At 42.9% G+C, this 72,089-nt stretch overlaps 1 protein-coding gene across 1 annotated transcript; it reads right to left on the bottom strand.

The window, feature by feature from the left end:
* Positions 1–14,530: 14,530 nt before the first annotated feature.
* Positions 14,531–49,800, bottom strand: PTPN9 (protein tyrosine phosphatase non-receptor type 9). Its single transcript, XM_044279858.1, has 13 exons — positions 49,538–49,800; positions 45,965–46,108; positions 36,124–36,213; positions 35,892–36,028; positions 32,282–32,387; positions 31,760–31,870; positions 31,287–31,609; positions 29,985–30,075; positions 23,496–23,565; positions 21,210–21,288; positions 20,976–21,126; positions 15,380–15,587; positions 14,531–15,257 (listed from the first exon to the last, which is right to left on the bottom strand). The coding sequence occupies exons 1-13, from the start codon at positions 49,568–49,570 to the stop codon at positions 15,091–15,093; spliced, it is 1,710 nt and encodes a 569-aa protein (XP_044135793.1). The 5' UTR covers positions 49,571–49,800; the 3' UTR covers positions 14,531–15,090.
* Between the last annotated feature and the right edge of the window lie 22,289 nt (positions 49,801–72,089).

Raw genomic sequence — 72,089 nt, 5'->3', positions numbered from 1 at the left:
ATCTTCCCACATCACATTAAAAACCTGCAGCGCAAGATTACAGATACGTATATTAGTGACTTTTCTACTGTGAATTTGCTGCATATGTCATTGTGAGATACACCCTTTAGATACTGTGGTTCTATTCTGCTATTATAAAAACACAAATTTTGGGCAAAAATCTTAAATTGCGGCCTAGTCTACATCTGTACATCTGAGATACACCCTTTAGATACTGTGGTTCTATTCTGCTATAAAAAAAACCACCCATTTTGGGCAAAAATCTTAAATTGCGGCCTAGTCTGCATCTGTATGTGTGAGATACACCGGTATCTGGTCGAGCCTAGTGCGGCTCTACGAATGGTGAGGCCAGAACAAGTACAGGCGATAGTAGATTGGGTGGCTGACAGTGCCTCCAGTTCCTTCACATTGTCTCCCACCCAGTCTCCTGCTGAAAGATCAGAGTTGGCACCTGCAGCCGATGTCCATCAGTCTTTCACCTCACCCACATGCAAATCAGCCAAGCATTCTGAGCCCCAAGTCATGCAGAAGTCTCTTCTTCTTTTTGATGACTCTGTTAGCAGGGTTTCCCAGGGCCATCCACCTATCCCTGCCCCAGAAGTGGAAGAGATTGAGTGCACCGATGCCCAACCACTTATGTTTCAAGATGAGTACATGGGAGGACCATCGCAGCACGTCTCGGATGACAAAACACAGGTGCCAACTGCTGGGGCTTTCGAAAGTGTGCAGACAAGGAGGGCAGGGGTGAAGACTGGGTGGAAGATGATGTGGAGGACGATGAGGTCCTCGACCCCACATGGAATCAAGGTCATGTGAGTGACCTGTGTAGTTCGGAGGAAGAGGTGGTGGTTGCACAGAGCCACCAGCACAGCAGAAGAGGGAGCAGGGTGCAAAAGCGGAGCGGCCATCCTCTAGACAGTACACCTGCTACTGCCCACCACAGCAAGGGACCGAGCACACCAAAGCCAGCTCCAAGGAGTTCCCTGGCGTGGCAGTTCTTCAGACAATGTGCTGACGACAAGACACGAGTGGTTTGCACGCTGTGCAATCAAAGCCTGCAGCGAAACGTTTTCAACCTGAGCACAACCTGCATGAGCAGGCATCTAAGTGCAAAGCACGAGCTGCAGTGGAGTAGACACTTCAAAAACCAAGAAAGGTCTCTGGCTCCTCCTGCTTCCTCTTCTGCTGCAGTCTCGGCCTCTTCATCCACCTCTGGAGTGACAGTGCCACCTGCCACCCCGCAAACAGAGGATATGCCAGCAACACCACCATCTGGGTCACCAAGCATCTCCACAATGTCCCACGAAAGCGTTCAGCTCTCCATCTCCCAAACACTGGAGAGGAAGAGGAAGTACCCACCTGCGATCCCTGGCCGTGAATGCCAGCATTTCAAAATTGCTGGCCTTTGAAATGCTGTCCTTCCGTCTGGTGGAGACGGAGAGTTTTAAAAGCCTTATGGTGGTGGCTGTCCCACAGTACGTCGTGCCCAGCCGCCACAATTTTTCCAGGCCTGCTATCCCTTACCTGCACAACCAAGTGGGGGACAAAATCAGGTGTGCACCGTGCAACGCCGTATGTGGCAAGGTCCACCTCACTACGGATACGTGGACCATTAAGCACGGTCAGGGGCGTAATATCTCCATAACAGCACACTGGGTAAATGCAGTGGCTGCTGGGCCTGAGGCGGATAGCAGTTTGCCGCATGTCCTTCCACCACTGAGTATTGCAGGGAGCTTCAGTTTGCCTCCTGTTGCTTCCTCCTCCTACTCCGCTTCCTCATCCTTTACCGGCTCCTCATCCGGTCAGCGTAACACCTTCACCACCAACTTCAGCACAGCCAGGGGTAAACAACAGCAGGCAGTTTTGAAACGTATCTGTTTGGGGGACAAACCCAACACCACGCAGGAGCTGTGGACGGGCCTTGAACAACAGACCGATAAGTGGTTGGTGCCAGTGAGCCTCAAGCCCGGCCTGGTGGTGTGCGATAATGGGCAAAATCTCGTAGCAGCTCTGGGACTAGCCGGTTTGACACACATCCCTTGCCTGGCACATGTGCTGAATTTGGTGGTGCAGAGATTCCTTAAAAATGACCCCGATATGTCAGAGCTGCTGCATAAAGGGCGGGCCATCTGTGCGCACTTTTGGCGTTCTCACCCTGCTGCTGCTCGCCTAACTTTGGCCTTCCTGCTCACCGCCTCATATGTGACGTGCCCACAAGGTGGAACTCCACTTTGCACATGCTGGCCAGACTGTGCAAGCAGCAGCAGGCGATAGTGGAGTTTCAGCTGCAGCACGCATGGGTGAGTCGCTCTGCGTAACAGCACCACTTCAGCACCAATGACTGGGCCTCCATGCGAGACCTGTGTTCCTTGTTTCGAGTACTCCACCAACATGGCCAGTGCCAATAACGCCATTCTCAGCGTTACAATCCCACTTCTTTGCCTCCTTGAAAAAACGCTGCTGGCGATAATGGAAGAGGATGTGGCATAGGAGGAGGAGGAAGAGGGATCATTTCATAGGGTTTCTGGCCAGTCATTCACAAGTGGCTCCGAGGGTGGGTTCCTGCACCCACAGACGACAGGTGCACAATTGTCCAGCCAGGGCACAGTTCTGGAGGATGACGAGGTGGAGGAGGAGGAACCATGTTCACAGCAGGGTCACACCCAGGGCAGCTCATGGCCATCACTGGTGCGTGGCTGGGGGGATACAGAGAACACAGCTGATACATCTCCCACAGAGGACAGCTTTTCGTTGCCTCTTAGCAGCCTGGCTCACATGAGCGATTACATGTTGCCCACATTCTAACTTGTGCTGATTACTGGGTGGCCACGCTGCTGGATCCCCGTTACAAGGACAACGTACCGTCTTTAATTCCCTCACTGGAGCATGATTGTAAGATGTGCGAGAACAAGCGCACGCTGGTAGACACGCTGCTGGTGGCATTCCCACCTGACAGCGGGGGCACAGTAAAAACACAAGGCGAAGGCAGAGGAGGAGGAAGAGGTCGCCAACGCAGCTGGGTCACCGCCATCACCTCAGAAGGCAGGGTTAGCATGGCCGAAATGTGGAAAAGCTTTGTCAGCACGCCACAACAACCAGCACCATCAGCTGATATGGAACATCTTAGCAGGAGGCAGCATTTCACCAACATGGTGGAGCAGTATATGTGCACACGCCTACACGTACTGAATGACGGGTCTGCCCCCTTCAACTTCTGGGTCTCCAAATTGGGCACATGGCCTGAGCTTGCCCTTCACGCCTTTGAGGTGCTGGCCTGCCCTGCAGCCAGTGTATTGTCTGAACGTGTGTTTAGCACGGCAGGTGGCGTTATCACAGACAAGCGCAGCCGCCTGTCCACATACCAGGCATGGATCCCACAGAACTTGTCCGTACCTTGTGCAGAATAGACATGTATACCGGCCTTAACCAGCCATTGTTATACTACAGCACAATTGCTCATTCTTGTATTTTGGATATTTCACACTCTTTTGGAGTGTACCCTAATAAAAAATAAAAAAATTTAAACCAAAAATCAGTGTTGGCTACCTCGTCCTCCTCCACCGCTACGTCCACCGCCTCCTCAAACTCCTACTCCATATGGACCTCCACCTGATAAATCAAGTTTTTTATTTATTTTTTGTACGTATTTATTTTTTGTACTAATTTGTCTGTTACATTTTTGGGTGAAATTCACCAATTTTTGGGTGTAATATATACCACTGCTAAACCTAGTAGACAAGTTAAAAAAAATCCCTAATTTGTCTGTTACATTTTTGGGTGAAATTCACCAATTTTTGGTTGTGATATACCACTGCTATACATAGTAGACAAGTAAAAAAAATCACTAATTTGTCTGTTACATTTTCGGGTGAAATTCACCAATTTTTTGGTGTGATATACCATTGCTCTACCAAGTTGACAGCTTAATAAATTTCACTAATTTTTCTTTTACATTTTCGGGTGACATTCAACAGTTTTTGGCTGTGATAGACCCCTGCTCTACCTAGTAGACAGGTTAATACATTTCACACATTTTTTTGTTACATTCTTGGGTTGGCATTTTACAATTTTTGCAGTGAATAAACCCCTGCTCTGCATAGGGAACAGGGACCAATTTTTTTAAAAATAATCTGTTCTATTGGTGGGTGACATTAACCCATTTCTGGCGATGAAAAACCTCTGCTCTGCATAGGTGACAGGGACTTAAATTTCTAAAATTAGTCTTTAATTGGCCCTTTCATTCGATCCTTCTGCTTTAATAACTTGTCCCATTTCCGCTTCATCCCATTGCAGCCATTGACCTCTCTTGGATGAGGTCTCCCTTTCTCACGCTCCCTCTCTGGCGTGGAACCCTGATTCGCCAATAATCGTGATCAACATGGTAGGCTCAGAAAAGAACATCGAAAGTTGATAGAGAAGATATCCAAATGGATGGTGGATGTCACAGGGACGTGCGATCAGGCAGAAGTTATTTAGAGTCAACAAAGCGGCAGCAGGGCCTCACCTGGCTAACGTTTCCAAATCCAAAATACCCCAGTGACATTCCCTATAATTTTTTATTAATCATTCCAATAACAGAGCATCTTAAGAGTTGTGTATTGTTATTTATTGTCACTACCTCCCCAAGTCAGGAGTGGGTGATTGCCGTGTGCCCCCTCCTTTCCTTCAATTCTTCAGTTTTAATAGCTTCTCCCACATTTCTGCTCGATCACAATTAAATTTCATCCATTGATCTCCCTTGGATGTGGTCTCTCTTACTCACGCTCCCTCTCCGGGGTGGAACCCTGATTCGCCGCTAACAGTGATCAACATGGTAGGCGTAGAAAAGAACATTGAAAGTTGATAGAGCAGATATCCAATTGGATCGTGAACATCATGAGGATGTGTGACATGGTAGGGCAGTATGTTTGCACACGCCTACACGAACTGACTGATGGTTCTGCCCCCTGCAACGTCTGGGTCTCCAAATTGGGCACATGGCCTGAGCTTGCCCTTTACGCCTTGGAGGTTCTGGCCTGCCCTGCAGCCAGTGTATTGTCTGAACGTTTGTTTAGCACGATTGGAGGGGGTTATCACAGGTTATATTTCCCAATGTTTTGGGGTGTACCCTAATTTAAAAAAATAAAAATAAATTTAAAACCAAAAAGCAGTGTAGGCTAGCACCTCCTACACTGCCGCATCCACCGCCTCCTCAACCTCCTACTTCATATGGACCTCATCCTCCTAGATCAAGATTATTTATTTTTTTACGTATTTTCTGTTATTTAAAGTTTCCCTATCCACATTTGTTTGCAGAGCACTTGCCATGCTCTTAACACCATTGTGATGCAATTTGAAGCCGTCTAGCCCTTTCCATGACATTTTTACAGCCATTTTAGTGCTCAAAAGTTTAGGTCCCCATTGACTTTAATGGGGTTCGGGGTCAAGTTCGGGTCCCAAACTCGAATTTTTTTGTGAAGTTCGGCCGAACCCGAACATCCAGGTGTCCACTGAACTCTACTTATGTACCGGGTGTGTTGTTATGTCTAGTGTTGTGTTCCATGTCTGGTCTGTTTGGTGTGTTGTCCAGCATGGTTGCTAGGCATTCCCCTCTCTGTCTGTGCCTTCAGTGAGAGGGCCCCTGGGTTCCCCGGAGGGGAGTCAGTGAGCAGCTCTGTCTGGGGCCACCATGCTTTCGGTATGCATAGGTGTCCAGGTAGTTTTGATACTGGTGTTCCACCCTGTTGCTGTGGCAGGTAAGTGCTTGTTATTCCGGTGTGTTGTCGTATCATTGGGTTCTTACGTGCCGACCCACTTGCTGTTCACTGTCTTCCCTTTGCTGCTTGGCCTTTGAGACTCCTGTTCATCCTCGTTCTGGAGGAACAGGTCATCTATAGCTCCTTACCTTTATTCAGGGATCATCAGGGCAACTCAGGGTCCTAAGTTCCTGTGTATGAGACCACCTACCATTCTGGTCTGCTCATACGGTTAGGAGTCAGGGCCAGGATTAGGGTGGCTTTAGGAGGTGACCTGCTCCCTTTTTCTGGTGTCCAGGCAAAGCTGCTTCCCCATTTACCTACGGTATACGGTGGTGAGTTTTCCCCCACTCCCCATTGTGACAATTATTTTAATTGCCAGATATGCAATTGGTAAGCATTTTTCCCCCTAAGTTGAGGAAAATTGGCTTCTGCTTCATGAGCATTTTCTGCCTTTCTCTGGATCAATTCTGCATTTTGTCTTTTCAGGCTTACAAACAAGGTTACTATATTCAGGGGCACTGTGTGTAGCAGCTTTACATTCAGGGGTCACAGTGTGCGACACTACATTTTGTGGTAGTATATTTAGAGGGCACAGAGTGTGGCGCTATGTTGAGGGGCACAGCTTTATATTCAGAGACACTGGCAAAATTAGCCATATGTTTGGTGCATCTAGTTTTAGAAAAATCACGTAGTCGCCAAGAGGTTGTGGCTGAGCAGGATAGGGGCGTGGCTTAGCGGGAACATTGCATGGCTGAAGATGCAATAGTTTGGAACTGTATTGCTTATGGTGCCGTGTATAATAAGTTTAGTTCTGTTATTGTATTTGTATAATGAGCTTGGTTCTGGTGCTATATTTATATAATGAGCTTGGTTCTATGACATACTACACTACAGGAACCTTACACGTATATCTTTGGCAGTCAAGCAAGAAACTAGAGATGAGCGGATTGACTTGTGTCATCAGCAGGACTTCTTTACGTGTGGAGGGCTGTCCTCAATTTTTTTTAACCGCCATTGAATGCTTGATCAAAATGCTGCTGCATTCAGGTCTTTAATCTCTGTAAAAGAAAAGGAAAGCCATTATGTATAGTGTGATTGGTGGCTCTAAAATACCAAGGTGGCAAGTAAAGAGGGAAATATCTAAGACTTTCCAATAAAGTTTTAACAAGGGCCAAACTTGATGAAAGGTTACTCGGGGTAGTAATATGTAGTGTTGGATGTAAATAATATCTACTGCGTATACCAGTGGTTGACAGAAGTAAAATGTAATGAAACATTAGCAAGGTACACTTTTATTATAACGAATCATAAAGTACTACATATTAAACAACTGGAAAATTACAATATAGGCACAGTAAACTTTTTTTTGTAAGGAAGACAATATAACAAAAATACATTTGCCAGTTCTAACAGAATGTGATGTAAAAGTTGCATAGCCAAAATCAAGAACACTTTCAGAGCCCCATAATGTACAAGTCACTTTACATAATGACATGCAGTATGTAGCACTAAAAGTTCAGCAATACTGCACACCTGCCAATCCACCAGCAAGGCATCGGCCATTTTTTATTTTTAAAAAGCATAAAAATAAATAAACTCTTTAATCACATACTATTAAACGTAACAGGCTGGAGAAGATTTGTACAGAGGTTGTGTTCATTAGTACTAGTGGGTTCACCTTCCATCAGTTTAGACCTGGAGTGAGTTCCAGATTCCTTTACTTTGATTCAGAGATTATTTTATTATTATACAAAATACAAAATCTGATCAAACAATATGATAAAGCGTGGAATGAGGATGGCTATATGTGAAAGTATAAGATATTTTATTATTTACATAGCATATATAAACATAATGGTATCTTTACATGTTGGAAATTTCATGCATTTTCTGCCCAGAAATGTGCCATCCATTGTGTCCAATACATACACGGATTCACCATGTGGATTTGAAATCCGTCTGACATTATTGACTAGGGGTAATCCGAATGTGAACCAGCGACAGTTGTTAATGCTAACCCATAGATCCTGCTGCAGATTCTGTCATGAAAATCCGCCATGTGCGCATACCCCAACAGTGAAATCAATATATGTATATACTGTGTACTTTATACAGTAAACAGTACTGTATATTGTGATCTACTGGTTAAATGTGGTGCACATACAAGTAGATCTCACTGTTGGACCACTAGCAATGTTGCCAACCTGAATTTTTCTCTTATACCGGACAACTTATCCAAAAATAAAAGCCTGAAGTTGCGTTTTTGTTTTTACAGACAAATTGTAAAAACCATAATAAATTATGATTATAATACATGTGTATAGCTCAATATACTAATATAAATCGGCATTTACTGTGAGCGGTAAAATGATAGGGTTGGCAACCCTGGCCACCAGGCTGTTCTCTAGCTGGCTTCTACACAAGTAGGAAATCTGCATCCTCATAGGTCCATGTTTCAGTATGTTTAACCACGTCACATCCGGGCCATTTGCCCCCTTCCTGCCCAGGCCTAATTTTGCAAATCTGACATATCTCACTTTGTGTGGTAATAACTTTGGAACACTTTTAGTTATCCATGCCATTCAGAGACTGTTTTCTCATGACACATTGTACTTCATGACAGTCATAAATTTGAGTCAATATATTTCACCTTTATTTATGAAGAAATCCCAAATTTACCCAAAATTTTGAAAAATTCGCAATTTTCAAAATTTCAATTTCTCTGCTTTAAAAACAGAAAGTGATACCTCATAAAATATTTATTACTTAACATTTCCCATATGTCTACTTTATGTTGGCATCATTTTGGAAATGTCATTTTATTTTTTTAGGACGTTAGAAGGCAATTCTTAAAATTTTTAAGAAAATTGCCAAAACCCACTTTTTAAGGACCAGTTCAGGTCTGAAGTCACTTTGTGGGGCTTACATAGTGGATACCCCCTATAAATGACCCCATTGTAGAAACTACACCCCTCAAGTTAATTAAAACAGATTTTACAAACTTTGTTAACCCTTTAGGTGTTCCACAAGAATTAAAGGAAAATGGAGATCAAATTTTTAAATTTCACTTTTTTGGAAGATTTTCCATTTTAATACATTTTTTTCCTTTAACACATCGAGGGTTAACAGCCAAACAAAACTCAATATTTATTACCCTGATTCTGTGGTTTACAGAAACACCCCACATGTGGTCATAAACTGCTGTATGGGCACACAGCAGGGCGCAGAAGAAAAGGAGCTCCACATGGTTTTTGGAAGGCAGATTTTGCTGAACTGGTTTTTAGATGCCATGTCCCATTTGAAGCCCCCCTGATGCACCCTTACAGTAGATACTACCAAAAAGTGACCCATTTTGGAAACTAGGGGATAAGGTGCCAGTTTTATTGGTACTATTTTTGGGCACATCTGATTTTTTGCAGAAAAGACAAAGGTAATAGTGGCTCACTGTACCTTTAACAAAGGAATGGTGCTACAAAGCCCCGTTGGTCCACTCAACCAACACAATTTTATTAAAAAAAAGGTAAAAATTGGGCTGAGCACTCAAAAATTGGAATACTCCATGTATAAGGTGATACATTAAAATATTTATTCTATGGAAGGCACACACACAATAAAACGACTTTAAACTGACATAATAACAAACATGGACATATAAGTCCTAAAATAAACTCTGCAGTAAATGGATCCAAATAAATATGACGATATGTTGCTATATAGTATCAGTTAATACTCCCACACGAAGGGGTTAAAATCAACAGGTGTGTTAATCCACCTGCAGGACAGATTAATAAACTGTGAAGCGGTCATAAAGTAAGGCGGTATGGCAGAAGAATTTGCTGTGTATTCGTGGCGTCCCACTGTACCACGCCACCTAAAACGCCTTTTACCTTTCTGGATGGCTTCTATTGCTGTAAGTATCTTTTGTGAACGGGCCCGTTCACATGGTCCTCAATTGACCAAGTTTATGGTATGTAGTAAGTTCAGATGTTCGCAGGAATCTCAAGGTGTATAGTACAGCCAGTGTTGGTGGGATTCCAGAGAGATATCTTTCAATCTGCAATTCTTCAAAGACGACTGTGGATAAAGGCAAATATACAGTTGCTCATCCGTAAATACAGCAGGTCCTGACCAAACGTGTTTTAGGGTTTCCACTACACCCCTTCCTCAGTGGTCGTTCACAAAGGATACTTACAGCAATAGAAGCCGCCCGGAAAGGTAAAAGGCGTTTCAGGCGGCGCGGGCAGTGGGATGCCACGAATACACTGCAAATTCTTCTGCCATACCGCCTTATTTTATGACTGCTTCACAGTTTCTTAATCTGTCCTGGAACAGTGTGGGTATTTTTCTGTAGGTGGATTAACACACCTGTTGATTAATCAATCAATGACACTGGCTAACTGAACTTGAGGTGTATACACACACTCACCATTTATACCTGAGGTGGAAACATACCAGACTTTGCTGATTCTACTATTTCGGGTATTTTGACCCCTTCGTGTGGGAGTATTAACTGATACTATATTGCAACATATCATCATATTTATTTGGATCCATTTACTGCAGAGTTTATTTTAGGACTTATATGTCCATGTTTGTTATTATATGCCAGTTTAAAGTCATTTTTATTGTGTGTGCCTTGCATAGAATAAATATTTTAATTTATCACCTTATACATGCAGTATTCCAGTTTTTATGATTTTTTGATCATTCATTATAACACTTTATGGGGCAAGGGGACCAAAAAATTGGTTGTTTTAGCACTGTTTTTATTTTATTTATTTTTACAGCGTTCACTTGAGGGGTTAGGTCATGTGACATTTTTATAGAGCTAGGGGGCATGGCCTCACTACAAACTATACTCTGGCACTTACATATATTACAGTTTGGTGAGGGTTCCTGTCAGGCGCTTCAGCCATGATGGCATATCACAGGCCAGATTGCATCCGTTATAGAGTAGTGTAGTGTAGTGAGGCCTCACCCCTCTAGGCAGCTCTGCAAGTGGCTGCTATCGCTATTATACAGTAACTGGTGCAACTTAACCAGCTCAAGACTAGACACTTTCATTTTTTATAGTGCATGTGTTTGGAAAGCGTAACTTTTGTTCTTAGTCACGTTATTTCAATAATTTTTCTGTCCTTTTTCAGTGATACAGTAGGCTTTATCAGTATGTAATTTTCATTTTAGTATGTTTTCTTTTTTATTGTTTTATAACCAGAAATCACTGTGGTATGCGGTAGTGGTAGTGTCATTTTGTTTAATTTTACACATTGTGCCCCCCAGATGATCATACAAGACCTTTGGGTGCATTTTACATTACATTTTTTTTGGCCGAATTCTACTGTAACTGGGGCTTACATATTACCCCATCTTTGCTTTCTCTGTGGGGAGCCCAGCTGTTACTGAAAACCACCTCCCCACTTCTGCAATTGCACAATCTCCATGCAACTGCAAATTCTACAAGGAGCATCAGAAATGGTCTTTCAGGTTACATGCAAACCACCCAAACATTTTATGGCAGTAGATCACCTGACTCACAAAAAGTAGATCAAATACTGAAATTATTTGGTTACTTCTGTTCTAACAAGAGAGGGCCCTGAAATTACAATGTTACTTGTGCTTATAAATCAGCTTCTAATAGCCCCAGGTACACAACACTTCAGTATATGTATGGCAATGTAAGATGCAGACTCTTCCATGTATGATCAGACTCAGGACATTGTTTAGAGAAAAAAAAAAGGCTAGAATTGTCATTTTTATTGTTCACCTTGCCCCCCCCCCCCCCCCAAAAAAAAATAGAAAAAAAAGCGGATAACATTTTTAAAAGTAGTAAAACATAACGAAAACCATAAAATTTGGTATCTCCATAATGGTAGTGACCAGCAGAATAACGTTTACATGTCATCTTCACCACACAGTGAACACTATAAAAAATGAAACCCTAAATCAATGGCAGAATTGTGTTGTTTTTCCCCCACACTGTTGCCCCAAAAATATTTTTAAAAGTTCTACAATTCATCTGATGTACCCTAAAATGGTGTTATTAAAAATACAATTTACCCCACGTAAAACAAACCCTCATGTGGTTATCTTGATGGAAAAAAAAAAAAAAGTTATAGCTTTCAAAATGTCAAAATGTGCAGATAAAAAACAAAAAAAAAAAAACAAGCCTTGAGTACCAAACTAGGCTGCATCGTAAAGGGGTTACCCAGTCTTTACTAAAAGTCTCTTTAGATGGAAAAATTCAACAGGTGATTGTTGGGAAGGAACCATTCCTTCCCGGCAATCGCCTGCTTGTCAGTGAAGGAGACCACTGCATTTACATCATGTAGCGATCACAGTATGGGGAGGAGTGATCGCTAATGCCAATGCTCGTCCCCATATAGACTCGTTTGTCGGCAGCAGAGTGTGATTAGACAGCACTATCTGCTGCTGGCAAAAGATGATTTAGGTGCCTACACAAACTATCCAATTACCTGATGAACAAGCATTTCGCTCATTCATGGGGTAACCGGCGGCACCTTTACACCACCAGATAATTGCTAACAAATGTTCCTATGAACACTCGTTAGTGATTACCTGGCAGATTCTCGGCCTGTGTAAAAGGCTCTTAAAGGGGTTGTCCGGGTTCAGAGATGAACCCGGACATACCCTTATTTTCACCCCGGCACCCCCCTTCTGAGGCTAGCATCTTCCTCCCAGCCGTGTGTTCAGTGACGTCACCGGCTCTGATGGGCGGGCTTTAGCACTGCCCTAGCCGTTTTACTGGCTAGGGCAGCGCTAAATCCCACCCATCAGTGTCGGTGACGTCACCAGGATTCCTGGCAGCCCCATGGAGAGACCCGATACGTTACCAGTTCTCCAAAAAATGCCTTTGCCCTGTACGATTTTGCGCAGGGCAAAGGGCTGCCTGGGTGAAAATGGAGACATGTCCGGGTTCAGCTCTGAACCCGGACAACCCCTTTAAGTGATGGCCTAGCTGATCAGCAGGGGTGCGTGGTGTCAGGCCCCAGCTGATGAGCTAGTGATGGCCTACCATGTATTGACGTTTTAGTAAATACTCAAGTTCTTCCGAAAATAATACAGGAGCCTTATTTCCTAGAACTTTGCTTTGTGTATTCCCTCTGTTATTCCTTCTGGAAGCATATAAATACATTTCCAAATGGGGTGTTACTATTGCTGCTTCAGACAGATATGTCCCTACACACTTTAAAAAACTGTCCAATTAGGGCTGACAGTGTCTCTATAGGGACACAACCTATTGACAAGGGGAACAGTGACACCGAGTCAGCTTATTCAGAAATTTTCTGGAGAAATAAAGAAATTGTACAACAGAGATGTCCAAGAGAAGAATTGTAATTTCATGGGGACTTCAATTAGTTACATAATAAAATGTCCAAAAATAAGGCAAGTAGCTACAAACAATTTTGTAAATGACAAGACAGCTTTCGTATACTAACCCCATTACATTGTTAAGTTGGAGTGTTCCTAATAAAAAAAAATATATATATTTTTGTGATGTGCAAAGGAAAACAGACTTTGTTGCTAATAGCAACCAATCCGATTCCACCTTCATTTTTTGGTGCTGCTTTAGAAAAAGAAAGGTGGAATCTGATTGGTTGCAAATCCAGTTTTCCTTTACACCAGTTTTGGTAAATCTCCCTTCATTGTCTATCATATCAATGATGAAAATGATTGTTGTGTTCGATCCCATCCCAAAAATCACATACACCTGTGAAATGTAGATGGAAACGCATGTATAGAATCCGAAACGAGTTTACATTCTGTACATTTATATACACGTATAACTTCTACACCGCCGTTCAGTCTGCAAACAGAACAGTACGGGTCATGTTTCCAGAAATCAACTTGATCACATTCACAAAAACTTGTCTCCCTCACTCATTATATTGGCCATACCCTATAAACTCACATTTCATAGTCTTGTCTATTTGATTGGTCCCACACGACTGCAATACAGAAGAGACATTTACAAATAGCTATTTTCATGTGTGCGGTATAATTGCAGCCATGATAATTCACAACAACGTGTAGTAACGCTTTAGTTGAGAAGATTATTGGCTTGATATACAGTATTACTTTTCTTCATATAAAGAATGGCAAAAGTTTTAGCTTCTAACCCAAGACCCTGCAGTAAGGGATGTGAGGAATGAGCAGGATTGGATTGTGTGGTATGCACATCCAGAGCTGTTCTACAGTATACTTCATGTTTGTATGTACATAAAAGGAATGATAATAGTAACGTGTATATGTTTAAACGTATGCATGTAAAATATATGAAAGATCAGGTGTCACATGTATATATTTAAATAAGCTGTCTTATAGCATGTATTGCCTGATTATAGCATTATGATTGTGTAATGGCACAAATTGTAATCAGTGTCTAAAGGGCATCTGTCAGCAGATTTGTACCTATTAATCTGGCTGACCTGTTACATGTGCACTTGGCAGATGAAGGCATCTGTGTTGGTCCCATATTTATACGTGCCCCCATTGCTGAAAAATTATGTTTTAATATATGCAAATTAGCCTCTAGGAGCAATGGGGGCGTTGCTGTTACACTTGGAGGTTTAGCTCTCTCTGCAACTGCTGCACCACCTGGACTTTGATTGACAGGGCCAGGCAGTGTAACCATTAAAACGCCTGCCTGGTCCTGTCAATCAAAGTGCAGAGGGTGCGGCAGCTGCAGAGAGAGCTGAGCCTCTAAGTGTAATGGCAACACCCCCATTGCTCCTAGAGGCTATTTTGCATATAGTAAAACATAATTTTCTCAGCAATGTGGGCACGTATAAATATGGGACCAACACAGATGTCTTCAGCTGCCAAGTGCACATGTAACCGATCAGCCAGTGTCATAGGTACAACTCTCCTGACAGATGTCCATTCACAAGTCTGCAAAATGGTTCCGCATCTTTGCAGAACGGGCGCGGACCCATTCATTTTCAATGGGGCCGCAAAAGTTGCAGACAGCAAAAAAAATAGAACATGTCCTATTCTTGTCTGCAGACACGGACAAGAAAAGGCATTTCTATTATAGTGCCAGCCATGTGCGATCCGCAAAATGCGGAACGCACATGGCCAGTGTCCATGTTTTGCGGATCCGCAATTCAGTTGCGGACATGTGAATGGACCCTTAATTGTGCCTGGAGTATTATACTGTGTGATTCCTGGTTACAAATAGCATAATTCCATTGCTTTACATAGGAGCCAAAGACTGGGACTTCTTATCTGCCTTTGTAGAACCTAAATGTAATGAAGGCCTTCAGCCCCTAATGTTGGTCCTTGATTCTTTGACACTGGAAGCTGCACCAATAAGCATGGCATGGTACTTGTATCAGCTGCCAAAATGTTCGAGGATGGCCATGTGACAGAAGTAATACTGCTCTGTAGTCTGTATACTCAGTGCTCTCTGTTTCCGCATTCTTGTCACAGTTTGCTGAATGTTCAAGGTGCCTACATCTTCTATTTGGGACAAGCAAATGTCCAATGTACAGAAAGTACCTGGGGGGAAATAATAAAAGTCCAAATTAGCTTTCATTATCAACAAGTGTTAATGTATTAAAGCTACGACTTTTCTCCTGCTAAGCCATTCAGTTTCAATATTTATTGCCATCATCCAGTACCTGTCCTTCCGATTCCTGCGCTGCAATGTACCACAATTGGAGGACCGCCAGCAGGATCTTTCCATTGGTTTCCTAGCTCATTTACCAATCTTCTCTGTTCCTTCTTTACAGCGTCTCTGAAATTGATAAGAGCAGCAGCAGAGCTGGGAACCCCAAAGTCTGGCCAGCTTAAGAACTGCAAATGACTGATCTGTCTCTTCTCTCGACCCTGAAACGGAAGACATACTTATGCTACAAAACATAAGGCATATGAAATCAAGAAGTTTCAAATGTGGGTCTTAAGGTGGCCACACAGTCTAAATTTGTTGAAAAAGATGGGTCAGCACTTGAAAAAGGCTCAGGCTTGAGCCGAAACTAGTCACTGATGATGCTATTATGATTTGAATAAAAGTCTCTTCATATCGTCAAGAAAGTGAGTGCCAGTCCTTCTTCGCTATACAGTCTAAAGTACATCAGAATGGATGATTTCAACCAAAACGTTTATTCGTCAAGCAAAATTTAACTATCGTTTTAGCCGACCAATGACAGACCATCATCGTTTGGAAAGTCGTCTATGTTTAAAATTTTTGTCTGGAAACATCTTTTGTTCCAAGAAAGATCATTTGTGGATGAAAGATCTTTAATTGAAAGAATTCCAGAAAAATCTTTCTTTCATCAACTGGTTTCATTGAATGTGTATGGCCAGTCTGAACATCTGTAATGGCAAAAATGGACTAAAATTTGTGTGTCTGCAAAATGATCGTTTACTGGATGATTGTTTATTCAACCATCAACCAACTTCTATCTAATGTGTTTGGCCACATTTAGGTTCACATTTGCGGCACCTATTATGGTATAGGAATAGAAACAGAAAAACAACTGAGACATCAGATCCAGTATATGCCAATACCAATGTCAACCATTAGATAAGACTAAACCCTGACCACCGGCTTGCCAGGTGCTCCCATTGCACCTATGCTGTTTCTATAGCTCACATGCGCTACAATGGCAGCTACTGAAACAATGCAGTGCCAGCCCACTCTGCTATTTCCTGGAAGTGGTGAAGGTGTAGTCACATATCCTCTTAGTAACAGTGAGATAAGACAAACCCTTCAATTAAATGTTTCATATACAGAATTTGAATGTCATTTTGCATCAATGATTAGAAAGTGAAGTTATAACAAGCAGTAGATTACTAGGGTGAAAAATGTTACACATAAAAATTAAAAAGGTTTTTACATTTTTGTCCTGCCAGTTCAGAAAGGATTGTAAATCTAATTTTTGTGACATCATATATGTATACACAGTAAGACCTTGAACCGAATCACATAAGGATATTACCCCTATCAAACTCACACGGTCTGTATAATACAATATTGCGGTTAGAGGGGGCATGGCCTGCACGATGATGGCGCCGGCTGCTTGATGCTGTAGCTCCGGACCTAGAAACTCCATAACCACCCCAATGCGGCTAACCCTGCGTCTGTGGAGCAACCCTTCCCAGTCATATACTTGACCAACACCATGGGGAAGGTAAAAAGGAGGTCAGCCCCAGCTAAACTCACTGATACCGAACTAGGGCCTACTGCACGCCTCACCGCCTGCACTTCCAGCCTCACCGCCTGCACTTCCAGCCTCACCGCCTGCACTTCCAGCCTCACTGCTTTCTCGTCAAGCCTGAGATCAGGATCTGGGGCAGACAGTCGCCCGGGCCTGTCCCCTCATCCACTCATGGAGGGTACGCTACGCTTGCTTCTAGATTCCCCAAGGGCTTCCCTCAAAGATGACATGCGAGGGATGGTACAGGAAATGAGGCGAGAAATGCAGCATCTCGGAGATCACATGGAGCACAAGATGGCAGAGCTGGCCTTGTCGCACAACGCTCTCATTGATGCAAACGAAGCATTGGAGGAGGAGGTCAGTAGATTGTCTGCCAAGATATGTGATATAGAGGACAGACACCGGCGCAAAAATGTACGTCTCCGTGGTGTCTCGGAAATGGTGAGACCTGCTGATTTGGAGCCTCTATTGAAGGACATGCTAAAGGCCGCACTCCCTACAGCCTCAGATATGGATGTCACAATTGACCGCATCCACAGAATTCCAAAACCATCGGGACTAGGTCCATCAACACCTAGGGAGGGACTTCAACCTACCAATGGACATTAAGATGATTGTGACAGAGTGTCTACCTCTGCCAGGGGGGTACTTAAACAAACTGTCAGGGATTACCCCTTACATGACATCTGGCGATAACAACATGCGGGAGAGAGGGATTATACTTTCATTTCCCAGACCCACATATCCCAATCCAGACTGGATTATTTCCTAGTGTCAGCTGACTTGATCCATAAAGTCACCTCCTCTCATATTGGATGTGCCACACGGTCAGATCACGCCATCACTGTAGTAGTTGACAATATTGTCCCGAGTCAAACCCCTCCACAATCCATATCTACTCCGTTGCCCAACCAGAATGGAAGACTTGCTTTCTTCCTTGAAAAAATATTTGAATCTTAATGATGTGGGAGGGATATATATTACATCACTGTGGGGAGTTCAAAAGGTGTATATGAGGGGTCTATTTCTAAAACTGTTTCCAGACTCAAAAAAGCACAGGAGAGAGATGTAAACTGCAAGATTCAGGCCCTACACACTGTAGAAAGACAACACAAAGTCACACCTACAGTAGCACTTCAACAGCAACTCACAGCTCTAAGCTTTAAACTACGTTCCCTATTACTGTACAAATATGAACACTCAGTTCGCCGCATGAAGGTAAGATTTTACCACATGGGGACAGATCAGATTGCTAGCCAAACGCTTGCACCGCCTAGCAGAATAGAGTCGTTCCAGTTGCCAGATGGCTCAGCAATAACACATCCCCAGCAGATTGCTGAAGCATTTGCTAAATTCTATTCCTCTCTATATAATCTCCGAGACAACTCAGGTACCCCCCAACCCTCTACAACTGGGATCCAGTCATTTCTGGACTCTATTGCTCTACCCTCCCAGTCTGTGGAGGTCTTAGCGGTGATCAATACCCCCTGAATCAGAAGTTAAATCTGCTCTCAAATTCCTCAAGCCCAATAAAGCCCCTGGCCCAGATGGATATGTTGCAGAATATTATAAGACCTACGCATCTGTGCTCACACCTTACTTGACCAAACTATTTAATTGTTTCTTCACAACGGGGAACATCACTAGGGACATGTTATCAGCCACTATAATCATGCTACCTAAAACAGCAAAGACTCAGACTCACCCAGCTAACTTTAGACCCATCTCGTTGCTTAATGTGGACCTGAAACTCTTTTCTAAAATACTAGCAACTAGATTATATACTGTCTTGCCTGAATTGGTTGCAGAAGATAAGGTGGGCTTTCTCCCCAAGTGCCAATGTAGAGATGGGATGAGACGTCTTATTAACCTAGTCCAGATTGCGGAGCTCTCCAGGACCCCCACAATTTTCCTATCACTTGATGCTGAAAAAGCTTTTGATAGAGTTCACTGAGGGTTCCTGGAGCAAGTCCTGAGCAAATTTGGAATTCAGGGACACATGTTGCTGTCCATTATGGGTCTATACTCTTCCCCGGAGGTGAGGGTCCTTTCAAATGACCAAATTACCAATGGTGCCCTTTGTCACCTTTGGTGTTTGTGCTGGTCATGGAGCCGCTGGCAGAGCTCCTCCGTACCAGCCCATTGGTGGAGGGAGTTTGTGTAGGATCCTCGGTCCACACCATTGCACTATACACTGATGATGTGGTCTTGTCCCTCACAAAGCCCACTGAATCTCTTGCAGCTGCATATGCCATCCTAGAACATTCTTCAGCTGTGTCATACTATGAATGTTACTAAATCTTCTATTCTGCCTGTCCAGATCCGGGAGGAAGCCAGAGACCATATCCACTGCGACTATCGCTTTCATTGGGCAGATGACCATATTTCCTATTTAGGCATTCTTATCCCCAACTTGGTAGACTGGTGTCACTTAATTACCAAGCCCTGCAGGGGGAACTAGCGAGTGAATATCAGAGGTACTCAAAACTTTGCTTGTCCTGGATTGCAAGGATTAATACTGTGAAAATGATGATTCTCCCAAGTTTTATCCCTTTATGTGTTCCTACCCACGTACTCACCCACCTCCAAAACACCATGTTACGGTATACTTGGGACTGCTTCCCGCAACGAATCTGCAAAAGGGCCTTGTTCCCCCCCCTATAAAGAATGGAGGGTTGGGGGTCTCAGACCTTCGCAAATATTATATAGCTAGCCCGATAGACCAAACTAGGGAGTGGTGGCGTCCATCCAATCCTCAAAGATGGCTCTAAATAGAGGAGTTTCTTATCAATGGACCTTCATCTCAATGCCTTCTTAGCAGCCCACACCCTAAGTAAACTTACACACCATCTCCCTTTACTCACCATGCAGACCTCCCTTTTTGCATGGGATCACTCCCTCCCTCCCCATTCCATATCCCAGATTTTACACTTACAGTGCTGGAACACCATATTCCCCATTTCAATCTTTACCTATGGAAATCTAAGGGAATTAATTGGTCAGTTATACCAGGGTCAAACTGTTTTGGAGTTTGCCTCTCTCCACAGGTCCTTTTCTATTCCCATCTCTACCTTTTACCAATACCTGCAGACAAGACACTATCTGAACACAGTCTCTTTCACCAACACTGCAAGTCCATCTTCCCCACTTCATCTCCTATTCTATGACAAAGGCCCACACCGTAGAGGACTTGCCAAATTCTACTCTGAACTCCTGTCCCCTATGAAAGGATCGAAAGATCCCTACATGCTTAGATGGGAAGAGGAATTGAATAAATCCTTTCCGCTGGAACAATGGAAATCTGCTCTATATTGGTCAATTAAATGCTCTCACTGCATTTACCATGCTGAACAGAGTATAAAGATTCAATTACGTTGGTATTTCACTCCGGGCAGACTGTCCCACACAATCCCGAACTAATCTTCCCTCTGTTGGCGTAAGTGTGGTTCCAGGAGCTCCCCCTCCCATATGTGGTGGTTCTGCCCAACGATTTCACCATTGTGGAGAGCGACGGAAGAGTTGCTAGAGGAGGTTCTGAACACCCACACTCCCTTGTCTCCAGAACTGGCGATTCTGAGTATTGGTCTAGATGGCATTCATCCATCCTTCCGATGGTTAGTGTCACATATTCTTACGGCCACGCGCAAGGTAATGGCGAGACATTTGAAACAACCAGCCACCCCTAACACATCGGAGGTGATCCAAATGGTTAACTTACATATGATGTATGAGCTGGTTTTAGGCCGACCGCCCTACTATGAAAGAATTTTTAAGGACTCAGTAGCCTGGATATAGACCCTCTTTACAGATCACTCTGTGGAGACTATGGGCTACGAAAATTTGCTCCTACAACTGTATATGCAAAGTATTCTGGTCTCATGTCTTATACTGTACATGTAAATGTGACAATGCCATGTCTCACGTCTTTTTTTTGTGTCATTTCGGATCTTCCTTTTTGTATTATTTATTATGTAATACTCAACATGTATAATATGCTTGAAAATCATTAAAAAGACAATGTTAAAAAAAAAATATATATCACGGGTAGAGGTAATACCTGCCGACTGCTGATGTCCAGAGTTGTCTTTCTGTAATGTTGGTGGTTCTCAGCAGCTTTGTTTGTGACAGTCACAGCACCATATAAAGCTATAGATCCTGGTGATAAAGGCCAGTACTGACCACACTTTCGATGACCGCCCTCCTCAACTCTGTTCAATAAAGGAGATTAAAAAGAAAACGTGGAATGCAAAAATACTCACAATGCTCCCAAAAACCATATCAATGAGCTTACCGTGTTGTCATGACTATAACCAACACATTCTGCTCCCAAACCATTTGCCAAAAATCCTGGAATGTATTTTCCATAGGTCCTAGAGAAAAACATACATTTATATAGTGTTAAATTTGTTATGAGACAGAAATATATCCTTCTACTACTTCACTAGTTCAGACACATCGGGGCAGATTTACCAGTATTAGATAGCGCAAACTTAGACTAGACTGTCTAAAGATGTGCCACATTTATCACAGTGGTTGATAAATTTGGTGCATCTTTGGACTGTCTAATCATACTATTACTTGGCTTACTCTGCACCAGAATTGTGTAACAAAATTATGACAAACAAAATTTTTAAAGTTTTGCAATGTAAGCCACATGCCTTCATGGTAGATCATATCCACTCACTGTGTGAGCGGCAAAAAGCGTCTAATACACTTGTAAATGTGGTGCATGGTGCCAGAATTCTGTAACTTTTATTACTCTCATTATTTTATAATACTGTCAGAGAACGATCATTTTGCATCCTATTGCAGCACAACAACTAGTTAATTTGTAACCCCTTTCTGACATCTGCCGATGACAGGTTTTTAAAGATGGTGCTCACTCAGGAGGTGAGCGGGCTCCCTAGCAGGCCTAGGACTGTTGTGTTATACAGCAGACATCTGCTGGGAGTGTCCATGACTGGAGGTAACTCCAATTATGGACCTTTAATTCCTCAGATGCTGTGGTCAACTGTGGGCTGCTGCTGGCAGGGCTTAATAGGAACACAATGGTTTTCCTCTAAACTGCAAGAGTAAGCCATTGCATTCTAATGTAGAAGCAATCTAATGACTGCATGTTAAAGTTCCCTAGAGGGGCTAAAGATATAAATAAAATAAATATTCAAATGATCTCTTTTCCCAAATTTACATAAATAATAATAAACATAATGGGTATCGCCATATTGGAAAATGTCAGAGCTATCAAAATATAAAATATTATCTCATACAGTGAATGCAATAATAAAAAATAAAAAAATAAAAATAGCCCAATCACTGTTTTTCTGGTCACTTCATCTTTCAAAAAAATTCAATACAAAGTGATCAAAAGTCATACATAGACCCATACATACATAAATCATATCAATAAAAACTACAGATCACTCTGCAAAAATAAGGTACTTACACAGCTCCATACATGTAAATATAAAAGTTATAGGTGTCAATGGTGATGAAAAAAACTTTTATTTTCCAAATTTGTTTTTAATTATTTTTTTATGTATTAAATCATAAAAGGTATATAAATTTGATATCCCTGTATTTGTACTGACCTGCAGAGGAAGCCGATCAGCTGTTTGAGAAGAGAAAGGTACTCCTGTGAGTGCCAGGGCCTTCTCCCTGTTTACCAAGCACAGCACCGTACAGTACATTGTATAACGGCTGTGCTTGGTATCGCACTCAGCCCCACGTGACCGATGAATGTGTCGTCAATGGCCTACAAAAAGCTGAGAGAAGGCCGCAGTGTAAGTGCTGCCCTCTCAAACAGCTGATCAGAGGGGGGTTGGGGGGGTTTCCGGGTGTTTGACCCCCCCCCCCCCCCCCCCCAATCAGATATTGATAGGTCATCAGTATTAAATTCTTAGAAAACCCCTTTAAGACTAAGTTCTCACTTCAGTTATTTGATCAGGTATTTCCATCAGGTATTGAGAGCCAAAAGCAGGAGTGGGTAAAAAAACACAGAACAGGTACACATCTTGCCATTATACCTTATCTCTGAATAGGCTTCACTACTGGTTTTGGCTCACAAAAACTGATAGAAATAAGTGACCAAATAACTGAAGTGTGAACTTGGTCTAACTTGTCATTTTTAGAGCTCACTGAACACTGTAAAAACTAAACCCTTAAAAAAAAAAAAAAAAAAAAAAAAGGGGCAAATGTCCTTTTTTTTAACTCAATTCTACCCTCTTAACGTAATACATTTTTTCCAGCTTCCCAATACATCATATGGAAATTTGTCCCGCTAAAAATAAGTCCTCACATGACAGTGTATACAGAAAAATAAAAAGGCGAAAACAGAAAGTGGCTGCAGTGGGAAGGGGTTAAATGGGACTCCCCAACTTGACAACCTATTTCCATATGGTTCTCCCTATTAGCCAGAGCAAAGAGCAGTTACCACTATAGCGGACTTTATGTCTATGCCCTTATTTCCATCTGGAGATAATGATGCCTTGGTGACTGGAGGTTTAAAGATATATCAGACACAAGAGCTAACCAATCCCCTATTACCATCATCAACATGCAGAAAAACTTTATAGATTACCTTGTGTGCCAATGTACATATTCTTCTGTAAGTATCCATCCATAAAACTGGCATTTATATAGTCCGAGCGCTAAAGAGTAAAATCAGAAATTTAACTTCTGGCCATGACTATATTTTCTACTTATTCTTCATAAGATATATTAGCACTTTAGCACTTAAAAACGTTGTTCAGTTTAAATAATACTTAAATGGGTCGGCCACTTTCTGGTTACTTTCTACCAATGTGTATATAAGATGATTATATGGCATTGACTAATATATTCTTTGTTGAAATTCTGTGTCATTTTCTGTATTTCATTAGGTTTACCCCCTTGTTTGCCAAGTCTTTTGTGCTGTTGTATTATCGTGAGATAAGAAGTTTAGACTTAACATGACTTAAGTGTATAAAAACTATGATAAAAGATATGACAGATTAGGGAACACTCACCGCAAACTATGAGACAGATGGATAGGCTCCAGGTCGACCAGCGCCCAACATGGCACTTGGTCGATGCCCATACGATACAAAGAGAGGTGATGGTAGCAAGACGCATCTTACCCTGATGATGTCTGCAATGGAGCTAAACTATCTGTTCCAAAAATAAGTGTTTTCTACTCTCCTGGCCCCTCCTAGCCCCACCTAAAGGTTAGTACGCATGTACAGTTTCCTCATGCTACAGAAATGTGGCCAGGTATAGGCATCACTAAATAACTTCATGAGGTTAAAAGGGGAAGAACCAATTAACAACCTCGCTTTACTACTGTCCACAAAGGGGTCTTGTCTATAAAATGGCTACTGATGGAGGGTCATGTGACCAGGCAAATCACCTTCAGGTTATGTGTCCTCCATTTAAATACACTGAACCTGCCATCTGCACTTGGGAGTTTAGTGTAGGTGCAGTGTGTTTGAATAGAGGAGACATCACATGGAGGTTATTTGCCTGGTCACATAACCCTCCATCAGCGACCATCTCATGGGCAGGACCTCCATGTGGACAGGACAGAAGATTTGCCTACGGGCTCATGCACACAACTGGATGTATTTTGCAATCCGCAAAAAATACGGATGACATCCGTGTGCATTCCATATTTTGCGGAACGGGACAGCTGGCCCCTTATAGAACAGTACTATCCTTGTCCGTAATGCGGACAATAATAGGACATGTTCTATATTTTTGCGGAACGGAAATACGGACATACGGAAACGGAATGCACACGGAGTAACTTTCTTTTTTTTTTGCAGACCCATTGAAAAGAATGGTTCCGCATAAGGTCCGCAAAAAAAATGGAACGGACACGGTAAGAAAATACGTTTGTGTGCATGAGCCCTAACAAGGTGACATGGCTAAAGAAATATTGCAAACGGCACAGAATATCAACAACGGCTATATTAGATAGTTATCTTACCTACACATTGGTCAAAGGTCGACCAGAAAGTGGCCAACTCCTTTAAAATATAACAGTTATAATGGGCACATTGGAAGCAATAGCTATCAATACTGTTTATTATATACCGTACCACTGCGATCACGGAACTTCTAGATTGTCGGCAAATGTGAGAATACGGTGTCAAAACTAGACAAGCCCTTCTTATAACTGTTAGGGCTCATGCACACGACAGTATTTTGCGTTCAGTATACTGGACGTTTTTTGAGCTCAGTATACGGAACATATACTGAACCATTCATTTCAATGGTTCAGCAAAAAATACTGAAGTGTCTCAGTGTGCATTCCGTTTCAGTATTTCAGTATTTCCGTGCCGTGAAAAGATAGAACATGTCCTATACTTGTCCGCAAATCACGGTGCTTGGCTCCATTCAAGTCAATGGGTCCGCCAAAAAAACGGAACACATACGGAAATGCATCCGTATGTCTTCCGTTTCCGTTCCGTTTTTTCCTGAACCATCTATTGAAAATGTTATGCCCAGCCCAATTTTTTCTATGTAATTACTGTATATGGCATACGGAAAAACGGAACGGAAAAACGGAAAGGAAACGGAAACACAACGGAAACAAAAAACGGAACAACGGATCCGTAAAAAACGGACCGCAAAACACTGAAAAAGCAATACTGTCGTGTGCATGAGGCCTTAGGGTAAGGCCCAACAGTGCACCTGTCTGCATGTGGCAAAGCCCTCCCGACTGGCCACATCGTGCAGCCATTGACTGTGGCTTGGTGCAGACAGCCAGCTGCACCGTTGTTCCGCACCCTTAGGCCTCATGCACACGGCCGTTAGGCAATCCACGGCCACCGGCCGTGTGCACCCCACATCACGGATGCGGACCCATTAACTTGAATGGATCCGCAATTCCGGAGATGCGGAACAGAACACTTGAAGCACTACGGAGTGCTTCCATGGTGTTTCTTTCCGTTGTTCCGCACCACAAAAAAAATGACATCATATTTTTTTACGGTGTGGACTGACAACGGACCCATTCAAGTTGAATGGGTCCGGCCTGCTGCACGGATGTTGCCTGTGCATTGGGGACCGCAATTACGGTCCCCAAAGCACGGAACGGCCGCACGACGGCCGCCTGCATGAGGCCTTATGGATATGCACTTTTATAATGCCCCTAATGAGGTAAACTAATTTATGTTAAAAGTGATCACAGTACAACTCCCTAAAGCCTTCATGCTGTATGTTTTGTGTCCAATATAGTGGTATGGCATAAACAATGTCCAGTGCTCCTGCATTTCACGTCAGTGGGCTAAACACTGGACGTACATAGGTCATTGGCCCCTGCATCTGTCCAAAGACTTTTTTTTAAATGCACAATTTACTCTCTGAGCCAGAGTCCTAATTGAGAATTTGTGATATAATATTATTTAAAGGGAACCTGTCACCATGAATATGTGAAGTAATATGCAGGCAGCATATTATAGAGCAGGAGGAGCTGAGCAGATTGAAATATATAAAAGTTGATTAACGTGGATAGCTTGACATATAGTTTATGGGAAAAGATTCAGTAAAACTTGTATTTCATGCATTTAAATTCCTGCTCATTCTGGGCTTTGAGGTCAATAAGGTGGTCCTATCAGTGATTGACAGCCTTCCTTCTCTGACTGTGTATACAGAGGTAGCTGTCAGTCACTGATAGGACCACCTCCCTGACCTCAAAGCCCAGAATGAGCAGAAATTGAACCCCTTCCTGAATGCCTCATGTAAATGTACGTCCGCAGTCGGGTATTTAAAAATGGCGCAATGGCGCGTTTTAAACATCAGACACCCAGGACTAATATATTTGATTGACGATAAGGTCAATTGCACACATTAAACCCGTTAGATCCGTGGTCAAATCAGACCAGTGAATCTGGGAGGTTAACCCCTTAGTGACCAGCCTGTTTTGGGCCTTACTGACCAAGCGTTTTTCTTTCTTTTTTTTATGGTCGGTTCCTAGAGCTATAACTTTTTTAATTTTCCGTCTATATAGCTTTATGAGGGCTTGTTTTTTGCGGGACAAGTTGTAGTTTTTAATGGCGCCATATTAGGGTACACAAAACTTTCTGATTAACTTTCTGTGAGGGAGATGGGAAAAACAGCAATACTGCCACTGTGTTTTTACGTTCATTTTTAGGTATAAATAACATAATAACTTTATTCTCTGGGTTACTACGATTCCAGTGATACCAAATAGATAGTTTTTTTTCCCGTTCTACAACTTTTTTTGCAATAAAACCCCTTTTTTTTTTAAGAAAAAAATGTTTTTGCATTGCTGCTTCCCAAGACCCATCATTTTTTTATTTTTCTTTCTATGGAGTTGTGTGAGGGCTTGATTTTTTGCGAGATGACTTGTAGTTTTTATTGGTATCCTTTTGGAGTAAATGGCGCTTTTTGATCGCTTGTTACTAGGTTTTTTCGGTGGCAACTAAGAATAAATTAGCAATTCTGTCTTTTTTTTAATTTTATTTTTTATGGCGTTCACTGTAGGGGATAATTTATGTGATATTTATGTAGTCTGGGTTGTTACGGATGTGGCAATACCAAACATATAGGGGAGAATTTTTTTCATTGAAAAGTGTATTTTCAATGGAAAAAAGGGTAATTTTTTGGGGGGGATTTTTTGGACCACGTAATAGTCCCACAAGGGGACTATAACAGACAACATTCTGATTGATTTTAAAATGCAATGCATTATCCCTATAGTGCATTGCATTTTAATATCAGTGCTATTCTGACATTGACCAGCAGGCTGCGCCAGAGAGGTGCAGCCTGCTGGAAATTACTAAAGGCTGGACTGGGGCCTTCACACACATCGGCACACCACGATCGCATTTGTGGGGTGCCGATGGGAGACAGAGGGAGTCCGCTCCCTCTGTCAGCACTTTACATGCAGCGGGTGCCATTGCCCACGGCATGTAAAGTGTTAAACAGCCCAGATCGGCACTCCTGCTAGTCCGGGCTGTTAAAGCAGGGCCACGGCTTTCATGTGAGGGTCGGGTCCCCGCTCCCCAGGGGACCCGTGCAGCGCTTAGACTGGTTATGGTTAAAGGCTGTTTGTGTGCTCCTAGCAGTGTACCAGCTCCCCCTAGCAAAGATCGGAGGAGCCAGATGCAGTGTGTGGCAGCCTCTGTTCTCCTGAGTGACAAGAGGCTGCAGCACATTAAAAGTATAGGAGCTCCATACACATAAAATATTAGTTATGGGGGTCAGAATATGGCGATGCAAAGAAAAAATTAGTTTTTACCAAAGAAAAACTATACATATGGTGTATCATACTGACCCAGTGTCACGGCTATGTCACGGTCTTGTTGTTGTGCGCCGTGACACGTTAGCCATGCATGTTGGTTGCCAGGGGCAATGTGTTGTGGTGCAGCATGTTTGTGCTTTCCTCCTTCTTCTGGTTCTTTTCCTGTCTGGTGGTGGAGGGGTTAACTTCCTGGCTAGGTGTGTTGTGTGTGTGGCCTCATGGCTCTCCTTAATCTTGTGCTGTGAGCCTGAGGTCATTAGTTTCCAGCCTTGGTGTGTGCTGGAGCTATGCTCCTGTCCTGGATATTCCATCCTTCCAGTGTGAGGGCCACCTAGTTAGACACAGAGGTCATCATTTGTATTTTCCCCTTTCTTCCCTTATATATGTTTGGTGAGGGTTTATGTACAGGGTGTGTTGTTATGTCTAGTATTGTGTTCCATGTCTGGTCTGTTTGGTGTGTTGTCCAGCATGGTTGCTAAACATTCCCCTGTCTGTCTGTGCCTTCGGTGAGAGGGCCACTGGGTTCCCCGGAGGGGGAACCACAAGTCAATGAGCAGCTCTGCCTGGGGCCGCCATGCATTCTTTCTGCATGGGGATCCAGGTAGTCTTGGTGCTGGTGTTCCACCCTGTTGCTGCGGCAGGTAAGTGCTTGTTGTTCCGGTGTGTTGTCGTAACAGTGGGTTCTTACCTGCCAACCCAGTTGCTGCTCACTGTCTTCCCTTACCTTTGCTGCTTGGCCTGTGACACTCCTGTTCGTCCGTGTTCTGGAGGAACAGGTCGTCTCTAGCTCAGTCCTAGGTTCCTGTGTATGAACCCACCTACCATCTGGGTCTGCTCATACAGTTAGGAGTCAGGGCCAGGATTAGGGTGGCTTAGGCGGTGACCAGGTCTTGCTGCTTCCCCGTTTTCTCACGGTATATGGTGGGGAGTTTTCCCCCACTCCCCACCGTGACACTATGTCTAACTAGGTGGCCCTCACACTGGAAGGATGGAATATCCAGGGCAGGAGCATAGCTCTAGCACACACCAAGGCTGGAGAACTAATGACCTCTGGCTCACAGTACCAGATTAAGAAGAGCCATGAGGCCACACACAGAACACACCTAGCCAGGAAGTTAACCCCTCCACCACCAGACAGGGAAAGAAAAAGAAGAAGGAGGAAAGCACAAACATGCTGCATCACAACACATTGCCCCTGGCAACCAGCATGCACGGCTAAAGTGTCATGGCGCACAACAAGACCGTGACACAGCCGTGACGCCCGGAGAATGAAGAGAACAGGTCAGTTTTACTGCATACGGAAAGCCGTAAAAAGAAAACCCATAAAGCTGTGGCAGTTTTTCTAATTCCTCCCCATTTCCTTTTTTCAAGCTTCCCACTACATTGTATGCAACCGTAAATGGTGCCATTAGACAATACAAGTTGTCCCACAAACTTGTCCCATAAAGGTCTGTGAATGAAAATTTAAAAAGTTATGCCTTTGGGATGGCTGCTGAAAGTAAAAAAACTGAAAATCGCCTGGTCTTGAAGGGGTTAAAATAATAAGATACAAGTTTTACTGAATCCTTTCCCACCAAACCTGCTCAGCTCCTCCTGCTCAATAACATGTTGCCTTCAGCTAAGACACAATGTTTAACATAGATTTCTTATTAATGACACCAGCAAATAATATACTATACAAACACGTAAAAAGCAGTAACTACTATTAATTAGTTGGTGCATTATTCTATAGTATGCATTTAATCTCAACCATTAGCAGCCAAACCCTAGCTCTCCCACTGTGAGCCGAAGCTTGCTTTTAAAATAAAAATGGATATTTACATCATGCCAGTTGACACGTTTTAATTTGACTCTTGTTTGATCTAGACATGGAACATCTCCATAACGATTGCGATCACGGTTCACAACAGCCCTATAAAAAGATCAGTGAGAGAGTCATTACACGACAAGCAAAACTAGAATTCAGAAGAAAGAAGTGCGATATGTTGTAATAGTAACACCACACCACTAATTAATATTAAATAACATGTTTATTCAAATACATCTATAAAATATTACAATTATACATAGTACATGATAATAATAATACTCAATAAAAAATTGGATCCCAATGTGGCAGTAGGCGGTGGAAGGATAGCAGCACAGATCACATGGTCAAAGTCACACAGGATCAGAAACAGCCCACATAAGTTTAAAGGGAACCTGTCACCGGGATTTTGTGTATAGAGCTGAAGACATGGGTTGCTAGATGGCCGCTAGCACATCCGCAATACCCAGTCCCCATAGCTCTCTGCGCTTTTATTGTGTAAATAAAATGATTTGATACATATGCAAATTAACCTGAGATGAGTCCTGTCCCTGACTCATCTCACGTACAGGACTCATCTCAGGTTAATTTGCATATGTATCAAATCGTTTTTTTTACACAATAAAAGCACACAGAGCTATGGGGACTGGGTATTGCGGATGTGCTAGCGGCCATCTAGCAACCCATGTCTTCAGCTCTATACACAAAATCCCGGTGACAGGTTCCCTTTAAACTTATGTGGGCTGTTTCTGATCCTGTGTGACTTTGACCATGTGATCTGTGCTGCTATCCTTCCACCGCCTACTGCCACATTGGGATCCAATTTTTTAATGAGTATTATTATTATCATCATGTACTATATATTATTGTAATATTTTATAGATGCATTTTAATAAAGATGCTATTTAATATTTATTAGTGCTGTGATATTGTGGTGTTACGTATTACTGGGACCACATGTTTGTTTTTGTTACAGTGGGCATATTGTTTGGTGAATTATGTTGTAATAGTACTGGAAAAGGTGGTGGTGGGGAAATTAAAAATAAAAAAAATAAATCACATTTATGTATAATTTGTATACTGCCAGAAACACAACAGACTTGTCCAATGACTGCTTCTCGTTAACAGAAGCTCAACATCAATTCTCTCTTAGTAACCAGAATTTTAAGGAAATGGTGCCGTCAGGAGGTCCACCACTCCTCCGTTCCTATTTAAGTATTTAGTTTGTCCTACTAAGACATACAATTATATGGAAGGACCTCACTTCACAGATATGGATAGACCTCACACATATACTGGACCTTACTGACACTTACAATGAAGCTGAGAAAGTCCCCTCGGGCTGTTCATTTCTTATCGCTTCATATTCCTCATAGATCCCTCGTCTTCCCAAAGAGCTAGTGTGCTCCTGCAGCTGAGACAAGGTCATGCTTTCAGCCACTGGTTTATGTACACTCCCTCTTTGTCCATCTGCCAGTACCAGTACCACTTCATCTAGAGGATCTGGTTTTCCCGCACGGGCAGGGAGGAGAAGACAGTTCCATGAACCAGGATCCCATGGAAGTAAGCCACCTAGAGACTCAGGAAGAGACTGTGGAGGCAAGTGCTCAAGAAGTTCACTCATGCTCACCATGTGCACCTAGAAGGATAGAATATACTGACAGTTATATAGAATAGCAAAAAAAAACCACAAAGCTTTGCGGTGTTCTACGTCGGCTGAAGAGTGAAAATATATCTCCATATAAAAGACAGTACATTTTTTTAGAGGTTTTAAAATCCAGACATTTACCCTCTCTCTCAACTTCTCTTTAAGTAGTAGACTGATGATGGAATATGGAACTCTGAACCAGACTGGAGGAGAGACGATCAAGACTTTCTTTAGACGAGCAGGAAATGCACCCTAACATAAATAAAACAGAAATTGTTCGCATGCCAATTACAAAAAAAAAAAAAAGATATGTATATGAATGCACTTTGGGAAAGGGACGTGAATTAGGATTATGTAAATTTAAGTAGGCTTTTTTGAGTAGACTCAAGACTTCTGTCAGAAGAAAGGGTGTGAGCTGCAATATAGGTTAAAAGGTGACTGCACGTTTTTTCCACAGTTCATCAGGAGTTGAAAGAAATGGGATACTAAATGCAATATGACCTGTAGGAAACATTACTTGTTACCACTATTACAGGTTCAGGTGGACCAGATGCCGAAACTGACACAAGCCATGGAAACCTTGGATGAATGGAAGCCCTAGCTTGGAAATGGAATAATGGTATGTTTATCAAGGGCAAAGGGATGAATGGAATATACACTCACCCTCAGCAGGCTCAAGATCTTCTTGCTTAACTCCAGCTCAAAGTTGCTGTACTGACTGCCCCCCATATCATAGATAAACACCAGGCCATTTCTCTGTGTGTCGACACTGCAGCGAGAGTGCACTATGCTAGTCTACAACTGAACAAACATGTAGCACTGGGATATTGTCACACTACTCACTCAGATCCACCTTTGGCAAAAGAGCGAGAGGTATGCTGGTATGACACTATGTTACTTTAATACTTTAAAGTAACTATCAAAATAAAGAAAACACTTTAGTAAATGTGGTGCATCCTGAGAAATTTACCAACCACCATCAAGTACAGTAGACAATGCTGTGTATGCAGATTGCTCAGGGCTATATTTTCAAATAACTTGAATAAGAGGTAAAATGCACAAAACTTGTGGATAATCTCAATGTCATGAACTGTGAGACAAAGGTGTTGCATCTGTCTGTGAAGACCTTTTTAAGTTAACCAGTGTGGTCCCCAGTAAAATGCACCAATATAGACATTACATTGTTCTGATTGAAGTGGGTTATCTCTATATTTGTTACTTTACATTAGTGTTTCCTTTAGTTTGGCAGTTACATGTCAGTCCATTTTCCAGCTTTCTTATGGATCATAGATTTGACTCATCATTCATTTCATGCTGTCCAAACTAGAGGATGAGCAAATACGAGAGAGAAACCTTTTAAGGTATTCAAAGTACTTTTGATTTGGATAGAATCGATTCGTACCCGAATTGAATCACAAGGTCGATTCAGAAGACTCGGCAGCAAATCGAATTTTAGGAAATCTGCTTATCTCTAGTCCTAACCACAAGCAGCACGATATCCCTCATTACCAAAACCTGTGTTTTACTCTGAAACGAGTTGTGCACAGGGAGAGGAGTCCGTTGTGTGAATTCTCCCCTGCTCTGTGCATTGTTCGGACTGCATGAAATGGATGACAGGCTGCCTTTCCTCTTAAAATGTATCTAAACTTACAAATTAACTTTATTGTGGCAAAATTATTTATCGTAGTATACTTTAATTTTTATTATTTTTTTACTTTTCTTAGCGAAATAGTTGCCTAAAGTTCAGGTACCTATTGCACTTTCGAATCCGTATTCCCGTACACTGCTGTGTATGGGAGTATAAATTCACTGAGACCGCACTGAGCTCTGTGCAGGCAGAGACTCCACAGCACATCACGCTCCTCTGCTTGTGCCCACTGTGTTAAAGCCTGACATTGCCAGGCTTTAGGAAAGCAGCGCTGGTACAGGCAGGAGCAGTAATGTTCTACCCAGCGCTCAGTGTGGCCTTAGTGATTCCATACTCCCATACACAGATTCTAAAGCGCAATAGGCACCTGAACTTTGCTGAATTTCAATAAGTAATAAATATTAATAATAATAATCTACTCACATTTTGTAAGTTTAGGTACACTTTAAAGGAGTTGTCTCACTTCAGTAAGTTGCATTTATCATGTAGAGAATGTTAATACAAGTCACTTACTAATGTATTGTTATTACACATATTGCTTCCTCTGCTGGCTGGATTCTTTTTTCTATCACATTATACACTGCTCGTTTTCATGGTTACAGACTACCCTGCAATCCATCAGTGGTGGTCGTGCTTGCACAATATAGGAAAAAGCATCAGCCTCTCTGGTGGCCGGGACCATGGGGGCGCACATAGGCTAGTGCTTTTTCCTATATTGTGCAAGAATGACCACCACTGATAGATTGTAGGGTGGTCTGTAACCATAGAAACGAGCTGTGTATAATGTGATGAAAAAATGAATCCAGCCAGCAAAGGAAGCAATATGGGTACATTAGTAAGTGGCTTGTATTACCTTTCTCTACATGATAAATTAAACTTACTGAAGTGAGACAACCCCTTTAAGGCTTCAACAATAACACATTCAGTCCTCACTACAGACATAGTAGTAAATACACAGTTATGAGCACGTTTTATTAATCCAATTACACATTTAGACCTGTTAGGGTTAATCACATGGACTCAATGAATATAATCAGGATGTTATTAATATATTAACCCCACACAAATTAAATAAATATATAGTTTAAAATATACAAGTAACGTGTGTGATATGTTTAAAGATGCCCTTTTTTTTAATTTAAGATGCCTATTCAGAGTATTCATTAAAGGGGTTATCCAATACTATAAACTGCCGCCCCATATGCCGGTCCCCTTACAGGGAATATACTTACCCGGCTCCCCGCACTGCTGCTTCTCCTCATGTGCCGATGAAAACATCCGGTGTCGGGGGGGGGGGGGGGGGGGGGCAGGGATGAGGACGAGCCTCCCTAGCGTCACCCAACCAGGAGCGACGCAGGGATCAGGGTAAGTATATTCCCTGTGAGGGGCCCAGCATATGGGTGAGCAGTTTATAGTATTGGATAACCCCTTTAAGGCTTCTGACTACTTTACCAGCTTTCACTCTGACCGCAGACATGTGCCCTCATGTTCACTGCCACCAACAGTGAATGGGCCAAAAATGTATCTAAGCAAGTCTAGCCCATTGATGTGACCTGAACCTATTACCTTAAAAATGCAGTGCAATCTGCAGGCAGCATATTAGATTATAGAGCAGGAGGAGCTGATAAGACCGCTCACTGGACTCCAGTAAGAAAGGAATTCACATATGGATACTGATTCTTTTCCCACAAAACAATATAATCAATCTGCTCAGCTCCTCCTGTTCTCTACCATGCTGCACGCAGACAGAACTGCATGTAGAATGTCACATTGTTTCCTTTACGTATTCAATTCACTTAAGATTTTGTTTACCCCCATTTAGTATTTCTGGAAATACTCTGGAAAAGGCCACAAGATCCCGTTATAAGGCAATATTTATTAGCCACATCCTGTTTTGTAGATTTCTAATTGAACAAGTAAATACAGGGATATCTTGAAGGAGTTTTCTGGGAATTAAGGGGCACATTTATTAGATCAACGTTTTAGACGCTGGTCTCAATAATCTATAGCTGGCGGAGGATCTGCCAAAGTTATGAAGAAGCACCGGCCTCTCCATAACTTCAGCGCATCCACCATCCAGTCTAAATGTAAGACACCTTCCTAGCTGTCTTACATTTAGACCATTTTTTGCACCTAAAATAGGAGTATAAAATGATGAATGAGACGGGCCGTCCCCTTCCCTGCCCACTATTTTAGACCTGGCGTTAGCAGGGCGAAGTCTTCATCTGCGCCTGAAATACGCCTATTATAGGCGTATTCCGGGATAATAAATGACCCCTAACTTCATGACTTCAACCTGGAAGACTTCTTCATATTAATAATATAAAATGTACCGAATCATTTTGATTTTACTATATCATACTGTGCACACATTGCTCATGTAAGGTGGTTACAGAGGGCTTCAGTATATAGGTACTTTTACACCTAGGCAAGCTGTTCTTGGATAAAATGTCCTCTCATGTACCTCTACTGTTATTGCTACCACAAATCAGTGTAAAAAGTCCAAACTTCATTCTTATGTATATTGGCTACAGTCAATGGTGTAGACTACATATATTATAAATCTGCACTTTTAGCCGCCCATAATATATCTGCAATTTTTGGTCTGTTTGTGGCGTCTCTCACCTCTCCACCGCACGGTCCAACAGATAGAAAAGAGCTTGGAGTACCGTGTGCTGCACCTCTCTGCTGTGCTTTCTTGCTGGGAAGTGAAGTTTAGCAGTGAAGATGGCAATGGAGGCGCCAGTGGGGGCCCGTACACTCTATGGGAAAAGAGTGGAGAAGGCAGAAGAATGCATTTTCCAACACTTCAGTGTAGATCTCTAGGTTATATTACATTTTAAAAAAAAAGCCTTACCAGCACGGTAAACTTGCCACTTAACAATTCAGAGAGCAAAGGCTCCTGCAGAGGGTTTAGTCTGACGATCCCTTCTCTCTGACGTGTCTCCTGGCAGAAACAAATATAGTTGTCAGAGAAGTACACCATATAATCATTGACATCCAATATATTATAATGCGTCTGAAGATGGCAGCCCACCTGCTGATAATGGGTAACATCTTCCTGCTTGTTGAGACATATAGCTGGCCATGCACAGACTAATGATTGAATATAATTTCTAAATATTTGTATTTTTAATTAAAAAAATAACTCAGCATCAAATTTTCACAGTACAGCGCTTAAGGAACGAGGGGCAGCAGTGTAACAATAAAGAAGCACCGCCACCTACCTTTTATTCGGACAGAAATTACCATTGGTCGCATTGCTAGGCTATGGCCACTCAGTCCCATAGTAGTTGCAGTTTTGCCACATATTTCACCAATGCAAAGGGTGAAATCTGTTGTGGAAGTCCACAGCATAAATTGACATGCTGAGGATTTAAAATTCGCAAGTTAGATCAATTTCCATTAAGAATTTTTTTTTCACGGCACGTGAGCGAGTTCTTAAAATCTCATCCACATTGCTGGTACTGTACGCTGAAAACATAAGGCTGATAACCTATGCTTGCCCAGTATTTAAAAGAAAACATGGCTATTTCCTTCCAGAAACAACGTTACACTTGCCCATGGGTTGTGGGTGGAATTGCAGCTCAGACCCTTTCACGTCCATGGTGCTGAGCTGCAATAAAAGATTTAACCTGTGGAAAGGTGTGAGTTTTGGAAGAAAGTAGTCCTGTCTCTGAACTGCCTCCTCAGTAATTCTCATGGCTGGTGGGTGCTATGATTGCCTATACTGGATACAATCTTCTCTTCTGACCTATACAGCCTGGAATTCACGCTGACATATTTTGCCCACCCGATTACTTTGTGCAGTTGTAAAGTTAAAAGGGGTTTTCTGGGACTACAATATTGATGACATCTCCCCAGGATAGGTCATCAATATCAGATCGGTGGGGATCTGACTCTGGGCCCCCTTTCCAATAAGCTGTCTAAAGAGAATAGGGAGCCCCGCTGAGTGCTATGGCCTCCTCAAAGTTCAAAAAGCAAAGTCCAGTACATTGTATAGTGACTGTGCTTGCTATTGCCACTCAGCCCCATTCACTTCAATGAGTCTAAGCTGTACATATGCAGTGTGACGAATAATCGTGATGTCACTGGCCTAGGAAGGGACCACAGCGCTCACCTGAGCACTTAGGCCTCTTTAAACAGCTGACTGGTGGGGTCCTGGGAGTCAGACCCGCACTAATCTGACACTGTTGACCTATCCAGAGGATAGGTCACCAATATTGTACTCCAGGAAAGCCCCTTTTAACCCATAGAGGACCCTTGCCGTACATATACAGCGCTGGTGGACATGACTTAAGGACCAGCGCAGTACATGTACGATGGGCTGGTCGGGCGGGTGCAGGAGCTACACCCGCCCTTTCAGCGGCACGGACCCGTCAGTCACTGATTGCCAGGCCCCTGCTGCATACGCCGGCATCGGTGAAAACACAAATGTCGGCGTATTAACTCATTGTATGACCCTTGTGACCGCGGCATGCAGAGGGTTTGCGGAGGGTACAGGTATCCTCCACATCTCCATCGGGTCCCCGTGCTGCAGTGGCGGGTACCCAATGGAAGAGATGGTAAGCCCAATGCCTTCTATAGGCATTAGGGCTTGCCTTCTACAGAAGCCTGTGAGATCAAGCCCCTTAGGCTGGGTCTCACAGGCAAGCTGTCAGCATAAAAGCTGACAGGTTGTATTGTAATGCATTGCAGAGGGGATCAGACCCCAGAAGTTGAAGTCCCAGAATGGGACAAAAATAAAAAGTTAAAAGTGTTTTTCATAATAAAATAAATAAAGTTTCAAGTAAAAAAATAAATAAAAATTCCCCAAATAAAACACATAAAATTGTAAAAAATAAATAAAAGAAAAAATACATATTGGGTATTGCCGCTTCTGTAATGACCGGCTCTTTAAAAATATCACACGAGTCACGCCTCAACTGAACACCATAGAAAAAAATAAAAACTGTGCTAAAATAATCATGTTTTTGTCACCTTAAATCCCAAAAAGTGCAACACCAAGCGATCAAAAAGGAGTATGGCCCCCAAAATAGTACCAATCAAACCATCACCTCATCCCACAAAAAATGAGCCCTTTCATAAAACAAGTGAGCAAAAAAGAAAAAAAAACTATGGCTCTCAGAATATGGAGACACTAAAACATGATTTTTTTGTTTCGAAAATGCTTTTATTGCGTTAAAAGTGAGAAAAAAAGTATACATATTAGGTATCGCCGTGTCCGTAACAACCTGCCATATAAAAATATCTCATGACCTAACCCCTCAGGTGGACATCATAAAAAAAATAAAAAATACCGTCATCTCAGCCTGCAGAAAATTAGACCCTACCTAAGGCAATCTCCCCTATAAAAAAAAGACATATTAAGTATCGCGGTGTCTGTAACAATCAGGTCTATTAAAACATCACATGATCTAAACCCTCAGGTGAACACCGAAAAAAATAATATGAAAGAACGGTGTCAAAAAAGCTATTTTTTGTCACCTTACATCACAAAAAGTGTAATACCAAGCGATCAAAAAGTCACATGCACCCCAAAATAGTACCAAACAGTCACCTCATCTGGCAAAAAAAATAATGAAATCCTACCTAAGACAATCGCCCAAAAAAATAAATAAATTATTTAAAACTATGGCTCTCAGAATATGGAAACACTAAAACATGATTTTTTTTTTCAAAAATACTTTTATTGTGTAAAACTTAAATAAATAAATAAAAAGTATACATATTAGGTATTGCCGTGCCCGTAACAACCTGCCATATAAAAATATCACATGACCTAACCCCTCAGGTGGACACCATAAAAAAAATATTTAATACCGTCATCTCATCCCGCAAAAAATTAGAGCCTACCTAAGGCAATTACCCCCCTATAAAAAAAAAAAAATATGGCTTTCAGAATATGGAGCCAAAAATGCTTTATTATGTAAAACTGAAATAAACAACAAAAAAAAGTTTAGTCATATTTCGTATTGTCGCGTCCGTAACAACCTGCTCTATAAAAATAGCACATGATCTAACCTGACAGATCAACATTGTAAAAAACAAAAAATAAAAACCGTGCTAAAACAGCAATTTCTTTTACCTTGCCTCACAAAAAGTGTAATATAGAGTAACCAAAAATCATATGTACCCCAAATTAATACTAATAAAACTGCCACCTTATCCCATAGTTTCCAAAATTGGGTAACTTTTTTGGAGTTTGTACTCTAGGGGTGCATCAGGGGTCTTTAAATGTGACATGGAAACTCAAAATTATCCCAGTGAAACCTACCCTCCAAAAACCAAATTGCACTCCTTTCCTTCTGTGCCCTGCCATGAGCCCGTACAGCAGTTTATGATCACAAATGGGGTATTTCTGTAAACTACAGAATCAGGGTAATAAATATTGAGTTTTATTTGGCTGTTAACCTGTGCTTTGTTACCAGAAAGAAAAAAAAAAACATGGATTAAAATTGAAAATCTGCCCAAAAAGTGAAATTCTGAAATTTCATCTACATTTTCCTTTAAATCTTGTGGAACACCTAAAGGGTTAACAAAGTTTGTAAAATCAATTTTGAATACCTTGAGGGGGTTTCTATTATGTAAGCCTCACAAAGTGATCTTAGACCTGAACTGGTCCTTAAAAAGTCTTCCAAATTACCACATAGTGACACGTCAAATAAAAAAAAAAACGGCCTGGTCCTTAAGGTGAAAAATGGCAGTCCCCTGAAGGGATTAAGCTTGCATAGGATTCAGTGAATGAAAACAAGAATGTTTTGTTTATTGACAATGAACAAAAATTTAGCAATTGGCAAATAAATAAGTGGCAGGACAAGTTTTCTTGGGCTTCAGATTGTGCTCTACCACCTCTAAAGCTAGCATAATAGCTTTCGTATGGTCCATTTTTCATTGCCCTCTTATCCACCAATCCACAGCATTGATATTAATAATTATACTCCTCATCCCCACCACACATGTGCCATTCTAAGTGCAGGGTTAGCTACCACTCTTCCACATATCTATAGTCCACTGGCTTCTGCAGCTCTTCTCTGTGCGACATTCTTCACCTCATTATATAATGTATTGATCAGTTACAGCGGGCACCTTTCACATTGTGTGACAAGCACTGTTCCCAGACCAATGCCCACACCAAAGGCAGTGCAATACTGTTTAACTTGCAGTGCATTCGGAAAGTTTTCAGATCCTTTTTTCACTTTTTTTGTTATGTTGCGGCCTTTTGCCAAAATAAAATTTTAAAAAAAATCAAGTTTTCCCTCATCAGCTTCACTCGGTGCCCCATAATGTGAAAGTCAAAAAAGAATTTTGGAAAGTTTTGCAAATCTATTAAAAAGGAAAAACCAAAAGTTTGCATGAACATACATGTAAGTATTCAGACCCTTTGTTATGACTTAAAAACTAGCTCAGGAGGCCTGCCATTTCTCTTGATCAGCTTTGATATGTTTCAAAATCTTAACTGGTGTCCACTGAGGGTAAATTCAGTTGATTGGACATGATTTGGAAACAGGCACCTCTGTCCATATATGGTTTCACAGCGGACAATGCATATTAGAGCAAAAACCAAGCAATGAGGAGGATTAACCTGCCTGTAGAGCCCAGAGACAGGATTGTGTGGAGGCACAGATCTAGGGAAGGGTACAAAAACTTCTGCGGCACTGAAAGTTCCCAAGAGCACAGTGACCTTCATAATTTTTAAATAGAAGAAATTTGGAACAACCAGGACCGTTCTTAAAGCTGGCCACCCCACCAAACTAAGTAATCAGTGGAGAAGGGCCTTGGTAAGAGAATTGACCAAGAATCCAATAGTCACTCTGGCTAAGCTCCAAAAATCCTGTGTGCAGATGGGGGAAATCTCCAGAAGGTCAACCAGCATCACTCCACCAATCTGGGCTTTATAGCAGAGTGGCCAGAAATAAGCATCTACTCGGTAAAAGACACATGAAAGCCCACCTGGAGTTTGCAAAAAAAAAAGCATCTAAGGGAATCTCAAACTGTGAGAAACAAGATTTTTTGGTCTTAATCCTAAGTCTTAATCCTAAGTGTCATGTCTGGAGGAAACCAAGCACTGCTGATTACCTGCCTAATACCATCCCAACAGTGAAGCATGGTTGAGGCCGCATCATATTGCGGGAGTGTTTTCAGACTGTGGGACAGGGAGACTGGTCAGGATTGAGGGAAAGCTGAATCGAGCAAAGTACAGAGATATTCTTAAAGGATAACTGTCACATTTAGACCCCAATTTCAATTTTTATATATGTAGTTACTAATAACATGATATTCCAGAATCAGTTACTATTAGACGGACTTACCCCATATTTAATAAGATTCAGCCCTTAGCAACCAGGCTGCATAAAACTGCAATTTCACTATTCAGTTAAGATAGCCGCCACTGCCCTCACCCTTTGGCTAATCCCGCCTACCCTCACTAGCCAGTAACAATAGCCCCCCAAAAGTGTCAGTAACCAGAGCCCTCCCCCCTAAAGGGTTAATCTCCTGCAGCACAAAGGGGTCCGCTTACCACATGTTGCTTTTATTTATACACTGAGCAGATGTGACCTTGCACGCAGCCTGCTTCTGCGTCCTCCGTCCTTTAACAGATGGACGGACCATGCCTAGCAACCCTATTTTAAGCACAGGTAAAAATAGGCAGTAGAGGGAACAAAACTGTGGAATTAAGGGGTAATTGAATACACAGTGAAAAGTTGAAATAGGGCCACCAAGGTGATATTAATCACCACAATCCAATACTCCAAAAAATATAAAAAATATATGACAGTTATACTTTAAAGGGTAAATAAAAAAAAATAAAAAAATTTTAGCATATGTTTCTGCTGCTGCAGCATTATGCATAAAGCAATTTTTAGTTTCTTCACATACCACTGTTTCCCTTGAGTTTTTTCCTTAGTTACGGCTGTTTAAACATTTACAATATGGGGACCTTCTCAAGATGGCTCCTCTGCCAGTTCTCTGAGGCCAAAACTGCTTTCCCTCACTTCCCATACACACTTGCTGTAGCCAGCAACTCCCTGCCAGCCAATCAGATTGGATTACTGAGAGACACGCCTCCTCACTCTGAAGCCTAATGCAGGTATGCAGTGTGAAGGACCGCCCCTCCATCTTCCTGTCTTCTTAGCTGGAGACAGACAAGCCATAGCAACTGTCTTTTAAGGGAGCAGTGGAAAGGGACAGAGGACATTAATGAAAGCTGTTATTATAAGGTAATTACAGATCTTTTGACAATCATTGACAGACTAACTCAGGTATACATGTCTAGCTCTAATAAACTAGCAAATAAAATAAAAATATGACAGTTACACTTTAATGAAAACCTGATACAGAGTGATCTGGACCTCAGAATGAGCCACAGGTTCACCTTCCAACAAGACCCTAAGCACACAGCCAAGATAACACAGGAGTGGCTTAGGGACAACTCTGTGAATGCCCTTGAGTGGCTTAGCCAGTGCCCCGGCCTTAATACAATTGAACATCTCTGGAGAGACCTGTAAATGGCTGTCCACCTACAGTCTTCATCCAATCTTAAAGAGCCTAAGAGGATCTTCAGAGAAGTTTGGCAAAAAATCCCCAAATTGAGGTGTGCAAACCTTGTGGCATCTGTAGCTGGCCAGCTAAGACTTGTCCTAGATTGCTAATATGGCTTATATGTTTATACAGCTAAACCTGCCAATAACCTTAATACAGTTCCTATGTTTGTGTGTTAAAGACAAAAGCAGAGTTATTTACAGTGACTTCCTGTTTGGATGTCATATAACTGTTATATTTTGTGTTCACAGAAGCAGAAAAGATAGTATGCCTTTTGAATCAAATCGTTTTTATTGAAACAATAGCCGTAGGACATCATAAAAACAATACAGTCTTTCCTCATCATATCCACCATGTGGAATCGATATACAACAGTTTCCATATAAATACCAACATATGTTTATACCAGGCATCTGTATACAGCATGTACACTTGTAGAATCAGGTAATGAGACAAAAATTTGTACCTGTCCTAACTAGCCCCAAGACCCCTCCCAAGTTCCCAACCCCCCCCCCCCCCCCACCCTTCCCTAACCCCTCCCCACCCTACTAACTGGTCATGAGCCATCCAATGTCTATATAACCACATGAGTATGAGATAGCCATACACTCCACAATTTATCAAATTTCTGATAACACCCTCTCTTTTTCCAATATCAACATGTCGTGCACCTTCCGTTCAAACTCTTCTAATGTGGGCGGACTTCCCTGGATCCACCTCATGGCCACCAACTTCCTAGCCACATACAACAACCTCCCCACAGCCACCTTAACCGATTCAGTCCCTCCAATCTCAGACACATACCCCAACACACACACCTTAGGGTCCTTTTGAATTTGCAAAGACATTTTACTGTTAATCATATTTCTGACAGCATCCCAATAAACACCAATAACTGGGCAAGACCACAGCATATGCAACAAATCCGCCCCATCTTCCATAAACTTAGGACACTTATCATCACTTCTTACTCCAACCTTTTTTAGGAACACCGGCGTTTTGTATACTCTATGTATGATAAATAGTTGGGACAACTTGCCCTGTTCACTCAAGGACACCCTGGGGACTCCTTCCAGTATATCCTCCCATTTATCCTTAGACATACCTCCCAAGTCAGCCTCCCATTTCTTCATTCTTAAGAGCGGGAACTCCTCTAGATAGTATGCCTTTAAGATTCATTGTATAATGTGAGGTAAGCTCAATGACACAGCAGAAACAGAAAGCATAGAGTTAAACTGTTATTGCTGGGCAGGAGTCTAGACTAATCACAGCCAGCCTCACACACAGCCTGTGTGGGAAATCCCCCTAGCAGGAGCTGCTAGAATCATTACACCAGAGGAGAGAAGCTGAACAGATATTCACTCCACTAAGAGCTGTGTTTTATGGAAACAGAGAGGCCAAAATAGGTATTTAAAACAGTTATATAATGTTACTATTGTTAATGTAATGATTAGAACTGTATACTGAACTAGTTATATATGTGTTTACTTACTGTTTCTCCAATTGCAAACTACAAAGTTTACAATCCAGATTCAAATTCCATATTGCAATCCAAATTGCATACACCCATACCAGATCACACTCAACCAATCTGCAAATAGTTACTGCTAACTACATACTGCAAATTGCGACTAAAGTCAATAAGTAAACTATTAGTTAGACCTCAAATATACCTCTCAAAGAGATAATAAAGTGCTTAAATAACTTAAAGTAAGACTGCAGATACTCTAGAGAGAAATATATCCACCATTTTATGTTGAATGACAAGATTAAACAGTTTATGTATACCGCCATTTTGTAAGACTTTATTCAACACGTGTTTTGTACATGGACTATCTGCTGCGGAGGCGGCAGTTTTATATAAAGAAAAGTTGAAGTTAATAAAGAAGTTATTTCAAGCATTTGGTGTGCTCTTTAAACCTACTGCTTCCATAGAACGGCGCTAGAGGAATTACTGAGTAATAGACAGTCTGGTTAGACTAAAAGGTCAGATATATCAAAATTCTTCTAATGCCACAGCGCAAAAGGAACTTCATAGTGCTGCGCCTGCCACAGCATCATACCCAAGAAGACTGAAGGCTGCAATCACTGCCAAAAGTGCTTCAACTGAGTACTAAGTAAAGGGTCTGAATACCTACGTCAATGCAAGATTTTAGTTTTTCATTTTCAATAAATTAGCTAAGATTTTAAACATTCTGTTTTATTGCGTGCAGATTGATTGGGAAAAACATGAATTAGTTTTTTAGCACAAGGCTGCAACATAACAAAATGTAAAAAAGTGAAAGGATCTGAAGACTTTCCGAGTGCATTGTATTTTTTCTTAATCCATATACTGCCATCTCTTAAATGACTGTAAGGGGCCGACTTCACCCCTCAGAGTAGAAGCAGCAGAAGACCGTGAATGCAGCTTGGGACTACAATACAGACTGTAACTCTGGATCAGTACATGATAAGTAATGCAATGTATTTACACAATTACTCAAGTTTCTGTACTGATTATATATTCATTTCTTTTGAACAACTTTTTTTTTTTCTTATTAGGGTGCCTTCACACACGGCAGATTTTCATGCAGAAAATTTTCCGTTCCATTCACCTGAACGGGGGTTGTAGAAATCCATGTGCTTCCTGCCAAAACAAACCCGTTTATATGAACTAATTTTCAGTCTCAGAGAATTTTTTGCAATAAAATCTTCTGTGTGTGAAGGCTCCCTTTTAGAATTAAAGGGATTCTCTGGGATTTACATTTTGATGACCAATCCTTAGGATAAGTCATAATTATCTGACCGGTGGGAGTCTGACAACTGGCACCCCTCACAGCTTACCAAGCACAGCGCCGTTCATTGGATAGTTGCTGTATTTGGTATTGCAGCTCAGACCCATTCACATGGGACTGAGCTTTGCCTAGGCCATGTGACATGCGATGAACATGAGATAACTGGCCTAGGAAGAGCACTAAGCACTCAGAGCACCATGGCCTCTTCATACAGATGATCAACTGGGGTACCAGGAGACCGATCCCCACCAGTCTCATATTCATGAAATCCCAAGGATAGGTCATCAATTGGTAAATCCCGGAGAACCCCTTTAACACTATAGTTGCTCTTGGTGTAGCAATATGCAGGAAAAAAAATTCTGTGCCTCATTAATCCCTTACCCTGTACGAATGAAAAAGTTCAATTGCTCGGACAACGTCAAATTTTCTTGCCATTAGAAACTTCACCGCAACATCCCAGGAGAGAGGGGGCACTGAGTGAAAGGAAGTCCAGGCATTCATCTCTTGCAGGAACCGCTGAGTGGCCTGGGAAAAAATCCTGAGTAAGTAAAAATATCCCAGACTGGGAAGGCCTGAGGTAATTAAACAATTCTGGGAAATAGATGCATAAAAAGTGAAAAAATGAGAATACAGTATGTTACTTATATATACACTACATCCAGACTGGCATATTACAGTTTAGTAGGTGTTTGATCTGGCAATATATGACTTGGACAAGAGGTGCAGTAATTGTAAATGGGTGGAATAAGTCAATTATGGTTGAAGATTGACAGACAACAGATGGCACAGGCATAGAGTCAGTATTTGCCCATAATAAGAACAGGAAAGACAAATGTAATATTTACATACAGTCTTATTACTGTGATTATGCCGAAATATTTCAGTTAGATTCAATATCAAATATACAGACTAATAAGTTATAAAAAGTTCCAAGATTCTGTTGTAACTTGACTGCAAAGCCACACATTTAGGGCTCATGCAGACGGCCGTTGCCTGTTTGTAAAACACGGATACCAGCCATGTGCGTTCTGCATTTTGCGGAATGGAACAGCCGGCCCCCTAATAGAACAGTCCTATCCATACTTCTTCATAATGCGGACAAGAATAGGTCATGTTCTATTTTTTTGTGGTTGCCACGGAACAGACGGCACACGTTGTGCTGTCCGCATCTTTTTCGGCCCTGTGCAGATGAAGCCGACAGCGCCTCCACTTCCAGGCGGAATGATGTCAATGGCACTGAACATGTTCGCTGCTCCGCCAGCAGCAGAAGATGAGGTGCGAAGCCTTTGCTGACTGCACTGTTGCAAAAACTCAGCGCTAGACGTGAGGTCTAGCACTGTCAATTTAACAGGAGGGGTGCGTGTTTGGAGCGTTGGCAGGGTCTGCAGTCAGCACCAAGGGTGTTCCTCAAACTGCATAAGCCCGCCTCTTGGTGTTTCGGTTTAAATAGTAATTGTTTCAATATAAAGAGTCTGCTATCAAAGCGGTCACTGAGTGTTGTTAAGGAGAGTCTGTCTTCAGTGTTTCACTGAGCGCTGAAGACACCAGTGTGTAACAAGTCGGATAGGCAGGGTGATGGCCAGTGATAGTTAGGGCACATGTCCATTGTCAGGGACTGGGGTAGTAATCAGAGGCAGGCTGGAACCTTCTATATGTCACACACCGGTGTCTTTAGCGCTCAGAGAATGCTGAAGATACTCTCCCCTTAGCAACACTGTTTAACTTGGCTGAGAAGACTTTCTATCCTGTTTTTTAGTAGAAAGAAACATCTTTTCCTAATAAAGTGCGTTACAAAAATGTTTAAAATTCGTGTCCCTACACAATATACAATATATACTGTAGTTACACTTTAACTTGGTAAATCTTCCCCAATGAGACTCAGTTGTAGTGCAGACAACAACTGAAGTTACCTCCATCAACCAATCACGATTCAGCTCTGACGCTAGGTTCACACTAGCATTAGACAATTCGTCAGCCTGTTCCTGTATAAATGCAGGCTGTCAGCCAGATAAGGTATCTGTCCGGCTGACAGCCAGCATTTATGCCGGAAAGCAGCTGGATCACCGCTCGATCCCTTTCTAGTCAATGGGGGTCCGGTGGTGAACAGCGGTATCCGGCAATGCCTGATAAGGTGATATCCGACATCCACCAAGCTGTTCTCTGCTGGAACATCCTGCCAGATTTCATAACACGTACCCTTATTTTTTCAAAGCAATTCTGAAAATAAAGGAGTGATCACCTCCAGTTGTTTTCTGCACTAGGGGTAATGGTAGGCAGACTGATTTAATCATTGTATTGTATGAACTTACTAATATGCTTTTTGCATAATCAGACTGAACAATTCACTCATTTCCTTTTATAACTTACATGCAGTTATGAACTTAAAGCGGTTGTCCCCCTACAGGAGATAAGTCCCCCCACAGCACAGGAGATAAGTGTCTGATCGATGGAGGTGTGACCACTGGGACCCCTGCCAGTCACAAGAACGGGGGCCCGTGTTCTCCCGTATGAATAGAGCGGCAGACATTCATGCACGCTGCTGCTCTATTAGGTTCTATGGGGCTGCCAGATATAACCAAGGGCTTGTACTTTTCTATCTCTGGCAGTCTCGTAGAGTTCAATGGAGTAGCGGATGTGCCCCCGTTTTTTATGATAGTCGGGGTCTAAGAGGCTGGAATAAACAAAGTTGTAACTCTAACTTTATTCACTCTTTCTTATGTAGCACCAACATATTCTGCAGTACTGTATATAGATTCTAATCATTCACTTTGGTCCCTGTGCCTTCTGGAGCCCACATTCTGATTTAGGTACAATTACGTAAGACACAAGATTATGTGTATATGTTGTGTAGGAGGATGCCCACACAAGCACAGGGTGAATATACAAGGTCTATGCAGATGTTGCTATGGATTAAATTCCAATTCATGACCCCAATGTCAACCATAGCACGCGATTATTAATGCAGTAGAGCAATTCTTTATTTGGGTTATCACACAAAAATATTTATCACTTATCCAAAGAATAGATTATAAATATTGGACGGCAGTGGGACCGACCTCAGGGGCTCGCGTGTCTCCTTTCTGAATGGAGCGGTAGTACACATGTTGGTTCACCACTCCATTCACTCTGCTCTCTCTGCAACGGTCACACCCTGTGCATTTTGATTGACAGGGCCAGGCATGATGTTTTCACTGCCTGATCCTGTCAATCAAAGTGAAAAAGGTGCAACAGTTGCCGAGAGCAGAGCCTCTAGGTGTAACGGCAACGCCCCCGTTGCTCCTAGAGGCTCATTTGCATATATTAAAACATCATATTTCTCAGCAATACAGGCACATGTGAACATGGGACCAACACAGATGCCTTCAGCTGCCGAGCGCACATGTAACAGGTCAGCCAGTGTCATAGGTACAAATCTGCTGGCAAGACAGCAAGTCCCAAAGACGTGAACAGAGCAGTGGACCTATGCTACTGCCCCATTCAGAGAGGGACTTGAAGACCCCCTCATTTTCGGGATTGCAGGGGGAACCAGAGTTTGGACTTTCCACATTTTGAGACTTGCTGTGGATAGGTGATAACATTCCTGGGATTTTCTGAGATTTAGAAAAGCCTAGTTTGTTTGAGAAAAAAAAAAAAAAAAAGTAACCACTACTTTGCAAAATGGCTTAGAAATCTCAGTACGTAGTGTATACAAAAAAAAAAGGTATTTCTAGCTAAAGCTCACTTACTGATAGAACATAGACCGGCTCCACATAAAAACACCTCCATCATACTGCTGAACATATTTGCACATTACAGAACCATTTGCTATAACCATTGCGTGTAAAGACTGGTTTGCAGATGAAGCACACACGCTGTACAGATCACACATTTCCTCAAGTATTATCTGTGGTTTTACACAAACTATACCGCTCGGCTCTGTCCATATTATCTATAATACGCACACACTAAGATTACCTGTTCCTCCTCCTGTGTCAGTGCTTGTGCCATGCCTTCAGTCTTTCCTCCTCAGTTGCTACTACAGGCTGGGGCTCCTAAGAGGCCTATGTGGTCACTAGGCCTCCCTTGTAAACCTTCACGCTGCAAACAAATGGAGGAAGCAGAGGATTTATGGGCGAGCTATGGCTAGCACCCTGCTGGAGAAACGAATACAGGAAGACTCATGCAGTAGATTTAATGTGAACGGGACATTTTCCTAACAGGGGTGAGGGGAAAAGGAAGCAATCATAATAACAGTGAGAGACCCAGAACAAATTCACAGGCCCCCTCTAGTGGCAGCCATTAACACTGCAAGACGAGGAGAGGCTCCATGCTTAACCCCTTCATCACCCCCTGCCTCTCTACACATGTAGGCTTCAGTACTCTAGCGCCACATCAGACTGTCTCTCTTTCTACGGCCTCTTTCACACAAACTATACGGATGAGGTCCGGATGCGTTCAGTGAAACTCGCATCATTTTGCAAGCAAGTTCAGTCAGTTTTGTCTGCAATTGCGTTTCGTTTTTTTCCGCACGGGTGCAATGCGTTTTGATGCGTTTTTCACGCGCGTGATAAAAAATTGAAGGTTTACAAACAACATTTCTTAGCAACCATCAGTGAAAAACACATCGCACCCGCACTTGCTTGCGGATGCAATGTGTTTTTCACGCAGCTACATTCACTTCTATGGGGCCAGGGCTGTGTGAAAAGCACAGAATATAGAACATGCTGCGATTTTCACTCAACACAGAACTGATGCGTGAAAAAAAACGCTCATGTACACAGACCCATTGAAATGAATGGGTCCAGATTCAGTGTGGGTGCAATGCCTTCACATCACACATTGCACCCGCGGGGAAAACTCGCTCATGTGAAAAGGGGCCTAAAAAGTGGCTTCATAATGTATGGTATAATGGAAACATTTACTAGGTTGTGGTCGATTGGAGGATAACCCTTACATTATCTGCCGTTGCATGTCAGATAAGGCCTAATCAGAATGGGCGTTGGTACGTTAACCTCTTCAGTAATGCCACACAATGACTGCGTCTTTTAACATCTGCTGAATGTTCTGTGAAAACATTTTACTGTTATCGTATATATATCAGAGCTGGTAATAAGCTGCTACTGGGGCAGTACATCAGTAATCATTTAAAGGGGTTGTCCCATAATTAATGTAAAAAATGAAAAATCAGACATCATATAGTACATGACGATCTCTTTCTAACAAAGCTAGAACCAGCCATATTCCATGATCTACCCTGTCAGATGAATGCTGTGAAAAAAATTAAAATTCAAAACATTTTTTTGTCACCTTGCCTTACAAAAAGCTTAATAGCGAGTGATCAAAAAGTACTGGCACCAAAGAAAACTTAAACTCATCCTGAAAAGAATGAGCCCCTAAACAAGACAATCAAGTAATCGAGTAAAAAAAAAAAGAGTCAGTATTTTCAAGTGTCAGCGGCAGCTAGTGTTGGTTGACACGTTGCTATGTTAGTATGGCTGTAAGCTGATCCGGGCCAGCTATTACTGAGAGTAGCCAAAGTGCTGGGTGGGTGGCTTCTCCCCACGCTCAAGGCCGGGTCTTTATTGGCCTATATAAAACCCAGCCAGCAGTCTCAGCTGGGTGTGGATTATCCTCCATCTGACAGTGGAGCGCTGTCAGTCTCTATGTGTTTTGGAACTGAGAACTTGTGCCATGCAAAAGGGCTGAGAGATGCCTGCTGGGAAACAGGCCCTAAAGTCTGCTGTGGACAGCGGGTGGAAAAACTGCTGACCAGGTGAAGGCCTTTCTTCTGTGGACTTTTTATGGTGTGAACAAACACCAAGACTGAAAACCGTTATTTTGTTTTTCCCTATGTGTGAATAAAACACTGAACTGTTTAGGTTAAAGAATTTGTGGTTGCCTCTGTACTGCGTCTGCTAGCCTGTCTACCAGAGCAAATCCCAACACTACATATGGGGTGTTGCTGTGTTCAGGAGAAAATGCTTAACACAATTTGTGGTGCTTCTCTTCTGTTAGCCTTAAAAGCAGAGAAATTCAAATTTAGAAAATAGTGAATTTTTCAAAATTTTTCATACATTTTGATTATTTTTTTACTAAATAAAACATATTGACTAAAATTTACCATTATAGGAGTTATCCAATATCATACAACAGCCTCCCCCCCCCCCCCCCTTCCCCCATGTACTGGGCCCCTCAGAGGGAATATACTTACCCCGCTCCGATTCTCCCTGTACACGGATGAAAACATCCAGTGTCGGGGGAAAGCAGCTAATGGCAGACAGGGACGAGCCTCCCTAGCAATGCGTCTGACGCTAGGGAGGCTTGTCCTAGTCCCTGCCTGCCATTGGCTGCTTCCCCCGACACCGGATGTTTTCATCCGTGTACAGGGAGAAGCAGCAGCAGCGGTGCGGGGACCAGGAGCGGCGCCAGGAGCGGGATAAGTATATTCCCTCTGAGAGGCCCGGCGCATGGGGGGGGGGGGGGGCTGTTTATGATACTGGATAACCCCTTTAACATGATGTACAATGTGTCACGAAAAAACGGTTTCAGATTTGCTTGGATAAGTAAAAGCATTCCAAAGTTATTACCACATAAAGTGACACATCAGATTTGCAAAAATAGGCTCTGTCAGAAAGGTGAAAAATGGCTGTGTCCTGAAGGGGTTAATGTACTGCCATATGTGACGTATATGCAGCATATTTTCAGCAGTGGATTGGTACGCGGAAAATCCTCAGTGTTTACAGTAGTGCCAAAGTGGATGAGATTTTCACAAATCACATGCACACCCTGCAGGGACTTTTTCACAAAGAAAATTTGCACATAACATCTTGTGCAGATATTGGCTACTTGTGGCTGTACCCTAAGGGCCCACTCACACGACCATATCAGTTTTTGTGGACTGCAAATTGCGGATCTGGAAAACAGTGATATCGGCCGTGTGCGTTCTACATTTTGTGGAATGGAACATACTCTTTCATGATAGAAATGCCTATTCATGTCCGCAAATACGGGCAATAAGACATCTTTTCTGCCTACTGAAATAAATGGGTGTGCATCCAATCAGCAAAATTGCGGAACAGATGCAGACAGGAAAATGCGGTCATGTAAATGGGCCCTAAGGCCTCTTTCACACAAGTAATCTGGATTGTCAGGATCTGTTCAGGAAAAAACTGTTTTGCATGCAAGTTCAAATTCTTTTTTTTTTGTGCGACTGCGTTCAGTGTGTTTTTTATTTTTTTCCCCCAGTCCGGATTTTATCCAGATTGCATGAGTAGCAAGAAACTAAGATGTCCAGCTCCAAAAATAGTGGTAGAAAAATCTGTATCTTTATTTTGCGGTAATTAAAATCTTCAGTACAGGATGCTTAAGTCAAGACAAGCTTGTCATGAGGAAGGACCTTGAATATATGATGGTCTGAAACGCGTTGACTTAAGCATCCCGTACTGAAGATTTTAATTACCGCAAAATAAAGATACAGATTTTTCTACCACTATTTTTGGAGCTGGATATCTCTTCGTTTCTTGCTACTTATTATCGCCTCCAGGTGCGACCTCTGTGCTTAAATACTGGATAAGCAGGTGAGAGCTGCCTTCTACTTGTACTGGGCCAGATTGCATGAGGTTTTCACGCTCATGAGAAAAAAAAAAATTAAGAATTAGGTGTGAGGAATGTGGAATTGTGATCTAATTCCTGCCATTTGCTGTGAGATAGCAGAGGGAGTGAACTCCGCAGGGGTCCAGGCTTCAAGCAGGCCACATGCGTACAATTCACACCTCACTCAGCCAGCACGGAGGCCAACTTATCCTACAGGGGAAAAAAACCTGCAAGGGGTCTCGGCTATTACCCAGATCACTCAAATCCATCAGACATCATGGAATCGGGGATTCATAAGGAATTATGACATGTCTGTCCATCACAGGCATAAACCAGTTATATATCTGCGACCCTGGGGCCAAGACGGACATGCCACTGGTCGTAGTTTGGGGGTCGGGTGCCGGGAAGGGGAGATACAGAGATCTCCCAGCAGGAACCTAATAACGACGCCATGTTTGATCTCCACCTGTAGCAAGAACCCAGGCGGACCCGTTGGTCCCAGAACCATCTCAAATCTGCGTCTCGAGTAATGTGTTTAAAGGGACCGTGAACAAACTGCTGACTTCATTGCCCCCATGTGGTACAGCCAAGCATTACAGCAACCAAGAACTCATCATAACCCAAAGGACGACTTATCCATCTGGTAGCTGACTCTTGCTCTGTTTAACTCTGTATCATACCACCTGTATTTGCACATCCGACCACTGTATATATTATCTGTGTATATCGTGTATTGTCTAGTGCACCCTTAAGGCAATTAAATATATAATTTAATCTTGTGCTGTCCTTGTATCTCTATCACAAATCCCCACGTCTGTGTTTCGGCATAGTATACGCTACTGCGGGTTGATTTCTCACCCAGTTGGCAGACCGCAAAAAAACGGAACGGTCGTGTGCATGTAGCCAAAGTGTAAGGTTAGACAAATGTCATGAACACTTTTTTTTCTTCCATGCGGAAGTTGACCTGCCGTGCAGATTTTAAAATAAGCAGCGTGTCAATTGTTTGTGCGATTCTGCACCTTATGTACAGTGTTTTTTCCCAATAGACTAGAATGGAGTTGCCAACATAAACAGGAAATCTGCAACAAAAATTGTATAGAAACTGCACCAAAATCGTGATAGTGTGGTTATATGTGCGTTTTTTAACCACTTCAGCCCCGCTAGGTGAAACCCCCTTCATGACCAGGCCACTTTTTACACTTCGGCACTACACTCCTTTCACCGTTTATCGCTCGGTCATGCAACTTACCACCCAAATGAATTTTACCTCCTTTTCTTCTCACTAATAGAGCTTTCATTTGGTGGTATTTTATTGCTGCTGACATTTTTACTTTTTTTGTTATTAATCAAAATGTAACGATTTTTTTGCAAAAAAATGACATTTTTCACTTTCAGCTGTGAAATTTTGCAAAAAAAACAACATCCATATATAAATTTTTCGCTAAATTTATAGTTCTACATGTCTTTGATAAAAAAAAAATGGTTTGGGTAAAAGTTATAGCATTTACAAACTATGGTACAAAAATGTGAATTTCCGCTTTTTGAAACGGCTCTGATTTTCTGAGCACCTGTCATGTTTCCTGAGGTTCTACAATGCCCAGACAGTAGAAAACCCCCACAAATGACCCCATTTCGGAAAGTAGACACCCTAAGGTATTCGCTGATGGGCATAGTGAGTTCATAGAACTTTTTTTTTTTTGTCACAAGTTAGCGGAAAATGATGATGATTTTTTTTTTTTTTTCTTACAAAGTCTCATATTGCACTAACTTGCGACAAAAAATAAAAAATTCTAGGAACTCACCATGCCCCTCACAGAATACCTTGGGGTGTCTTCTTTCCAAAATGGGGTCACTTGTGGGGTAGTTATACTGCCCTGGCAATTTAGGGGCCCAAATGTGTGAGAAGAACTTTGCAATCAAAATGTGTAAGAAATGACCGGTGAAATCCGAAAGGTGCACTTTGGAATATGCGCCCCTTTGCCCACCTTGGCAGCAAAAAAGTGTCACACATGTGGTATCGCCGTACTCAGGAGAAGTTGGGGAATGTGTTTTGGGGTGTCATTTTACATATACCCATGCTGGGTGAGGAAATATCTTGGCAAACGACAACTTTTCCCATTTTTTTATACAAAGTTGGCATTTGACCAAGATATTTTTCTCACCCAGCATGGGTATATGTAAAATGACACCCCAAAACACATTCCCCAACTTCTCCTGAGTACGGCGATACCAGATGTGTCACACTTTTTTGCTGCCAAGGTGGGCAAAGGGGCACATATTCCAAAGTGCACCTTTCGGATTTTGCAGGCCATTTTTTACACATTTTGATTGCAAAGTTCTTCTCACACATATGGGCCCCTAAATTGCCAGGGCAGTATAACTACGCCACAAGTGACCCCATTTTGGAAAGAAGACACCCTAAGGTATTCCGTGAGGGGCACTGCGAGTTCCTAGAATTTTTTTTTTTTTGTCACAAGTTAGCGGAAAATGATGGTTTTTTTTTTTTTTTTTTTTTTTTTTTTCCTTACAAAGTCTCATATTCCACTAACTTGCGACAAAAAATAAAAAATTCTAGGAACTCACCATGCCCCTCACAGAATACCTTGGGGTGTCTTCTTTCCAAAATGGGGTCACTTGTGGGGTAGTTATACTGCCCTGGCAATTTAGGGGCCCATATGTGTGAGAAGTACTTTGCAATCAAAATGTGTAAAAAATGGCCTGCAAAATCCGAAAGGTGCACTTTGGAATATGTGCCCCTTTGCCCACCTTGGCATCAAAAAAGTGTCACACATCTGGTATCGCCGTACTCAGGAGAAGTTGGGGAATGTGTTTTGGGGTGCCATTTTACATATACCCATGCTGGGTGAGAGAAATATGTTGGCAAAAGACAACTTTTCCCATTTTTTTTATACAAAGTTGGCATTTGACCAAGATATTTATCTCACCCAGCATGGGTATATGTAAAATGACACCCCAAAACACATTCCCCAACTTCTTCTGAGTACGGCGATACCAGATGTGTCACACTTTTTTGCAGCCTAGATGCGCAAAGGGGCCCAAATTCCTTTTAGGAGGGCATTTTTAGACATTTGGATCCCAGACTTCTTCTCACGCTTTAGGGCCCCTAAAAAGCCAGGGCAGTATAAATACCCCACATGTGACCCCACTTTGGAAAGAAGACACCCCAAGGTATCCAATGAGGGGCCTGGCAAGTTCATAGAATTTTTTTTTTTTTCGCATAAGTTAGCGGAAATTGATTTTTTTTTGTTTTTTCTCACAAAGTCTCACTTTCCGCTAACTTAGGACAAAAATGTAAATCTTTAATGGACTCAATATGCCCCTCAGCAAATACCTTGGGGTGTCTTCTTTCCAAAATGGGGTCAGTTGTGGGGTGTTTGTACTGCCCTGGCATTTGAGGGTCTCCGCAATCATTACATGTATGGCCAGCATTAGGAGTTTCTGCTATTCTCCTTATATTGAGCATACAGGTAATGAGATTTTTTTTTCCGTTCAGCCTCTGGGCTGAAAGAAAAAAATGAACGGCACAGATTTCTTCATTCGCATCGATCAATGTGGATGAAAAAATCTCTGCCAAAAAAAAAAATGGAGGGGAAAGGCGTCTGCCAGGACATAGGAGCTCCGCCCTACATCCATACCCACTTAGCTCGTATGCCCTGGCAAACCAGATTTCTCCATTCGCATCAATCGATGTGGATGAATAAATCATTGCCGGGATTTTTTTTTTTATATATATATATATATATATATATATATACATATACAAAGTGTTTGCCAAAGCATAGGAACGCCGCCTCCTCCTCAGCTCGTATGCCTCGGCAAACGTATCTGTCACTGCAGAGGAGAAAATCCCGTCTTGCAGCGCCGCATACACCGACTTGCGTGTAATCTGACAGCAGCGCAATGCTTCTGTCAGAATGCACATCGGTGCTGCAGCTAGTAGATCGGTTGGTCCACCTGGAAGGTAAAAAAAGAAAAAAAAAGAAAAAACCAGGCCACAACGCAATAATTTTATTAACTTTGGAACAGAACATGTAACTTTAACTTTTGGAACTAAACATTAACCTGTTTGCTTACCTGTTTTTTTACCTTTATAGAACAAACCTCTCCTTCCCCATGGGTCAATGTGCAAAGCGCAAATCGCCCAAAGATGTGGCGAAGTGCGTTATGCACTTTGTCCCATGTGAAAGGAGACGTTTGCAGCAGCAGTGAGTGAATGGGCCCTAATAGCCCTGTGTGCCTGTCCTGGTGAGATGATCCCTATGCTAATAGTGTACCTGTGAGTGGTACTTCCGGAAACACTCTCCAAAGCATAGGGCAGGGTGGTCCGGACAGTCAGGACAGAAATAGCGGGTGTCACGCCTTATTCCACTCCTGCTACAGACACGACATCTTTTTCGGGGTGACTGTTGGGTTGAGGTACCAGGAACGACATTGGGGAAATGTTGCTCGTGTAGACGGCTAACTACACTGGTGGTTGGGGCCACGGAACCTCCTGGATACAGGAGGTTCTCGATGATCTCTTCCTGAAATTTGAGGAAGGATCCAGTTCTCCCAGCCTTACTGTAGAGAACAAAACTATTGTACAGAGCCAATTGAATTAAATATACAGACACCTTCTTATACCAGCGTCTGGTGCGTCGGGAAACTAAATACGGAGACAACATCTGGTCATTGAAGTCGACCCCTCCCATGTGGAGGTTATAGTCGTGGACTGAGAGGGGCTTTTCAATGACACGGGTTGCTCGCTCAATTTGTATTGTCGTGTCTGCGTGAATGGATGAGAGCATGTAAACGTCACGCTTGTCTCTCCATTTCACCGCGAGCAGTTCTTCGTTACACAGTGCGGCCCTCTGCCCCCTTGCAAGACGGGTGGTAACGAGCCGTTGGGGGAAGCCCGCGCGACTAGTTCGCGCGGTACCACAGGCGCCAATCCGTTCTAGAAACAAATGCCTAAAGAGGGCCACACTTGTGTAAAAATTGTCCACATAAAGATGGTACCCCTTGCCGAATAAGGGTGACACCAAGTCCCAAACTGTCTTCCCACTGCTCCCCAGGTAGTCAGGGCAACCGACCGGCTCCAGGGTCTGATCTTTTCCCTCATAGACCCGAAATTTGTGGGTATAGCCTGTGGCCCTTTCACAGAGCTTATACAATTTGACCCCATACCGGGCGCGCTTGCTTGGGATGTATTGTTTGAAGCCAAGGCGCCCGGTAAAATGTATCAGGGACTCGTCTATGCAGATGTTTTGCTCTGGGGTATAAATATCTGCAAATTTCTGGTTGAAATGGTCTATGAGGGGCCGAATTTTGTGGAGCCGGTCAAAAGCAGGGTGGCCCCTGGGACGGGAGGCGGTGTTGTCACTAAAGTGCAGGAACCGCAGGATGGCCTCAAAACGTGCCCTGGACATGGCAGCAGAGAACATGGGCATGTGATGAATCGGGTTCGTGGACCAATATGACCGCAATTCATGCTTTTTTGTCAGGCCCATGTTGAGGAGGAGGCCCAGAAAAGTTTTAAGTTCGGAAACTTGGACTGGTTTCCACCGGAAAGGCTGCGCATAAAAGCTTCCCGGGTTAGCGGTGATAAATTGTGTGGCATACCGGTTTGTTTCGGCCACAACTATGTCTAAAAGCTCCGCAGTCAAGAACAGCTCAAAAAATCCCAGGGCCGAACCGATCTGAGCCGTCTCAACCCGAACTCCAGACTGGGCAGTGAAAGGGAAAACTACAGGTGCGGCTGAAGTTGGGGACTGCCAATCAGGGTTTGCCAGCACCTCTGGGATTCTAGGGGCTCTACGGGCACGTCTTTGCGGTGGCTGCGACGGGGTCACTACTGCACGTGCCACCGTACCAGCTTCAACTGCCCTTCTGGTGCTCGCTACTTCACCAGGTTGTACGGCAGTGCTGGTACTAGGTCCAGGGAGGGCTGGGCTGCTGGTGTATGCCTCACCACGTAATCCGACAGCACCAGCCCCACTCTGCTGCTCTCGAAGCGGATCCTGCGCAACCTGCGGTCTAGCGACACGGGGCCGGGTACGCCTGGTGGTATCAGGGACCTCAGCCTCCTCGTCCGAACTTTGGGTCAGAGAGCCACTGCTTTCTACAGGTTCGTATTCTGACCCGCTGGATTCATCAGATGAGGGTTCCCACTCCTCATCCGACTGGGTCAGAAGCCTGTAGGCCTCTTCAGAGGAATACCCCCTGTTAGACATGTGGGCAACTAAATTTAGGGGTATTCCCTGAGACTACCCAAGAAAAAAAAAGCAAGCCTGTCTTACAAAGGGGAGGCTAGCGAAGTACCGGAGGCCGCTGCGGTTGATAAAAAATATCAAAACTGATTTTTTTATCGCCGCAGTGCGTGTAAAGTGAATGTGCAGTGATCAAAAAAAATTTTTTTTTTTGTCACTGCGGTGGGGCGGGTGTGGGCGAACGCACGTGTGGGCGACCGATCAGGCCTGATCGGGCAAACACTGCGTTTTGGGTGGAGGGCGAACTAAAGTGACACTAATACAATTATAGATCTGACCGTGATCAGTTTTGATCACTTCCAGATACTATAAAAGTACAAATGCTGATTAGCGATACGCTAATCAGCGAATAACGGACTGCGGTGCGGTGGGCTGGGCGCTAACTGATCGCTAACTACCTAACCAAGGGACCTAAACTATACCTAAAACCTAACGGTCAATAACAGTGAAAAAAAAAAGTGACAGTTTGCACTGATCACTTTTTTCTTTTCACTTGTGATTGACAGGGGTGATCAAAGGGGTGATCAAAGGGTTAATTGGGGTTCAGGGGGGTGATCAGGGGCTATAGTGTAGTGTTGGTGTACTCACTGTGAAGCCTGCTCCTCTGCTGGATCCAACCGACGAAAAGAACCAGCAGAGGAGCAGGCAGCCATATAACAGATCATATTTACAAATATGATCTGCTATCTGGCACTTTGATTGGATTTTTAAAAAATCAGCAACCTGCCAGCCACGATCATTGGCTGGCAGGTTGCTGACGAAATACTGCTGTGCGAAATGCCGGCGCGAACTGCGCATGCGCGCATATTCGCGTCATCTCGCGTCTCGCGAGATGACGCGTATATGCGTGACTGTGCGCAGCGCTGCCACCTCCGGAACGCACATGTGCGTTAGGCGGTCCGGAGGTGGTTAATAAAGCTTTTCTGCATACAAATCTACACCATGTGCAGGTACCTTAAAGCGAATGTGTCATCATAAAATGACCTATGGTTTAAATCAAGTTTTTATGTTTATCATATTTGTTTAAGAATTTTTTGTGATGTTATTTTTTTTATTTGCCATGTCAATATTTATACTCAAACAATAAACATAAAATCCTGCAGTTTTCCCACTGGCCACTAAGCCTAATAATTGGTGCCACTTCTTGGTCTGTGCAGATCACTTTACTGCAGTTACCTGCTTATCTATACCCAGAGGTGATATCTAGAGATGAGAAGTTATGAAAAATTTGATTAGGCTGCTACTTTGTCACAAAGCGCGTTCCTTTGCATGTAGCGGGCGCAGTGATGGGGAACAGCGATTGCGCCGCCCCCGTCATTGAACTCCTCAGATGCCACATTCATTGCTGATGGCGTCATCTGAGGCTACAATTTAGGCCTTTCAGGGGTTAATAATCAAATTTTTCCTAAAATTCAGAATGCAGTCAATTTGTTTGGCTTAAATACGCTCAACACTAGTGATTATAGGCAGGATTAGAATGATAGATAAGACAGGATCCTCCATGCACAATATGTGATTGTCAGAGATTATCTGCTCTTTCCTTGTAGAATAACCCGCGCAGGCGCACTGAGAGGCGGCCGCTCCATCCTCAATGCGCCTGCGCCGGGTGTAGATGTAACGTCATCGGCGCAGGCGCATTGAGGATAGAGCGGCCGAGCGAGCGGCCGCCTCTCAGTGCGCCTGCGCCAATTGAAGACAGGTACGGCCGCGGCGCAGGCGCAAGATTTTAAATGCAAACAGGCAGGGCCAGCAGAGAACGATCCCGTTCCCTGGCCCTGCCAATCACAATGCGGAGGGGGCGTCTTTACGATCGGAGGATGCGGCTGCTACCAGCAAGTAGCCGCCCTACTTGCTGGTAGCAAGGTAATCAGCATATTTAAAAAGCTTGTTTTAAACTAAATCTACAGGACCAAAATGATTATTTTGATCATGTAGCCATAAATCGCAGTGTAGGGATTATAAGTAAGCAAAAAAAAAAAAGGTTTAGTGGGGTGACAGGAGCCCTTTAAGGCTACCTGCACACAGTGTGGATAAGGCAAAATTTTTTTTACACATAAAAAAACGAAGTGTAATACAGTACCAGCAAAGTGAATGAGATCAGACAAATCCAATGTACACTGCTTTTTTATTTCATGTGGAAATTGACTGCCGTGCGGATTTCGACAGCTGCAGCATGTCAATTGTTTGTACGGTTCTTTTGTGTGGGTCTTTTCAATACAAGCGTAAGAGCTATGGCAAAACCACATCTAATCCAAACTAAATGACGCAAGTAAAAGATGTGTTTTTTGGTGCGGAAAGGCACAAAAATCTGCACCGAAATTTGTGCAGAATTTCTGCAAGACAGCCCGCACCCATGTAACAGGTTGCCTTAGGATATGTTTTAGCATGGTGCAAACACTGCAGATTTTGTCGCGGATTGTCCGGTGTGGTAAAGTAGCAGCAGAGTGTCCGCACCAGAATCTGCACCTAACTTTACATGCATTGCTGATTTTAGATGTCAAATTACATTGCAAATATCTGAAGCAAATTTCACACTTTCAGATGGTGAAATGTGTGGGATATCCTTTGGTGCAGATTATGTCCAGATCTGCTGAGGATTTCCCTCTGTGGAGACTCGTCACATGGGAACATACTCTTACAGTGGTGCAAAGATTGGTTAAAAAATAAATAAATATATGATGTGGCTTAAATGGGTTGTGCCACCATTAAATGTTATTTTGATATAAATCAGCATGAAAAAAATAATTACTTCTATCTGTGAAAAGTTGAACGCATTGCACCCACACTGAATCCCGACCCATTCATTTCTATGGGGATGTTCACATGAGCGGTGATTTTCACGCATCACTTGTGCGTTGCGTGAAAATCGCAGCATGCTCTATATTGTGCGTTTTTCACGTAACTCAGGTCCCATAGAAATGAATGGGGTTGCGTGTAAATCGCAAGCATCCGCAAGCAAGTGCGGATGCGGTGCTATTATCAGGCACGGTTGCTAGGAGACGATTGGGATGGAGACCCGATCATTATTATTTTCCCTTATAACATGGTTATAAGGGAAAATAATAGCATTCTGAATACAGAATGCATAGTATAATAGCGTGCCTGAAAATAGCACCGCATCCGCACTTGCTTGCGGATGCTTGCGATTTACACGCAACCCTATTCTTCTGTTAAGAAGTTCGGGTTTGGGTACCAAACATGCACGATTTTTCTCACGCGAGTGCAAAACGCATTACAATGTTTTACACTCGCGCGGAAAAATTGTGCGTGTTCCCGCAACGCACATTTTCCTGCAACGCCCGTGTGAAACCAGCCTTAATGTGGTAATAACTTTAAAACACTTTTACTTATCCAGGCCATTCTGTGAGTGTTTTCTCAACACATATTGTACTTTATGACAGTGGTAAAATTGAGTCAAAAAATGTCCTTTATTTATAAAACAAATACCAAATTTACCAAAAATTTTGAAACATTTACAAATTTCCAAACTTCAACTTATATATTTTTATAATGGATAGTAATAACTACAAATATAGTTTTTGCAGATTTTAAATTTTAATATATTTTTTTTCCTGCAACACATCAAGAGTTAACAGCCAAACAAAACCCCAAATCTATTACCCTGAATCTGGAGTTTACAGAAACACCCCGTGTGTGCTGAAAAACTGATGTATGGGCGCACAGCAAGCTTCAGCATGGAAGGAGCACCATATGGCTTTTGGAGAGCGAATTTAGCTGGAATAGTAATTGGGAGCTATGTCACATATGAAGACACCCTGAGGTGGCCCTACAGTGGAAACCCCCAAAAAGTGACCCCTTTCCGAAAACTACACCCCTCAATAAATATTTTAAGGTGTGTAGTGAGCACTTTGACCCATCGGGCGTTTCACAGAATTAGGAAACGCTTGGCTGTGAAAATTTAAAAAAAAATTAAGAAAAAGTTGCTTTACACCCACATTTTTCACAGGGGAAACAGGACAAAATGCACCCACATTTTATTCCCCACTTCCCCCCGAATACGCCAACACCCCATATGTGCTCAAAAAATGATGTATAAATGCATGGCAGGGTTTAAAAGGGAAATGGCGGGGGCGTGGCCTGATTGCCGATGTAGTGAGACGCATGGCGCAGAGCTCCTGGAAAGCATCCTGATATTAATGGTTTGCCCACCTCCTGCCTAACTTCGGTGACAACCGGCAGCATACAAAAGCCTCCCTGGACGCCGTGGAGTGTCTTGATACCATCATGACCCGGCAAAAGCAGAGGGAGAAGGAGTGCAGAGACAGCGGCACGGACACTCCGTCTAAACAAGATGGCGCCGCACAAGCTGCTAAGCTCTCCGATGTGGCGGTAAAGCTGGGAAGATTCGCCCGCACCCCGGTCGCTGCTGCTAATGATCCGGAGCCTGATGCTGAGGTATCTGATGAGGTGAGGGGAGCGGAGCCCCAGGAAGCAGCCACCTATGCTTCAATTGTAAAGCAAAAGGGGGGTCCAGTATTGCCGCCAGAAATGGAGCCCGTCCCTGAACCTACTATCGCGGACGTATACAAGATGGTAGCACAGTGCAGCACAGCACTCACGTCCCTAAATGCTAATATGGGAGGCCTCAAGGAGGAAGTTTTATTAATCCGTCAAGATATGCAGCAATTTAAGGAGAGAGTGGGGGAATTGGAGGATCGCGTCAGCGATATGCAAGATCAACTGCCACCTGTTAAGAGAGACCTACAGCGTGTTATTCATAACGTGTCGTTGCTAATAGCTAAGGCTGCTTTCACACTAGCGTTCGGGTTTCCGTTCGTGAGCTCCGTTTGAAGGAGCTCACGAGCGGACCCGAACGCAGCCGTCCAGCCCTGATGCAGTCTGAATGGAGGCGGATCCGCTCAGACTGCATCAGTCTGGCGGCGTTCAGCCTCCGCTCCGCTCGCCTCCGCACGGACAGGCGGACAGCTGAACGCTGCTTGCAGCGTTCGGGTGTCTGCCTGGCCGTGCGGAGGCGTGCGGATCCGTCCAGACTTACAATGTAAGTCAATGGGGACGGATCCGTTTGAAGATGCCACAATGTGGCTCAATCTTCAAGCGGATCCGTCCCCCATTGACTTTACATTGAAAGTCTGGACGGATCCGTCCCAGGCTATTTTCACACTTAGCTTTTTTTAGCTAATATAATGCAGACGGATCCGTTCTGAACGGAGCCTCCGTCTGCATTATTATGGGCGGATCCGTTCAGAACGGATCCGCCCGAACGCTAGTGTGAAAGTAGCCTAAGTCTGATGATCTGGAAAACCGGGTGAGGCGCAATAATGTGCGCTTTATTGGGATACCAGAACGATCTGAGGGCTCGGACCCAGTCTCGTATATGGAAAAATGGCTGGTGGACACTATTGGCAAAGAAAAGTTATCCCCACTTTTTGCAATAGAACGAGCACATAGGATGCCGTTTCGGCCTCCACCTCCAGGGGCGCCTCCAAGACCTCTCCTGATTAAAGTTCTACACTACAGGGACTAAGACGCCATTCTTAAAGCGGTCAGGAGATATCCCTGACGTTCAGATTGATGGTAGCACAGTCCTGATGTTCCCAGATTTTTCTGCAGAAATTCAGAAAAGGAGGGCGAAATTTCTGGACGTAAAGAAACGTCTGAGGCTATTGCAGCGGCCTTATTCCATGTTATACCCGGCTAAACTTCGGGTTGTGGCTAACGGGTCCACACATATGTTTGAGGATCCGGTTGAAGCATGCCAATGGCTGGACACCCATGAGAAGGATCAACGTGGCAACAATACCTGAGGACTTGGTGATATTAATGATAGAACTCTTTCTATTATAATGTTTACTTACTGATATTTTATAATGCCAGTTATGATTATGTGGTACTTTGTTGTTTTCATATAAGAAGGGCGGCTATATATCCTGACTTAGAGTCGGTTGTTTTCTACTTTGTCTGGGTAATTTTAGGGCAGGGTAGGAGGATGAGTAAATTGTTCTTATGTATATCCAGGTTGATTCGCCATTATGATATAGGAAACTGCTTTTTTTTCCTGTGTTTTATACCATTAACCTATGGCGGTTAGGTTCACTTTGTGTGTGTATGGTATACCCCTATGCATCAAGTTTATAAGTTACAAAATGTTTAAGAATGTTGGGGGGGAGGGGGGGATTCTGGGAGCAGGCTCTATCTTTACAATTATCTCTGATGGGAGGTTTCTATGGATCTATCGGCACCGGCTTTTGTTTATGATTATGTATGCTCACAATGTCTTCTGTTAATATAGTGGCCTGGAATGTACGGGGCATGTCACAAGCAACCAAACGCGCGGCAATTTTTCATGCCCTGAAAGATATACAACCAGCTATTGTATGTTTGTCTGAAACCCATTTGACTGTTGATAGGACACACTTGGCGCATAGAGCATGGGTAGGTTATGAATATCACTCTACGCACTCCACACATGCTAGGGGGGGGTCAGTATCCTGGTTCATAGATCTATCCCATTTAATGTGTATGAATCCTATATTGATGATGGTGGGAGGTTTGTGTTTCTGAATGGTCATATTTTCCAATTCAGGGTTGTTCTATCGGCGGTGTATGTTCCCCCCCATATTCAGCTGAAGTTATGAAGCTGATTATTTCCTTCACGTCTAAGTTCCCATCAGTTCCAATGCTGGTTATAGGGGATTTCAATATGTATCTTAATGGTTCCTTGGACAAATTCCATAATGGGCTGGGAACATGCTCCGCTGCTCCTACTTCTCTGGCACGACTGATATCAGAGGTGGATCTATGTGATATATGGAGAAGCTGGGAAGTAAGTCCCCAGATACATGCTGCAAGACCTATTTGGTGTCTGAACCCATTCTGGTTGTCAATAGTGGATACTGGTACTGTGATTTCCGGGGCTATGGCTGATTTTTTTGGCTATTAATGTAGGCTCAACGTCACTGGATGTGGTGTGGGATGCTATGAAGGCCTATGTGAGGGGGTTATATATTAAACAAATCAGCGTTAGGAAATCTAAGAGTCGTGTTCTGGACAAGGAACTTGCAGATCGGGTTACGCATTTAGAGGCCAAGTATGTAGAACAACCCACAGTGGCTAGTGAGCTGCAATGGAAGGAAGCCCAAAAACTTCTGAAGGAACATATACAAGCTAGGGCAGAGGATAAAAGATTATTTACGACCCAGAGATATTTTGCTGAAGGAGAAAGTGCAGGTCATTTGTTAGCTACGTTAACTAGAGCTCAGCAGGGTCCTTCCTCTATAACTTCACTTAGAAGAGGGAGTGGACAAGTGGTGGCGGGAGATGGGAACATTCTGGAAGAATTCTATGTACACTTTAAAGAGGTTTATAGATCCAGACTGGTCGCCACTGATTCCTGTAGATCTAGATATTTGGAAGGGATTGATATACCTGTCCTGTCTGAGGAAAATAGGTTGCTCCTGGAGGAGGACATAACATTGGAGGAATTGGAAGAGGCACTGAAGTCTTTGCCTAATGAGAAGGCACCGGGTGGGGACGGTCTCCCTGGGGAATTCTATAAAAAACATGGGGAACTGCTACTTCCGCACCTTCTTGATGTATTTAAGAATGCTTATAGTAGTGGTATTCTGCCTTCCTCCATGAGAGAGGCTATAGTTGTAGTAATACCCAAACCAGGTAAAGACCCAGCACTGGTAGATTCATATAGGCCTATCTCCCTCCTGACGGTTGATGTAAAACTTTTGGCAAAAATTCTAGCTAATCGGCTAAACAGAGTCAGTCACAGCATTATTCATGACGACCAATCAGACTTCATGCCTGGTAAATCTACAGCTCTGAATCTTAGGCGGCTATTCTTAAATCTTCAGTTAGAGGGTAGGGATACTTTGGATAATAGGGCTGCAGTGGTCTCTCTTGATGCTGCCAAGGCTTTTGATAGCGTTGAATGGGACTACTTGTGGGCGGTCATGACTAAGATGGGCTTTGGTATCGGTTTTATGAAGTGGGTTAAACTTTTGTACTGTGAACAGAGTTGATGGACATTTATCGTCAACCATTGCTTTAGAGAGGGGGACAAGACAAGGTTGTCCGTTGTCCCCGTTATTATTTGCAATAGCCATTGAACCCTTGGCTTGTCTTCTGCGTTCTACTTCTTCGGTGGGAGGGTTATTGAGGGGCTCTGCTGAGGAGCGTGTATCGTTATATGCGGATGATATGTTGATATATGTGAATGATCTGGAGAAGTATATGGATTCTATAATATCTGTGGTATCTCAGTTTGGCGACCAGTCTGGATTACTTATAAACTGGGATAAGTCGGTGATTCTTCCAGTATCCTCTCAAATACCGTCACGCACTGCTGCCTTCTCCAAACTTAAGGTGGTGCAATCTTTTAAGTATCTTAGAGTAATAGTGTCAATGAACCCCGCGGAATATATTACTAATAACCTCTTACCCTTGTTGGAGAAATTTAAAAGTAAGATCACAATATGGCATAAACTGCCTTTGTCAGTGATAGGAAGGGGAAATTTGTTAAAGATGATCCTTATGCCGCAATTGCTCTATGTTTTGCACAATTCTCCTATCTGGATTCCCGTGCACTATTTTCACAAAATCTTACGATTATTTTGTTTTTTTCTGTGGAAAAACAATAGGGGTAGGATAAAATATGAAATACTACAGAGGAACAAAGATACAGGGGGACTTGCTCTGCCCAATCCTCTGCTTTATTTCTCGTCGGCCCAATTGCAGCATTTCAAAGGTTGGGGAGTGTTGGGTAGCCCAGGCGTGTAGAGTGGGCAGTTGAGGGGGGTGGGTGTCAGATAGGTCTCCCCCATTGACGGCCATTGAAGGAAGGGTGAAGGAAGATGTAGGGCGTATCCCAATATTAGTGCTCATGGGAAAGGTTTGGAGTAAAACCAGGCATATCTTAGGAATAGAGGGATATGTTAATGTCTCGCCTATTTGGAAGAACCCAGCACTACAAGAGTTGGAGGGCCTGACTGGATTCTCTAGATGGAATGATAAGGGAATTTGAGCCATATCTTCTCGGGTGGGGTATTAAAACAGTATCAACAGTTATGCTCAGAGTTTGGGCTTTCTTCCTCACAGTTCTATAGATACTTACAACTCAGGCATGCATTGAATGCTCAAGCCAAAGTGGCTCCAATAGTGTTTGCATCTAATCATGCACTGAACACAGTGGTGGCTGCTGGGTCGGTGAAAGGGGCAATCTCCGTGATGTATCAGGCCTTATTGGAAGATTTTCTCAAAGGACATCCGCTAAAAAGTAGGCAGCAATGGGAAAGAGATTTGGGTGAGCTTACAGATGAACAATGGTCAGAGGTAGTAGCGCTTACCCCCACTTTATCTCTTAGCGAGGCTGCATGTTTCTCTCAGCTGTACCTAATACACAGAGTATATAGGACTCCGGTATTTCTGCATAAAGTAGGGTACAGGGACAGTCCAGATTGCCCGAAGTGTGGTAGCGCTGAAGCTGGTCTCCTACATATGATGTGGTCATGCCCCTTATTGACCTCCTACTGGAAAGCAATACTACATCTTGCTAATAAGGTATATAATACTAAATTTAAGATGGATCCGAAAATTTGTGTTTTAGGAATACTACCAGAGGATAATTTACAATCGACAGTAGTTACTGGAATAGAGAGGATGTTGTATCAGGCGAGGAAGACTATTGCGGCAAAATGGATACAGGAGATACCCCCAGAGGTCTCGGAGTATGCTGCTAGATTGAATATGGTAGTTCACCTTGAGAGGGGCGTGTATCAGAAAAGGAAATGCCTGACCAAATTTGAGGCAATTTGGGGCAGTTGGATAGATAGCTCGGGATGCTGTAGTCCTTGGTTAGCGCTCACGAGGCGTATACTAGGTACCCGGTAAAGCTAATCGGTGAGAATAATTGTGTGTAATTCAGTAGTGTGTTTCTGAATGTGATCACGGGGAGAGACAGTCTTTGGCTGGTGGAGTATATGGTGTATGTCTGCTAGTGACAGCTGGTTTTGCGTAGGGATGTGATATGAGTTTGCGGGCTGAACACTAACTGTATGGAAATATAGTTAATTTGATTTCACTGCTATTAGGCAGTATTAAAATCATTGGCACGGCATCGATATGAAGGGGAAAAAAAAATATTTTATGAGGTAGTAATGCTCCTATTGTAACTATGTCCTGCTCTTGGAGGGTTTGGGAGGGAGGTGAGTTTATGGGGATGTTTGTTGATGGGAGGGTACGGGACTAGGTTTACTATAAAATTCCTATTTGATCTTGGAAACTGTCGCTTGTGATGTCTTACAATCATAAGATATGCATTGTGTACACCATGGATGAGTGATATTGTATGCGTTTATTATTTGTAACCAATGTCTTTTTGATACTTGGATATTTGATCTGGAAGACAATTTATGATAATACTAATAAAAATTATCTGATAAAAAAGAAAGGGAAATGGCGCCATAGGGCTTTTGCAAGACAGATTTTGCAGAATTGGCTTTTGGGAGCTATGTCAAATATGAAGATACCCTGAGTGGAAACCCCAAAAAACAACCCCATTCTGGAAACTACACCCCTCAAGGAAAATTTCAAGATGTGTAGTGAGAACTTTGTCCTCAAAGGGGATTCATGGAATTGTTTGTGAATAATAAAAATAAAAATCCAGAAAAATTTACTTTAGGCCCAAATTTTTCACTTTAACAAGGGGGAACTGGAGAAATTGCACACCCTAATTTATTACCCATTTTCTCCTGATTACACAAATGCCCCATATGTGCTTATATACTGCTATAATGGGCATACCACAGGGGTCAGAAGGAAAGGAGCACCAAATGGCTTCTTGAAGGCAGATTTCACCTGAATAATTGACAGGCGCCATCTTGCAATTGAATACACCACACCCTGAAATGCCCCTAGAGTGGAAACCCCCAAAAAGTGACCCCATTCCGAAAACTACACCCCTTAAGGAAATTTCAAGGTGTGAGTAGTGAGCACTTTGACCCAACAGGCGTTTCAGAGTTAGGAAACGCTTGGCTGTGAAAAATAAAAATAAAATAAAAAATTCCAGAAAAAGTTGCTTTACACCCACATTTTTCATTTTTAAAAAGGGTAACAGGGGGCATGGCCAACTGCCGGCATGAATGGTCGCATTTGAGATCTGCTCCGACTCCCTTATGTAATCCTGAGCCATCCTTACACCCAGTGACCTCCTTGAACACCCCAACTGACGCACCGAGGTTGTCAGAAAAGGTGGAGGCAAAATATGGGTCCAAGCAAAGCCTAGTCAGCGGTGGAACATCTGAAAGACTTCGCTAGGCAGGAGCCTCACCTCGCGCTCCTCACACACGTGGCCAGGCGCTGCAGGCGCAAGTGGATGAAGCTGTGGAGCCGGAATTTACTTTAAAAAAACCGCACATGAGCAGCTAATGGCGGCTTACTGGCAAAATTGACGAGGTCAGGGTGGACCTGGGGCTGCTGCAACAGGGTGTACAGCAGTTAAGGGAGAGAGTGCGCAACACAGAAGAGTCTCTGATCTTGAGGATCTAACAAGGCACCTCACTGCCAGAGTGCAGGCTATAGAGAGCTCTGTGGAGCTATGGAGGCAAAAATGTGACGATCTTGAGAATAGAGTGAGGAGAAACAATGTGAGGATCCTTGGCATGCCGAAAAGAACAGAGGGATCTGATCCAGCTATGTTTCTAGAGCAGTGGTTCTAAGCTACATTCCCAGATGCTAACTTCTCAATGGTGTAAGCCGTGGAAAGAGCTCACCGCGTTCCAGCGCGGCTACCACCACCAGGGGCACCTCCTAGACCCCTTCTGGCCCGTATGCTCAATTGAAATAACAGATCTTATATTGAGCCAAGCAAGAAATAAAGCCAACATCCCCGTGGGTAATGCCACAGTCTCACTGTTCCCGGATTTTTCAGCCAAGCTACAGAAGAGGGCTTTCGTGGCGGTTAAACATCACATGAGGGAAGCTAACCTTCAATATTCAATGGCGTATCCAGCACGCTTGAGAGTGGCAGATGGCGGGAAAACCATATTTTTCACCAACATGCAGGAGGCTGCAGAATGGCTTACTAAGCGTCCAAGACGTCCACTTCCTAACTGAAAGTTATCCAGGTTCCAGGTGGACTTTGCCTCGCCTCTGGTCATCTAATGGAGGACTCTCAAACACCAGGTGTTTTGTCTCTTAAGTATGTATAATGGGACTTTTGGTGTTGAGATGTGTCTGTACTCATCTAACAAATACTTAGCCAGCACTGCTTAATGTTCTCTCTTCATGTTTTGGTTGCTGGGATCATTAGTATTGTTTAGGGAGTTTGCTCAGGCACCTACATAGGTATAACATCATACTGCACTATGCAGGTCCCCGATTGCATAGCTACTAAAAAAGTTAAAAGTTTTATATGTTTAGTCAATGGTTATGTGTGACATGTTACGGCCGTACTGAATATAGAGGTCTCCGAGTACCCATGCAATGGACACGTTGCACAATACTGGTACACACCGGTGGTTCAAAAGAGGTTTCTCCGGTCATAAAAATTAAACAAAAGGTCATGTCTACCCTAACTGTGATGTCCTGGAATGTGAGAGGTCTGGGTGGACCCAAGAAAAGAATGGCAGTATTTGCACATATTCGTAGGTATCACCCTCACATTTTGGGATTACAGG

The sequence above is a fragment of the Bufo gargarizans genome, chromosome 2, assembly GCF_014858855.1.
Source record: "Bufo gargarizans isolate SCDJY-AF-19 chromosome 2, ASM1485885v1, whole genome shotgun sequence".
NCBI classification, from domain to species: domain Eukaryota; kingdom Metazoa; phylum Chordata; class Amphibia; order Anura; family Bufonidae; genus Bufo; species Bufo gargarizans.
Note: the sequence above shows the minus strand (reverse complement) of the source record. Positions and strands in the feature narration are given on the sequence as shown.

Coding starts and splice junctions, on each gene's coding strand:
- PTPN9 (XM_044279858.1), bottom strand. CDS start 49,570: ATGGCACAAGCACTGACACAGGAGGAGGAACAG. Junction 32,388..35,891: donor TTGGACCGTGCGGTGGAGAG/GTGAGAGACGCC, acceptor CTCTCGCTGCAG/TGTCGACACACAGAGAAATG. Junction 31,871..32,281: donor AGATCTTGAGCCTGCTGAGG/GTGAGTGTATAT, acceptor TATTTATGTTAG/GGTGCATTTCCTGCTCGTCT.